The sequence below is a fragment of the Silurus aristotelis genome (genome assembly GCF_946808225.1).
Source record: "Silurus aristotelis genome assembly, chromosome: 17".
NCBI classification, from domain to species: Eukaryota; Metazoa; Chordata; class Actinopteri; order Siluriformes; family Siluridae; genus Silurus; species Silurus aristotelis.
In genome coordinates this window covers 12,147,530-12,218,024 of record NC_139590.1, presented here as the reverse complement: position 1 = coordinate 12,218,024, position 70,495 = coordinate 12,147,530, and the positions used below count along the sequence as shown (strand labels likewise).

The 70,495-nt window shown below is 39.4% G+C and overlaps 4 protein-coding genes and 2 long non-coding RNA genes across 22 annotated transcripts in view; 4 read left to right on the top strand and 2 right to left on the bottom strand.

Annotated features, from left to right (window-relative positions):
* Positions 1-13,369: 13,369 nt before the first annotated feature.
* rfx1a (regulatory factor X, 1a (influences HLA class II expression)) lies at positions 13,370-33,568 on the bottom strand. 11 transcript variants are annotated; one of them, XM_083567104.1, is made up of 19 exons: positions 33,155-33,568; positions 31,484-31,820; positions 31,220-31,329; positions 29,037-29,132; positions 28,482-28,808; positions 28,123-28,208; positions 26,335-26,758; positions 25,282-25,481; positions 25,061-25,180; positions 22,373-22,503; positions 21,623-21,741; positions 21,339-21,448; positions 20,926-21,077; positions 19,215-19,312; positions 18,801-18,950; positions 17,442-17,650; positions 16,446-16,599; positions 16,185-16,230; positions 13,370-15,714 (listed from the first exon to the last, which is right to left on the bottom strand). In XM_083567104.1, exons 2-19 carry the CDS (start codon positions 31,797-31,799, stop codon positions 15,563-15,565), a joined length of 3,000 nt encoding a protein of 999 aa, XP_083423230.1. In that variant the 5' UTR covers positions 31,800-31,820; positions 33,155-33,568; the 3' UTR covers positions 13,370-15,562. The 11 variants fall into 11 exon arrangements, with proteins under 11 accessions (XP_083423230.1, XP_083423234.1, XP_083423235.1 ...); XM_083567108.1 differs by having other exon boundaries at positions 26,386-26,758; positions 33,155-33,518; XM_083567109.1 differs by having other exon boundaries at positions 25,282-25,463; positions 26,386-26,758; positions 33,155-33,518.
* On the top strand, positions 15,631-18,291 carry LOC310740426. The gene is made up of 2 exons (XR_014537654.1): positions 15,631-15,769; positions 17,418-18,291. It is a non-coding gene; the product is annotated as an uncharacterized lncRNA (long non-coding RNA).
* A 2,931-nt stretch (positions 33,569-36,499) lies between the features above and the next one.
* rln3a (relaxin 3a) lies at positions 36,500-38,817 on the top strand. The gene is made up of 2 exons (XM_083566715.1): positions 36,500-37,629; positions 38,267-38,817. Exons 1-2 carry the CDS (start codon positions 37,467-37,469, stop codon positions 38,560-38,562), a joined length of 459 nt encoding a protein of 152 aa, XP_083422841.1. The 5' UTR covers positions 36,500-37,466; the 3' UTR covers positions 38,563-38,817.
* On the bottom strand, positions 38,443-40,608 carry LOC310740203. Its single transcript, XR_014537595.1, has 3 exons — positions 40,475-40,608; positions 40,209-40,249; positions 38,443-38,516 (listed from the first exon to the last, which is right to left on the bottom strand). It is a non-coding gene; the product is annotated as an uncharacterized lncRNA (long non-coding RNA).
* On the top strand, positions 39,273-56,434 carry il12rb2l (interleukin 12 receptor, beta 2a, like). 2 transcript variants are annotated; one of them, XM_083566714.1, is made up of 15 exons: positions 39,273-39,590; positions 40,561-40,845; positions 45,066-45,195; positions 46,083-46,237; positions 46,328-46,470; positions 46,691-46,841; positions 48,660-48,736; positions 48,918-49,248; positions 51,245-51,436; positions 52,293-52,394; positions 52,732-52,902; positions 54,408-54,545; positions 54,834-54,918; positions 55,187-55,277; positions 56,018-56,434. In XM_083566714.1, exons 1-15 carry the CDS (start codon positions 39,515-39,517, stop codon positions 56,342-56,344), a joined length of 2,454 nt encoding a protein of 817 aa, XP_083422840.1. In that variant the 5' UTR covers positions 39,273-39,514; the 3' UTR covers positions 56,345-56,434. The 2 variants fall into 2 exon arrangements, with proteins under 2 accessions (XP_083422840.1, XP_083422839.1); XM_083566713.1 differs by having other exon boundaries at positions 55,184-55,277.
* Positions 56,435-59,775: 3,341 nt separating this feature from the next.
* Positions 59,776-70,495, top strand: part of smarca4a (SWI/SNF related BAF chromatin remodeling complex subunit ATPase 4a) — a 14,326-nt gene continuing 3,606 nt past the window's right edge. For 2 of the 6 annotated variants that reach the window (XM_083567468.1, XM_083567465.1), the window contains exons 1-25: positions 59,786-59,993; positions 61,486-61,753; positions 62,173-62,305; positions 62,798-63,271; positions 63,439-63,534; positions 63,662-63,917; positions 63,996-64,122; positions 64,369-64,542; positions 64,732-64,905; positions 64,994-65,164; positions 65,267-65,314; positions 65,514-65,644; positions 65,792-65,846; positions 66,091-66,203; positions 66,485-66,632; positions 66,724-66,887; positions 68,113-68,179; positions 68,273-68,383; positions 68,557-68,799; positions 68,965-69,078; positions 69,501-69,608; positions 69,696-69,782; positions 69,914-69,960; positions 70,059-70,225; positions 70,337-70,495. The exon at positions 70,337-70,495 is cut by the window's right edge and continues 5 nt beyond it. In XM_083567468.1, coding sequence (XP_083423594.1) covers positions 61,532-61,753; positions 62,173-62,305; positions 62,798-63,271; positions 63,439-63,534; positions 63,662-63,917; positions 63,996-64,122; positions 64,369-64,542; positions 64,732-64,905; positions 64,994-65,164; positions 65,267-65,314; positions 65,514-65,644; positions 65,792-65,846; positions 66,091-66,203; positions 66,485-66,632; positions 66,724-66,887; positions 68,113-68,179; positions 68,273-68,383; positions 68,557-68,799; positions 68,965-69,078; positions 69,501-69,608; positions 69,696-69,782; positions 69,914-69,960; positions 70,059-70,225; positions 70,337-70,495 — 3,589 coding nt within the window. In that variant the 5' untranslated portion in view covers positions 59,786-59,993; positions 61,486-61,531. Of the gene's footprint in view, positions 59,994-61,485; positions 61,754-62,172; positions 62,306-62,797; positions 63,272-63,438; positions 63,535-63,661; positions 63,918-63,995; positions 64,123-64,368; positions 64,543-64,731; positions 64,906-64,993; positions 65,165-65,263; positions 65,315-65,513; positions 65,645-65,791; positions 65,847-66,090; positions 66,204-66,484; positions 66,633-66,723; positions 66,888-68,112; positions 68,180-68,272; positions 68,384-68,556; positions 68,800-68,964; positions 69,079-69,500; positions 69,609-69,695; positions 69,783-69,913; positions 69,961-70,058; positions 70,226-70,336 lie in introns of all 6 variants that reach the window. The other 4 variants (XM_083567463.1, XM_083567466.1, XM_083567467.1 and 1 more) reach the window with 4 other exon arrangements.

Genomic DNA, 70,495 nt, shown 5'->3' with positions numbered 1-70,495 from the left:
GTGTTGCCTTTTGCAGCATAGTTTCAATTTTGCAGGGTTCTTATAGTAGACTAATCAATATTAATTTAAATGTTTATTCAAATCTACCATCTTGAAATAAGTTCCTAAAGTGACCTCTGAACTTCTATTGTTGATCAATTAACTCCAGCTGGAATCATATGGGTATTTTTTTTAAAAGCACAATTAGACTCAGTGAGAAGTAAAAAACTGAAACTGATGCATGTTTAATCTTCTTTTACATGAGAGGAATGATTGCAGATCAGTACTGCAAAATATCCAGTATCTGGTTGGCTAATTAGTATATCAAAGTTCATGTTCATGTGGAAATGATGCTTAGCGGGGGAGATGTTGGAAGTTGCTCTGGACAAGTTCCATCTGCTAAATGCAACAACTTTAAATTTTTTATAGTATCCCACTGCACCTTTTATTGATCTATTTTTAAGACTTCATTGACATTGACATGTCAATGTAACGATCTGTTTATACAATTATACAATTGTATAATTGTATAAACAGATCGTTACATTGACATGTAACGATCTGTTTATACAATTATACAATTAATTTCTTAATCTGAAATCCATCAGCCTCTAACATAATTTATAATGGACATAAGGAAAACACAAGACATAAAATACAAATTTACAAAAGAACTGACTGAAAAATTGGAAAACGAATTCGTTCCTCTGATCCTGTTAGCCTTTATTAAGTCTCTCGCGTAGGGCACAGGTGTCTCCAGAGAGTTCAACAGAAGCTGTTGTCAGTCATCAGCGTTGATTACAGCCGTTAGCGCGGCAGCAGTTTTTGCTGGTGACTCTTAGCAGATTAGCACTAGGGTTAGCGCAGGCCTTGCGGGAACAGGTGGACACCAGGCAGAGGAAGCCACACATTTCAGGATGGCAAAGAGAGAGAGCAGCAGCATATGTTCCCTCTCCACAGTGTTTCACATGCCAAAAGGCAGGACGAGCACATCAAAATGAATAGCTAAAAGGAACCAAGTAGAAATGATAGGAGAAAACAGTGAACAGAATGCAAAAATAAGAGTGTGACAAGAAGATGGCAGGGCTGGCATGTGTGCCGAGGTGTTGATGTTTGAATACACACACTTCCCCACGTGTGGGCTGACATTAGTTTCTAGTTCTTGTGACAGAAACCGAGGGAAAGGAGGGAAAAAGGCCAAACTCTGCACTAGGCAGACCTCAGGGGAGCCTCCAAATATAGCCAGCCGTCTCGGTGTATTGACCAACAGCATCTCAGCTTACGTCCTTAAGCCTGTCTTTTCATCGAACTTACTCCACCTCTTCCTCTTTGTCTTCTACTCTCCCTCTCACTTGCTCTCTCTCTCTCTCGCTCTCTCTCTCCCACATGCACACACACATACACACACCTCCTGCTCTTACTAGTTCTTAAAAAGATGAAAAATCGATGAGCTATTGCTCAAACCAAGTAATGTAGTATACCACTCAATTACTTAACATAGTGATAGGTTTGACTTTTAGCCATGATTAGTCAGGTCAGGTCAGGTACAATATACCCCCTCCCCCCACCCATATCACGTGTATTATGACACATAGTGTCCCAATGACTATATTTAGCTCAGTGGGAACAGACTACTGTTCCTTTTGGCAATTACAGGCAAAGAGGTTATTGCTTGGTACCAGTTTATTGCTGGAGTGTCTAAATGAGCTAACATTTTGTTTTAAAACCAATATTTCTCTGTAGACTTGTCTTTATCACTCAAATACACTCTCATTTATAAGCCTGCTTGGGTTTTAAAGATAACTTACATTTTGCAACTATTTGTATTTTATAAAAGCACTCTGATCTTAACATGATCTGAAAAGAATTGCCACACCACATAACCACTTGATCCAGTGTCAGCAACCTTTTGGAGATATATAAGGTTATTTGTTTTATTCATCATATAGTGTATGTCAGTGCATGTCATACATACACAATCTGTTGATATGACACTGACCCGATACTATTTGGGTGGTCGATCATTCACAGAAAAGCAGTGAATAACACTGACATGTCAGTGTACAACCCCAGGTCTATAAAAGTTGGAACGCTGTGTAAAATGTAAATAAAAACAGAAGGCAATTATTTCAGAACTCATAAACTCAAATTTTATTTACAATAGAATATAGAAAACAAATGCCAGAAATCAAATGTTCAAATTGAGAAAGTGTACCAATAAAAAATGTAAACGGTAATTTTGAATTTGATGGCTACAACACGGCTCTAAAAAGTTGGGACAGAAGGCTGGAAAAGTAAGTGTTACTAAAAAGAAACAGCTGTAGGAACATTTTGTTGGAGGAACAACTGATTATGTTGAATGGCAACAGGTCAGTAACACGATTGAGTATAAAAAGTGTATCCTACTATTTTACTGGTTTCACCTAAATAGTCTAAACCCCCAAAACATCTCAGCATCAGTTCATTGTAAGTCATTGAATGCAAAATGGTTAAACCAGTTGTCATCATCTGTCATCTAAAATTTCTATTAAACTTGTTTTTGTAAATGTGACTTGAATTGATGACTTGTGCAGATGAATCTCGAATGTCACTATTGAATGCGAGTGAACGGCATCAGTCAACCAATATTCAACTAGTTCTCTACAATAGGTCAAAATCTTGTGAACCTTTAATAGGAGAATGTACACAGAGCAAAACATAGAATTATAAATGGATAAACAAATAAGAAACAAACACTTGTATAGTACAGAAAAATTGTAAATCCTGTCTGGTCTCTTGCCATCAATATAAATCAAATGTCCAATCAAATAAATGAATTTGTGCTGCTGAAAATCATAGATGCCTTTTCTGTCACTGTGATCCAAATCATAGTTTATATCAAAAATTGAAACTGTGCACCATCATACTGACAACATGACTAAACATTTTGATCTTGTTTGTGAAGAAGACAAAGGGACTTTTCATTCTGATGGAAATGATTTGTTCATTGACACAAATACTTACTTTGAAAAGTACAGGCTTTTGTAAGAAATCCAATGTGTTGCGCTGTTTGTACAAATTGTTTTGAGAATGCACTCAATGTTTTGCAAATATTAAGGATGTTTCGAGAAATGCTCCAAATCCTTAGTTAATCTGAAAAGTAAGTATTTGTGTTAATGAACAAATCATTCCCATCAGAATGAAAAGTCCCTTTGTCATTGTTCACAAACAAGATCAAAATGTTTAGTCATGTTGTCAGTATGATGGTGCACAGTTTCAGTATTTCTTGATATAAACTATGATTTGGATCACAGTGACTGAAAATGCACAAAATTTAAATCCTATTTGGCATCTATGATTTTCAGCAGCACAAATTCATTTATTTGATTGGACATTTGATTTATATTGATTGCAAGAGACCAGACAGGATTTACACCATTACTGTACTATACAAGTATTCGTTTGTTTCTTAGTTGTTCATCCATTTTCAGAATGTATAATTCTATGTTTTGCTCTGTCTGTATACACTCTCTAATTGAAGGTTGACAAGATTCAGCTTTGACCTGTTTTAAAAAACTAGTTGATTATTGGTTGATCTGATGACATTCAGATTCAGACACTCTCCTTTATTATTGACATTCAAGATTCATCAATTCAAGTCACATTTAACAAAAAAACATTTTGTAAAGAAAGTTTATATGACAGACATTAAATGAATGAACCAAAGCATTCGCAATTTGATCAAAGCAACTAGAAATGTTCTTATGATGAGCTTAAATGACTAAATGACTAAAAGTAGTTTTGAGAATTTCATTTCTGAGATCTGAGAAAGGCTCCAAAGCAACTGAGAAAAAGTGTAATGCAGTGCAGCCTGATGGCCCAAAAATTACTAATTACTATGATCCTATGATGAGCACAAATGACTTGATGATGTGGAGGTTGAAAAAGTAGTTTTGAGAATTTCATTTCTGATCTGAGAAACATTCCAATTCAACTGAGAAAAACTGTATGCATGGGCATCTCTGGGTCAAAACTAATTTAAAATAGACTAAGGCAAAGTGGGAAACAAAATGCAGAGGGACAAAAAGTTCAAAAGCCTGCATCATTAATACTATAGGGGGCACATTAGTGCCTATGGAATGGGCAGTATTACATATCTGGAAAGGTACTATAAATGCTGAAAGGTACATACAGGTTTTAGAGCAAAAAATGCTTTGATCCAAACTAAGATTTTTATCAGGGAAGACTGCATATTTCAACAGGGCAATGTTAACTGCATTTATTACAGCAGCATGGCTTAAAGGTGTTGAACATGTCTGCCTGCAGTCCAGACATTTCACCATTTGAAAAATTTGGAAATCATTAAAATGAAAAATACAACAACGAAGACCAGGGACTGTTAAGCAGCTAGATTCCAGTTCACAGACACAAATGGAACAACAGTTATTTTCCTGAAACTTCAGCAACTGGTCTCCATGGTTCCCATATGTATACGGTGTAGACATAGTAGTAGGGGATGCTAGTGGTAAACATGGCCCTGTCCCAACTTTTTTAAGTGTGTTGTAGCAATGATTTTCAAAATCAGAAACGATGATAAAAGTTTAAGGAGAACCTGTGCAAGAAGCAACAAGTCTAGCATATGTATACAATGTTTTAAAATCTCATCAAAGCTGCAGCTCCTGTTTTCCAGTAGCCTTTATTATTTTCTGATGGTTTTCCAATAGATTTTGGAGAATGGCTGTAATGATGTTCTCAATCAGCCAGAAGAGCATTACTGATTGTGTACTAATAAAGACCAAGCATTACTGGAGGTGCATTCTAGTTCAATCCAAGGGTGACATTCTTTCACTCCAGGTTTTTTTCTTTGGAGCCTTTTTTGAGTACAGATGCACTGCTGGGACAGGGTGCTGAGTAATGCAACAACATACAAAGACAACAAATACAACTGGGGAAGACCAAAGTATATGTCTGATGGTTAGGAGTTCAGATACATTTGGCTGTATTCTATGTATGTATTGCAATCAAACACATTTCAATATCCTCTTTAAGTGTGAAGGACTTTCTAACTTCTAGAATATAATCCTGATACCATAGTTTTCATAAACAAAGAAAGTATCTATAGTTCTGCACACTTGTATTTTTGAATTAGTTTCCAATAATTTACTAAGAAGTTAATGAGAAATAGTATTTTGAATTCGGGCTCTTTTGATTATTTGCAAACTATATATAAAAAGGAAGATGGTATAGATAAGATACAAAATCTGTAAGACTGTTACAGAACAAGGAAACAGGAGCTGAGGTATTAGGTGTTCTGAATGACAGTCTTTTTATCTGTTTATGATGCATGTGGCTTTAGGGTAGAAACCATTTGAAATGATTTGATGGCTGGTGTTTGGACATGCAGCACTTCCTATCAAGACCAAAAAAAAAATAATTACAGTTTGTGTGTGCTGCTTTTGGGAGCAGTTGTGTCAGATTGACAGGAGGTTTCTTTCTTTGTGTCAGCTAGGTGAATGCATGGGGATATCAAAATGACCCATTTTATACTGACTTTATACTGACTCAGAACTAAAAAGCCAGAGATGTCATAGGTACTCAAAACTTCTGTGACTATAAAATATTCACCCCTTGAAATTTCGCATATTTTGTAGTGTGACAGCCTGTAAATAAAGTGGATTTCATTTATTTTACATAATGTAGAGTTATCACAAAATAGCCCATAATATTGTTTGCAATATTTTATATAGTTAAGTATTCACCCCTGTTGATTGTGAACTGCAAAATTTTTTCTTAATTAACGAGTCACATTGGTAAATGAAGTATATTGAAAGCGTTATGTGATATTAATATTAATACACCTGCTTCTGGAGTAACAAAGCAGGGTTCCAAAAAGCCCAAGATAAACACTTATGAGCTAAGTTCTATATCAGATATGTGTGTGCGTGTGCGTGTGTGTGTGTGTGTGTGTGTGTGTGTGTGTGTGTGTGTGTGTGTGTGTGTGTGTGTGTGTGTGTTTATGTGTATTTAGGCCTACAGATATTTATGATATCAGACTTCACAAAGCCTCTAGGTGGCACTTGTTCGTGTAAATAATGTAAAATTTTCTGTGTGGTAATGTGCCTCATTCGGGCCTCACAAAATATAAAACTGACATTTCATCTCATTTTTCAGTGATAATTCTTTTGATAAAAGAGGACAAAATGAAACAGTGGGACTTATGAAGGCAGTCAGAGAGTGACGAATAACTTGTACAGTAGAACAGCTCAGCAGTAAGCCTCAATAGTGCACTATAGATGCATGCTGATTCGATTGACAGCAGACTACCCATGCAGCTTCACAACCAACAGGTTCTTTTTTGTGTCTTTCTCTCCCTGCTTTAGACTTCACCACATGATACACAGGGCTCCATCATCAGACTTTGAATTGTTAGGCTTGGTTTTATCATTAGTGCTATACTGCCCTCTATAGGTGCGATGTGAGCATCAACCTGAATGTATTCTTCAATGAAACGGCTATTTCCTGCTACAACAAATGTAGTTGATAAGCCAACGGATATTCCGGATGTTTTATGCATAATGAAATGAGTTAACATGGTAACATAAAGCCCCACAAACAGCATTGGTGTGTGTGTGTATATGCGATGCCTTTTTGTGCATTTACTTCATGCGTTATGGTTTCCTGGTGAAAGTCAGTAGGAGTAAGACAGAGTACATGTGTGTGAATGAGAGGGAGGGCAGTGGAGTGGTGTGGTTGCAGGGAGAAGAGGTGGAGAAGGTGGAGGAGTTCAGGTACCTGGGATCAACAGAGCAAAGTAATGGAGAGTGTGTTAGAGAAGTAACGAAAAGAGTGCAGGCAGGGTGGAGTGGGTGGAGAAGAGTGGCAGGAGTGATTTGTGAAAGAAGGGTATCTGCAAAAGTAAAAGGTAAAGTTTATAGGACTGTGGTGAGACCTGTGATGTTGTATGGTTTAGAGGCAGTGGCATTGAGTAAAAGACAGGAGGTGGAGCTGGAGGTAGCAAAACTGAAGATGTTGAGATTGGAAGTGACGAGGATGGACAGGATAAGAAATTAGTTTATTAGAGGGACAGTGCATGTAGTAAGTTTTGGGGACGAAGTGAGAGAGGCCCGATTGAGATGGTTTGGACATGTGCAGAGGAGGGACATGGGGTATATCGGTAGGAGAATGCTGAGGATGGAGCCGCCAGGAAGGAGGAAAAGAGGAAGGCCAAAGAGGAGGTTTATGGATGTTGTGAAGAAAGACATGCATGTAGTTGGTTTAAAAGAGGCTGAAGATTTAAGTCTAAAGTAAAATGTATGTTTTTGTAAACATTATAGAGGAAAGAAAACACTAAAAAATAAATGGTTTATGGAAAAGCTTAACAGTTGTCTGAACTGTTTTGACCTTTCCTCATGATGTCCAGCTTTTCTTGAAAAGCCCATTTGTATCTTTCACCGAATCAATTTCTTCTCCTCTGTCAGGCATTTTGGAATATAAAAAAAGCTAATAAATCCATTAGAAAAAAAATTACCTTGTGCAATTTGCAGCAGATGCGGGTTGTGAGCTCTCTCACCATCCAATCAAAAGATGAGAAAATGCAGACTTGATTGGACGCTAGAAGGCCTTGGAGTGGCCAAATCACAGTCTGATTTGTTAAAGCAACAGCTTAAAGCAACATAAAGTTTATGGTAAAAAATTAAGATTTATTTCAAGGAACATTTTACTTGTCACATGTACATTACACCACAGTGAAACTCTTTCTTCGCATATCCCACTGAGGTTGTGAATCTGAAGTCAGAGTGCAGGGCCAGCGATTATACAGCAACCACTGGAGCACAGCAGGTTAAGGGCCTTGTTAAAGGGCCCAACAATTGCAGTTTGGCGATACTGGGGCTTCAAGCCCCTGACCTTCTAAACTAAAACCCAGAGCAATAACCACTGACCTAATACTGTACATACTGTATATCAGAGGTGGTAAAAGAACACACATTCTTCACTTAAGTAAAAGTAAAGATACTCATGTTTTAAAACAAAGTTAAAGTACTGACTATACTTTTTTTCTCAAGTTAAAGTTAAGACGTTTGGGCTCTGAAATGTACTTAAGTAAAAAGTAGCCATTACTACTACCTGTTTTAGTGTCACGCTGGTAACTGGACGTCACATCATATTGATATTAGGGCTGTCAATTGATTAAAATATTTTATTGCAATCAATCGCATGACTGTCGAGTTAACTCACGTTTAATTACAACTTAATCGCACATTTTTATCTGTCTTAAATGTAAATTAATACTTTCCAATTTTTTAATACTCAATTAAACATGGGCATGGACAAATATTGATGCTTTACGCAATGTATGGGTAAAGCATCCGCCCAGCTCCAGGTCCCGCTGGAGAGCTCCGCCCAGCTCCAGGTCCCGCCGGAGAGCTCCGCCCAGCTCCAGGTCCCGCCGGTCCCGCCGGAGAGCTCCGCCCAGCTCCAGGTCCCGCCGGAGAGCTCCGCCCAGCTCCAGGTCCCGCCGGAGAGCTCCGCCCAGCTCCAGGTCCCGCCGGAGAGCTCCGCCCAGGTCCAGGTCCCTCAAGGGCGCTCGGCCCAGGTCCAGGTCCCTCAAGGGCGCTCGGCCCAGGTCCAGGTCCCTCAAGGGCGCTCGGCCCAGGTCCAGGTCCCTCAAGGGCGCTCGGCCTCCGAGCGACCCCTCGAGCTCCGCTCCGCCTCCGAGCGACCCCTCGAGCTCCGCTCCGCCTCCGAGGACCCCTCGAGCTCCGCTCCGCCTCCGAGCGACCCCTCGAGCTCCGCTCCGCCTCCGAGCGATCCCTCGAGCTCCGCTCCACCTCCGAGCGACCCCTCGAGCTCCGCTCCGCCTCCGAGCGACCACTCGAGCTCCGCTCCGCCTCCGAGCGACCCCTCGAGCTCCGCTCCGCCCCGCCTCCGAGCGACCCCTCGAGCTCCTCTCCGTCCCCGAGCGACCCCTCGAGCTCGGTTCCGTCCCAGGGCCTCCCGCCGAGCTCCTCTCCTCTTTGCTCCCGGTCCCTGACGAGAGCTCCTCTTTGCTCCCGATTCCTGACGAGAGCTCCTCTTCGCTCCCGATTCCCTGAGGAGCGCTCCTCTTCGCTCCCGATTCCCGAGGAGAGCACGGTTCCATCCCAGGACTCCCTGGACAGTTTGGCTCCGTTCCAGGGTCTCAAGAAGTGTTCGGTGCCATGCCAACGCTTTCCCGAAAACACCTCTTCATCCAATGGGATCCCGGAGCACACAACTTACCGCCGAGACTGCAAAAGGGAGGTCGTCCCGTTGCCCCTGGGCTCCACCGAAGGCGACGGTTCGCCCCACAGTCTCCCTAAAGGCGAAGCTACGACACAGATCTCCTCTTCGCCCCAAGAGACCCCAGAGCGCTCACCTCTGCTCCGGGACTGCGAAAGGGACATCGAACCGCTGCCCCTGGCTTCCTCCACCGGCGACGGCTCGCCCCACAGTCTCCCAGAAGGTGACGGCTCGCACCAGGAGCAATCAGAGAACCAGGTCCCGCTCCCGAGCTCCTCTCACGGCGACGTCCCGCTCCCGAGCTCCTCTCACGGCGGCGACCCGCTCCCGAGCTCCTCTCACGGCGACGTCCCGCTCCCGAGCTCCTCCCACGGCGACGTCTCGCCCTACAGACTCGCTGGAGGTGACGTCGGTCCTCCCGGTTCCTCTGACGGTGACGCCAGGCCTTCAGATTCCTCCGAGAAGGATATGGCGCTCCAGGGGGCCTCCAAGGCCGTCGCTCGGCCTCTTGACTCCTCCGGGGACGTCCTCCAACCTCCAGTCGGCACCGAAGGCACCGTCCAGTTCCGGTTCCCCGCCGGGGAGGTGGCTCAGCCTCGGCGGTCCGCCAGAGGCTTTTCTCAGCCTCCGGCCTTCGACGAGAACGGGGCTCCGTTTCCGGTAAGCCCCGCAAACTGCTCTACCCCGCTTCCGGCAGTCACCAGGGTTGTCTCTCCCTTACAGGTCTCCGTGGGAGAGAGAGCGCCTAACCAGGGCATCAGGGTGGTCGTCGCTCAGCCTCCGGTCCTCGCCGAGGTCGGCGTCCAGGTCTCCATGGCGGACAGGGCTCCGTTCCCGGCCTCCTCCATCCGGTCTCTGCCGAAGGCATTACTCCGCCTCCAGCCTCCCCTGAGTGCCTCGTGCAGTTCCTGGTCCCCGTAGGAGATGTCTCTCCGTCTTCAGTCGACGCCAGGGGTTTCGCTCCGCTTCGGGCCGCGGTGCTGGAATCTACACCGCTCCTGGTCCCCGTAGGTGACGTCTCTCCGTCTCCGGTCGACGCCAGGGGTTTCGCTCTGTTACTGGCCGCAGCGTTGGGATGTGTTCCGGTCCTGGGTCCTGCTGTGTCCGTGTTCCCCTTCCGGCTCTCCTCTGGGGTGGTCGCTCCGCCTCGGGTCCTTCCCGGCTTTCCCCGGCTCCGAGCGGTTCCAGCCGGGTCCCTTCAGGCCCTGGACGATCGGGAAGGCCCTCCTCCGAGTGCCCCGGCCCTCCGGGCGTTTCAATGGGTTGTGGGCGTCCGGTGCCGCCCCTTCGGGGGGGGGGGGGTGTCAGGAATCCCCCTGCCACGCCCCCTGCGGAGGCTGTCATAACCCGGGATTCCCGGCCGCACCTCGCTCCGGTTCTCGTGCATGCCCCACCCGCACGAGGCTCAGTGCAATCGGGCTCATCCCGAACACCTGGGATCAATCCCAGGCCACCTATAAAACTCCCTCACACACACACACACACTGGTGGTCGGTTATTGCATGTACGTGGTTATGCTTGTGTGTGTGTCTGTGCAGGTTCCCGGTGGTGTTTCTCCGCGTCAGCCTTTACCGCTGCGCGCCTTCTGTTCCCGGATTCCCCGCTTTCCCCACGGTGACGGCTTTCTTCCCCAGCGCACCTCGGATTTACGACGCCTCTCCGTCGCTGCCTCCGCGTCGCGCTTCCTCCACGCCTCACCGCGGACATTACATAAATAACTGCCTTTTGCCGGTTTTAATCCCGCTCTGCGGGTGTTTTGCTTTGGCTCTGCCTTCTTCCTTTAATAAAGATGCCGGCTTCTACTTCTGCCTCCGCCTCCGTGTTCGCCGCGTGACAGTATGTTTATGTTTCGTGAAACCAAACTCAACATAGAGCATGAACACAAAATATTCTTGTAAAGGTTTTAAAGTAATTATGGTGTTTTAAATTACATAAATTATCAGGGTACCAAATGGAACCTTTTCTATGTTTCCACACAGATGGTTAATGGTAATACTGGAGAAGCTAAAACTTTTATAACTTTCATACGGATTATGTAATCAAATAATCTTGTATTCGATGTGAATTTGTTTATTGTAAAGTTTATTAAAAAGAAGACTTTTCAAGCTTTCTTGAAAATATTCAGAGATTGAGGGTGTTTTATTTGTGTGTCTGTGAAGAGAGATGATAGAGAGAGCAGAGTGCCTTTATTTTCCAAAAGCACAGTGTTTCTTTTTGTTGAGTGTGTGTGAATGAAAGTAGACCCTTTACAGATTCTAATGGTGTATTTCTCTTTTAAAAAAAAGACAGAGTAGTTTTAGTTCGTGGAGAGAAAAGAAAATACCACAAAACGCACCGGCGCGTTTGTCAACCCCAGAGGGTAAATTGTCGGATGTGAGTGAACTTAAAAAAGTCTGAAAAATATATCATGAAGTAAAGTACTGATACCAGAAAAATCTACTTAAGTACAGTAACAAAGTATTTGTTATATATGTATATAGTAGCTGTTGAGTCATTTAGCCTGTTTGTCTCTCCACATCCTTCTCTGTACCCTCTGCTCAAATGGTTTTAAAGCTTTACATTTGATCACATAGCTGTAACTCAGCGCAACTTTGTCATAGATTTCTCATTAATATAAACCATGCATCGTGATTTGAACATGAAAGGAAATGACCCATTTCAGTAACCAGCAAAAACACTTTCTCACCTTTTTCCCATGTTAAGAAACACTTGCTGTTTCTTATAACTACTGAACACTAGTGTGAGAGTAAATCAGATAAGGCATCATTTCTGTTGCGCAGTATGCAGTATAATTAGTGTCAATATGCTTAGAACATTTGTAAGCAACATTAGGCTTGTAGCTTCTGTGCAGTAGTACTGACTGATCTGTGAAATTATGCTGAAATTGTGTGAAAAAAGCAATCATTTAATATACATTTCTGTAGTTAATCTGGTCTTTGTAAATTAGAGAGTGTGCGTGCGTGCGTGTGAGAGAGAGAGAGAGAGAGAGAGAGAGAGAGAGAGAGAGAGAGAGAGAGAGAGAGAGAGAGAGAGAAAGAAAGTGTGTTATATGAGATGTCCCATAGTGGTCAGTTACAAAACTGTCAAAAACAGAAGCTATAGTTGGTTTAAAGAAGTGCAGGGGCGTGTCTGTCTGTGTCTGTGTCTAGGTGGTTGGTGTTTTCCAGTTGCAGATAATCATGTTTTTAATCTTTTTTAAATTACTATTCTTACCATGCTTTTCTTTGTATGCATACAATAAAAAGCACAGTAAAGCACCCAAATTAATCACATACCCTAATCAGTCACTTTATTAGTAACATGATCCATAGTAATACTGTGTCATGCAGGTCATGTATGAGTTTAGGGTCCATGTTGACACAAGTGCATCACATGATTGCTGCAGATTTTATTTGAGATGTTTTTTATTCTGCCAATCGTCCTATTCCATCACATTCTATAAGTTCTCTGTTGGTTCAGATCTGAAAAGTGGAAGGGCCAATAATAGACCAAGATATACTTTATTGATCCCTTGAGGGTAATGATTGTGTTAAAGCAGCATGTTACACAATGGGGAATGGGGGAATAAAATAAATAATTGTATCTTATATATATATAAATACAATACTGGAAGATGATATATAGAAACAGAGTTTTTGCAGATGATTTTATTGATCTTGCCTGCATCTCTGGCACTGATGCTGCTCCCCCAGCAGACCACAGCATTATAGAGGCAACTTGGGCCAACAAATTGATAAAAACATTTCCAGAATCCAGCTGCATACATTGAAGGATCTGAGCTTCTTTAGGAAATAAAGTCTGCTCAACCCCTTTTTAAACACGGGTCCTTCAATCCAATCCTCCAGAGGTTGCCTGTTTTCTGGTCTGTGATTTTCAAGTGAAAACTGATGCAGTCTGACTTCCTTAAAAAAATGTCAAAGGAAACCACACGGCAGCAAATGCACAAGCCCTGTTCTTGAAACCATGTAGACAGGAAATAAAGTACCATTATGGATGCATCTACTCTTCTTCTTCTTCTTTTTTTTTTTTAAACAGGAAGTAGTCAAGCACCACAGCTGGCAACAAGAAAGACAAGTGTCTGCCACCATTTCAGCCTTCAAACACTGGTTTCCAAAAGTAGATAAAAAACAGAACAAAAGGCTGGACACATTCACGGTTTTAGAAATTCTTAATTTATTCATATCTTAAATTAAAAACATTTGAATTCCATTTGATTACTCCAAAGGCACAATCCTCCTCATAGTTTAGAAGATTAATAAAACACTGTCACTCTTTTTTTTTTTCCTTTTTTTTTTTTTGTTCATTTTTTTAAATAAGAAACTGAAATGACCTTCAAAGGGAAATTCTTGCAGTTTATGAAAATGGCTATCGTACTGAAATGCTCTTCAGAACATCTTGTGATATGTCTTTTTTTCTTTGTATCAGAAGATTGTGAGGGAAAGAAAAGTACATGCTGGTTTGTGTTTATCAGGATAAGTAAACACCTAAAGAGTGCAGCCAATGTTGCTTCGGTATCACGCAAAATATACAGTCTAAGAAAACCGAGATCCAAGGTGATGGATTGTAAGATTCCCACGAAGAACGGGGAACCGATCTGAATTATTGTGAAGCAGTTTTCATTACACCACAAGCACAAATCTTTTTTTATTTTCTTAAAAGTGCTAAACGAGTTGAGGAGAGTTAGAAAGAAAATCTCAGATAGTAAAACCTAGGCTTTAGGGAAGAAGAGCAATGCTTTTCTACAGCACAAGTGCACTTCTCCATTCATCACTGCCTGCCCACTTTGCATTGTATAGATGTTAACACACCCTTTCTCTGAGTAAAACAGTGTGTAGGCAGTTTGGTTATAAAATAATAATAATAATAATAATTAATAAATAAATAAATAAATAAATAAAAAGGAAGAGGGGCGAGCGGACAGGTATAAAGAAACCAGAGTGGTTTGAATACACATACCAATATACCATCAAATGTGCACAAAACAGTGCAAATCACCAGTCTAACACAGAGAAGGGATCCACTTTGTGACTCTAGTTAGACGACACAAATACTATCAATCCTATACCAAGTCTGAAATGGTACACCAAAACCAAAGACAAAAAAGTGCAATTAAAAGAAAAAAAAGATAAAAGAGCAAATTATAAGGCAGGATTCAGAAAACGGTACTGCAGAGAATTAATATGAATTGGAACTCTCTTTAGGTTTTAAAATGAATCTTAACTCGGTATGTAACACTTGGTAGTGTACAACAAAAGGCAACCAAAAAGACAAAAGAGAATGGATGCATGAAAATATCCACCAACGAAAACAACCAATATCATATCTTAAGAACAACATACACACACCTTTATACACACACTCACTCACACCCAAAAGTACGACATTCACTCAAATCAGCACGGCAGGAAGGCCCCCTGGTCCACCCACAAACACACAGACGACACAAAGCGGGGCTGCCGCAGAAAATACACAGCACGCACACAGACGGACATACATGTTTACAGTCATTCTACTGGCACCTACTTGCGCCCATTTGTCACCCTCACAGGCTGCGGGTGTTTGTCAGACAGATGCACACGTAGCTCGGTGGCTCCGGTGCAACTGCAAAAATACTCACTTGGAGTGTCACATTTTTTTGATGCTTTCTTCTATACAGCTCTGTAAGGGGCAGACGCAGTGCCAGGGTGGAGGCGCGAGGAGAAGGAAAAAAAAACGTCTCGGCTATGTGTGCAGATCTTTAGACTGACTGAGACGCATCTTTTTCTAATTAGTATGTGTCTGTGTGGCGTCAGTCCAGATTTTAATACACGCCTCTGTAACATTAAAAATCGTGCCAGCGATTGTATTCTCCAGGAAGAACACCCCGGAGTGTTTCAGTCAGATATCTACACACCTGTAGTGTATGTGTGATTACACAGAGTATTGTTTTGGCGCCGTTTGTCATACTGAAACAGAAAGAACATAACTTAAAAGCCACTTATTTGGGAGGTCTGAGGGTAGTTTGTAAGGGCAGTTGATAAAATGCTGATATACTACATCATTAATCGTTTCCACCCTGAGACTTCTGTTATAGGCGAGTTTCGAGTAAACAGGTTCTCTTCTCCGCTTTCAGTAGAAAGATATCTGCCAAAGACTGTTGTAATCACACATAAGCTACAGATTAATTCATAGAGGAGTGTGTGTGTTTATGTGTCTGTGTGCGTGTGTGTTTTCGGTGTATAGGTTTGAGTAAGTACATGTGAATAGGTTTATGTGAACTGCAGCATGTTTTCACTATGTGTACAAAACAAACGTGTATTTGTTGTGTGTTTGTTTGTGTTTGTGTGGGGGGAGGGGGGGTGCTTTCTTAGTTCTCTGTGTGGCTGAAGAGCACTCGATCGGTCCGAGCGAGCTTAGCAGGCGGCTCCAGAGATTCCTCGCCGAGGGCGGCTCCGTCAGCAGGCAAAGCTAATTCCTGACATTCATCATCACTCTCCTCGTCCTCCTCATCTTCCTCTTCTAATAAATACACAAAGGAATGGTTACAATCACAGATGTGACACAGAAGGAGTTGGTAAGTATGAGGCTAGGATTTCATCTTTACTCCAACATAATTAGATCAATAACTGTAGATTCTTAACCTCCGTGGAAATTTAAAAGGGCGATAGGAACAAATTCTGAGCAGCAGCACTGATCCTAAAAGCTACTTCATACAGTGCATCAATGAGAGGACATGAGTGAATCGGCCTCCCCACACACCTTTAAAGAAACCTGGTTCATTTGTTTGTCATTTTTCATATTTGGATTATACTGTAGGGATTTGATGTTTATACTGTCAATGAAAAGCTTAACTTCACTGCACTTGAGCATCACAAAGTACTCTAACACTAATAACTTTCCTATTTAAAGGATTAGACTGTATTCTGTGTAAAAACAACTCTGAGTGTATGTGTGAATGTGTGTGTTTGTTTGGATGTGTGGTAGATTACCTTTATCAGGATCCAGTGTGTTAAGACTGCGACCAAGGCTGGCAAACTAACAGTGAAAAGAAGAACCAAAAAAGGAGATTACTCTCAAAACCAAACTGTGATAACCTTTTGTTGCTCTTGAAATTTTTTTCCTTTACAGTAAACGTGATCACGCTTTCTCATATAGCCCATGATGACACGTGTGTGTGTGTGTGTGTGTGTGTATGTGTGTGTGTGTGTGTGTGTGTGTGTGTGTGTGTGTGTGTGTGTGTGTGTGTTTACCTCGCCCATAACTGCGATAGGGGTCTCCCCTTTAGCCTGAGCCACTCTGTGCTCTATTAGGTAATACATGTACTCATCATACAGCAAGCGGATGAGATGAAAGGAGCCAAAACTGGCTGCGCTGCGCAGTGTCAGATCTCTGATTACCATAGAGCTAGAGAGAGATGAAGAAAAAAAGAAAGAGAAAAGAAAGAAATATGTTTTATCAGGGTCTTCTGTAATGGTATTATGTTGTTATAATATATATAAATATAAAATATGTGTCGTTAAGCCACCATTATTATAGAAACTCATATACGACTACACTGAGAGGGGTGGATAAATGATATCAAGAACAATTTGGAAGCAGGTTTGAGTCCACTTGACCCCTTAGACCCAAGGTTTTTAAAATAGGGTGGTCCAGAAGGCATGTATACAGGGTCCCTAACTGTATTGGAGAGTTCTATGAAATAATGCCAGGGCCATTATGGCTATTATTAGTTTTTATGATTGTAAAACTAATTGATTCGTTTACTGAAATGTACTGAAATCTAACAATCAATAAATACAAGTATATATATTTTTCACTTTAGCTGGATTTTAAATAGAACCAGTAAGTCTGCAGAGATCATGAAGATAAAAATATGGTCATCGAAGCACAAATTAAGAGAATATCTTTCAGACGAATGCTGGTCCATCCCTCCACACGAGCTCAAGATAAAGAACACTGTAGGTGTTCTGACAGATAATGTCACCAGGCAGCCTAATAAAACTCTATATGTGAGAGCCTAATCAAAGATGAAACCATTCCCAAATGCCAGAATAGCAAATACAGAATCATTTTGAAACGACTCAAAAAGCGTACAATGATTTATTTTGAACATATAGGTCACCTCAAATTTAATCATGATAAAATGTAAAATGAAATGTAAAATGAAAAGTTTCAAACTGGGACATGCCTTCCAGAAACACACTTATTTCCTTTCTTTGCAGTTTGACAGATGATGGTTGGCTCACCTGTAGAAACTCCATCTGAGCAGAAAGAGTTTAGCAGCTTTGGGGAAGGCAGGGCTGGCCTGGTAGGGCTTTAGGACCTGGGAGACAACACCGTCCAGCCAGGCAGCCCACTGCTCCAGTGAGTTCTGCTGCTGCAGGGTGAGCTTAAAGTCCTGCTCTAACCTTTGAACAACACGATCCTCACACCTACACACCCAAGAGGCCTGCTCCTGCAAGAAGAAAGCGACAGAAAAGTGTGCATGAGTGCAGTGTTTTGTGTAACATTCAGAAATGACAGCTACTTGAAAAAGAGCATGTCAGGAAACACTCACGAGACCACACACAACAGCTTTGCTCCAAAAACCCCTATAGGTTTGTCACTCACATAAAAGCAAACTAGTCAGTTGTCACGCGATTTTCACACGTTCCCACACAAGACAACAAGACATCAAACTATAGCTGCATGGACAGAGAAATTCATGTCTAAGCACTTTATACATACATAAATCATAAGGTGTTATATATAGATTAGATAATGTTTGGTTCGCAACACTCTCACCATGCCAGACTATGTTTTCAGTTCTTGAGGCACAAAAATAAAGATCCAAACCTCCTTGGATGCGGTTGCTAATCTGAATTTACATTCGCTACTCAACCTATTACTACACACCATTTCTATTTTCTTTAGTGTCGTTCATGAATAATACATTTAGTGAAAAAGCCATAAACAGAGGCAAGCTGTGCAAGCGCTTGCACTGTTCTACTATTAAAAGTAACATCTCATTCCTTACTACATAAATGTACTGCCTGTTTAATTTTGATTGGTTAAATGTTGCTGATTGATATTTTTAATTAAAAAGCACAGTTTAAAGCTTGTGAGTCATTTTGGAGATAAAGCCTTTCAGAGGGAGTCTCTGGTGTCAACGCTCTGTAACAGTCATGTAAGGATTTCAGACATTCTGATATAAGAGGTATCAAACACTGAAACACTGGGCTGTGCTATTATTGGAAAATAATTTCCACAACCTTAAGGAAACAAAAGTAACAGCATCTCATTACCTATTTAATTATCTTTCTCAGTATGGATCAAGTGTTTTATTCTTCTTAATCCACATCATCTCCCCCGACATCTTTTATCAACAAAATATGCATGTTTTCTTAATCATTTCCACCATTTCCATATTGTTACGATTAGTCAGAGTTTTTAGTAATATCTAGTATATGCATATGTAATAAATGGAAAATATGTTGCACTTCACACACTGTCCCACACCAAGTTTCAAACTGCCCACGTAACCCACTGTAGCATGTGCATCCACAGCTCGCTGTGCACTCTATAGTCTCCCATCCACAGAGGCAAGTGAGACCTTACGCACAAACCTGCACGTTTGCAAAGTCAACTCGGTTGAGGTCGCTGAGCATCTGGTTGATCTGCGCAGTGTTCTGTAGAACAGCACGGGCAGCCTGGGCCAGGTGGTTCAGAGAGGTGTACCTGCGCAGGGTCTGTGCAAAGGCATTCGCACATGTCACCTACAAAACAAGAAAAAAAAAATCATCAGCACAGTAAAAAAAAAAACAAAAAAAAAAAAACACCAAACATTTTTCCTGGAACTCAAAGAAGAGGAAAAGTAGCTGATGTCAAAACCACTTTTCCTACAAGGTTTGTGTTTTCATCAGTTTGGCCTCATTTTAGATGCACACTGATTATACAACATGTCACATAAAGTTCCTTTTAAAAGCCAGCTATCGATTGGTGCAGGATTCATTTTGTTTGTAAGTGTACAGTCTTCTCACTTTGATGCGGACCATCTCTTCTGGAATGTTCATCATGGCGTTAGTCAGCCAGCTCTCCAGGCTCTTGGCAAAGTTTCGGATGGCTTGAGTTAAGGCACCTGGACAGAGAAGATGTGTTATATTGAAACCATTATTCATCACAAGTCATTCAGTCAACAGAATTGTTCAGTTTGCTCTCACAGAGCCTGAGGAAAGTGTGTTTTTGGGTAGTCCAATGTAGGTCATGATTTTTTTCTTCACTAAAACAAAGGCCTTTCTGTTTTCTGTAATCGATTACATATGTAGAGTATGTATGAAACCCACAGCTATGACACAATGTTCATGCCAAGGGGCAGTCGTTGGGAAAACCATTGCACATGTGCTAGTAGGTTGTTGAGGAAATGTATGCAAAGTGAATATTTTGTAAAACCCTGATGAATTCTTCAGTCCAACCTGTTTGTGATTTAAACTCTAAATCTAAACGTCATCCATTCAAAAATGGGACCGTTTCTTCAAAAAGAAGAATTTATTGCTAGAACCCCAACGTGATTTCACCTGATTGTACATGGATACTACAGAATCTCATTACGCTTTTTAATTTCTTATTGAAGTGCTTTATCATGTAAAAGCTGGATGAATCTAAAATATGACTTTCTCCTCTTGCCCTTTATGCTTCATGGTAATGATACAGGTGCAGTAAATCAGCATCGTTCATTTTCTTTGTTGCTGTATTTGAGAAAATGTAATAAATGAGATGTTATCAGAGTGTTTACATTTCGGAAGGTTTTTTTGTATTACAGTACATTTCAGATAAAGCATGCATTCTTCACTACTTTGAAGTGAATACATAAACTGCGTATAACCCCACTGTTTGCATACAATGTTTGCATATAGGGTACTCTAAACATTGAAATATAAAAAATAATCAAAATATACCTCTCATAGTTTAGAACTTTTAATATTTGAGGAAAAGCAGGGTATTTGAACATTTACTGCAGAGAAAGCACAGGAATTTCATCCATAACTGCAGTGAAACAGAGATGAAATACTACTGGAGTATTCTTTCAAAACCTTTTAGCATTGTTTAAAATCTTTGTTGAAATTTAGATAGGTACCTTTAAAACCTAATTAGTATTTAAAATATAATACTGATATTATTCTTGACAATTGTTTAATTATGTCTATAAGACTTGATGATACAACAGTGTAACGTGACTTCTGTTTTTCTTTAGACTTCTGTTTTTTTTTGTTTTTCTATTATATATACATATTGATTCTGATACTGATACCAAAATGAGTAAACTACTTCGTCAGTAACTACTTCATCAGCAACCAGGAGGATCGTTCAATGTTTTGCACAGCTCTTTATATGTTGGCTGTTGTCATATGCTGATAGTAATGAACTCCTCGTGCTCGAGTTTAATGTTTAAGATGTTACAGCATGCAGTGCAGCATGTAAGTGTGGTCATTCAGGATGCTCTGGATTACACCTTGAATGATGAGACTTATGAAGAGGATGTACACTTCCTTATGATGGGAAAGGAAGTGTACATTTCTCAATGCCTGAAATGAATTGTTCTCATACCTGAAAGTTTCCCTTCTTTAATCATACTTAATAACTAGATCGTTGAAGTTTCATGTCATGTGATATTAGATGTTTGGTGTCAAAGTGTTTTTATGAACACATGTACAATAAAAGAAGGATGTGCTGAATGTTTAATGGCTGACTGACTGGGTATGGGTCGCAGTACGTCTGGGATGAGGATCTCCACCAGGCCCTGGTAGAGGGTGTTGTCGCAGTCACGGCTCCAACGCAGCGCCGGGTCATATTTGCACAGCACCACGAGGCATGACTTGGGCAGCCGCTTCTCTGACTCATCATGACTAAAAAAAAAAGGATGAATAAAAACTAAGAACAAGCTGCTTCTACCAGTTTCTTCCCAAAGCCATATTTGTTATTTCTCTCCCACAGGCAGCGTCTGGATTGCTTGGCTTTGCTAACTGACAAACCACAATGTGTTGGTAGTCTAATAACTGTTTTTGTGTACATTTCAGACATATTAGTCACCAGGCTGCTTAAATTTGCCTATGTGTTTCAATTTGACTTAAAACCATAAACTTATTGCAACAGTGTGTCACACTCACACAGACAGTGTGGCCGGATCTCCTGCCTGGCTCTCGCTAAACCTCCAGAACGTTTTCCACAGTGTCTCCACCAGTGTGAACTGCAGGTTTACCATAACGTCCAGAATGGCCTAAGAAAGAAGCCTGGTTACTCACAACAACCATGGTCTGAGCTGCTTATATTTCCGATACAATCAAGAAACAAAGATTGAATGTGTTATATAAAGACTGGGCTATGAATGGTTTCGTATGAAGTCACATTCAGATACATACACAGACTGGACACAAACAGATTGCTGGGTTACCTCACAGTGCTCTCTGTAGAGTAGCTGAAAGCTCTTAATGTGTTCCAGCTCAATGCCCTCTGGCAAAGGTTTGCCCTGCAAGTCAATTTCAGGGAACTCTGGGAGAGCACGGGACGCATCTGCACATAGAGAACACAAGAAATCAATTGGATTATTTCCTTGTTTTGATTTATTTTCTTTATTCCTGTATAAGATTTAAAATTCCTTTTTCACATTTGCATGGCTTTGCAGTGCACGTCTTTAACATCATTTCTAAACTGTAATTGAGTCTGTAGATGCATACTAATGACCCAGACACGATTTGATTATTACCAGATTAGTATTATATGCTACTGTGCACTTTAAGCCAATAATAAAGCCAATAATCAGGTTATACAAAATGTGCAAAATATCTCTTTACCATTTCCTCAAATATATTTGGTTTTCCTCCATGCTTGTTCATACACATAACAACATAGAGAAGAACTGCTCCAGAAACAGTTAAGATTATTTAATGCTACACCTAAAGATTTTCTAACCAAAACAGTTACAATTTACATCACACCCTTTTTTAGCAAGGTTTGCATGTAATAATGTATACTATTGGGACATGTGTTTTATAAGAAATCTGATTATTGACTAAATTAAGGTATATACATACAAGTGTGTGAAAACTCTTTTGACCAAACGTTTACATTTTTGGTCTCAATCATAAAAAAACGCTGCACATTAATGATGGCCAGACTGACCTAATACATAGTATGTTCTTACCCAGAAACTGTTGGTACTGCTGCACCTGGGCACTGATGTCAGACAACCCTGAATTCTGTTGTTGCTGCTGTTGTCCCGCCCCTGACGACATCCCGTTGGTCATTCCTTCCATCTTCTGTACTGGCTTCAGCCTAAAGGTGTTAGGGGGTAATTGAATGAAGATGAACATAAAACAACCATAAGACAACCGGATGTGACTGACAACCTATTCACACCAACTTTTTAGTCTTGGGTACAGTCACTAGTGTATTGTGATAATTGCAAATTGCCATTTGAAATGTATGTTTGTATTTCTTGCATTGTTTTTAATTTCAAATTAGTTTGATGCTAAATCTGGTGGCTGCGTGGAAAAACCCGCGAGGTGGCGTTTTTAATTTCCTCAAAGGCATAAAAATTTTAGTTGATACCATCCATGAGCCCTTGGTGTATCATTGGGAGGGGTTATGGTTAACAAATGCAGCTTTGAACATTAGTCATAAGCAGAGGTGGGAAGTAATACTTCATTACTGTACTTTAGTAGATTTTTCTGGTATCAGTACTTTACTTCATTATTTATTTTTTGGACAACTTTTTACTTTCACTCATTACATTTTTACACAAATATCTGCACTTTCTACTTCTTACATTTTCAAAACAGGCTCTTTACTTTAGTTTTAATCTATTTGGTGAAATGTCAATATCTGTTCTTCTCATTACGTGCCATTTTTCAGCCCATCAAGCGATTTCCTGTCATTGCGCAGCTTTTTCAATTCACTGGTGTATCATTTCCTGGTTATCGCACACCACAGATGTAGACTAGTTTATGAAGCTAACAACAAGCTTGGCAGAAGACCACAAGAAATATGGGGGTAACGTGAATGAGACAGAGGAAGTCAGCGATGTAAACATGACTGAGAACAAAAACATTTTTGATCACCTGATCATCAGCATCATCTCTGCTTGTGTTCTATATGGTGGAAATGTTTTAAATGTTTCGTATTAATATATTAATTAAGGCTGTCAACATGCAAATTTATTTTAAAGGCACTGGATTTATTAACGCGCCTGTATTGCAGCGCACATTTAACATGGAGTCCATATTAAAGTTATAAGAGGTTTAGTTTCTCCGATATCACCTTATTAACCATCCGTGTGGAAACATAGCAAAGGTTCAGTTTCGTGTCCTGATAATTAAGGTAATTTAAAACACCATGATTACTTTAAAACCTTTACAATAATATTTTGTGTTCATGCTCTATGTTGAGTTTGGTTTCTCGAAAAATAACATACATTGTGTAAAGCATCAATATTTGTCCATTGAAAAGTATTAATTTTAGGTATATTTAAAACAAATAAAAATGTGCGATTAAGCCGCGATTAAGCGTGAGTTAACCCACGAAAATCATGCGATTAATAATGATTAAATATTTTAACCAAGTGAGAGCCCTAATATCAATATGACTTGAAGTCCATTTACCAGTGTGACACTAAAACAGGTAGTAGTAATGTTTATTTTTTTTACTTAAGTACATGTCAGAGTCCAAACTTCTTTACTTTAACTTGAGTAAAAAAGTATAGTCAGTACTTCAACAGTATTTTAAAACATGAGTATCTGTACTTCTACTTAAGTGAAGTATGTGTGTACTTTTACCACTTCTTGTCATTTGTTGTATTTGCATATATTTATTCATCATTCATTCATTCATTCATTTTCTCCCGCTTATCCGTAATTCGGGTCGCGGGGGCAGCAGTCTAAGCAGGCCCCCGCCTTCGACTGCTGCCCAATCCTCACAGCACCATCCCTTACGGTCCCCCCTGCAGGTGGTGAGCCCACGGGAAGGCGGCCCCACGTCACTCCGACGTCACGGACCTTGATATTTCCCTCGTAAGGGACCCCCGGAGCATAGAGGGTAAAGGGCCTTGCTCAAGGGCCCAAGAGTGGCAGCCTGGCGATACCGGGGCTCGAACCCCCGACCTTCCGATCGGCAACCCAGCGCCTTAACCGCTGGAGCCACCACTCCCCCTAAATCCACTCATTATATAGGTCTCCTGTAGTACTCTAAGTTCTCAGTGTTTAAAATGCAGCTTGGGTACTGCCTTGAGTTCAAAATGTATTCCATTCAATTGACAATCAGCAACATTATAAAATAAGTTTTATTTATTTCATTTGACATTTGTTTTTGTTGTAGTAATTGCAGTTTTTCATTAAAAAGCATTTTGTTCTGTTTTTTGTTTTTTTTTGTCCTGGTACTTGTTAAGTATAAGAGCAGGCTGATTTGGAATGCCATAAGTCAATAACTCTTCATTCAATTATTATCATTATCATGTCACACTAGACATAGTACCCAAAGTCACAATTTCTTACAAAAACTCTTCCATTTAATACTCCTAGTTCACTTCCAGACCCTATTTATGCAAACAATATTAATACATTGGCAAGTCCTGCCAACAATTACAGCTAAAATGTTTATGCTGTGTTTGAACCTTTGCAACAGTTTGAATGTCCTGTTTGCCTCCTGTTTGCTAACAGTTTTAAATCTGAATTCTGAAGGGTTTGGATATGAAGAGCCTCTCTATATCGATCCTTTGCACATGAAACTCAATCTCTCACTCGGATTACGATATGTTACACCATGAATCAGAGATGGCAGACTTTTCCTCATGGACAGTGTAAAGAAAAAAATGGAGAGAATTGAGAAAAAGGTTTACCTCTGTTTTTGGGAGAAGGGCTGCTGCCTCATTGCCAGGTGTTGTTGGTCCTCCATCAGCCGGAGCAGAGAGGAGCTTGCTTTAATTCTCAGCCCATAGTAATGATATTTTGAGTTCCCTCTAAAAACAAAGCAGATACGTGTCTGCCTGTGCATACATGTCTACAGATGGTAGGGGGGGTGTTAGTATTGGCTGTTTATGCACCATCTATGCTTTTTTACCGAGTACCCAGGCGCCTCGTCCTCAGGCCCATAAAGACAGAGCGGATGAGTTTTCCAAAGGAGGCAGCATTCACGGGCTCCAGCTTCTGCTCCTGGCAGTGCAGCAAGTAGTGGCAGTAGAGAGTGGAGCGTGGCAGACTCACACCCTCTGCCGTCTCATAATTATCCAACAACCACTGCACCTGAGGGCCAGAGGACAGCTGCAAGGATGAGACACACACACAGCCACACACACTCAGACAGAGAGCCCAGGGTTGACCTGACGCACACAGGAGACAAGGACAGGACACGCACGGGTACACGTTCGCATGCTCTTTTCCCCACTCATGCATACACATGCTGACAGAGATATGTCAGAATGACATGACATGTACATGACCCAAATGATCATATATGAATTTATATGCAGATTACAAACATAATTCATACAGTAGCACCATCACTGTGCTGTCTATAAGACATCATATACAAATACACACATACAAACACCCATGCTTATCAGTCGTATCTTTCAGCGTGCCGTCGCATACAATATGGGTATGCAACAACATGGGATGCCTGTGGCTTTGTGCGGTTCTCCTTACAGCCGTGTTCAAAGGCCTTTTGAGTGAATATGAATACCAAAGGTGATTCTTTTCTCTCATGCAAATTATGATATGAAGCATGATGAAGTTATGATTAAATTCTAGATTTGAATTCAATGAATATGACAGCACAGTGAAAGAAGGAAATCTGTGCTCTAGTGCTAGAAAACATCTCAATCAATGACTATTTGATCTCCTCAAATATACAAACTGTTTCTCTGTGGTAAACGTAACAGGTTTGATAACTGCAGTAAATTTTATATTCCGTTGCACCTAATGGCAGAGGATCGGTGGCCGACTTACTGACTCCCTCTGCTCTTTGACTGTGCTCTCTGATGCGTGAAAGGGAACGATGGACGCATCATCGTTCTGTTACTGGAAAGGGTGAAGGTGGCGGAGTGAGTGACAGGTGTATTCAAGCGGTTGATCTCCACTCTTTTCCTCTGTGGAGTTTTTTCCGTGGTCATACCTTTTTGTCTGCAGACGGCACGCTATTCTCCTCTCCCTCGCTAATACTCACGGTGGCCGGGGAGACGCGAGCATTTTGCGTGTAACTCTGGCCGTTTCCACTGCTGCTGCTGCTGGTGCCTCCGCCACTGCTGAGCATGTAGCCTCCCTGAATCACGTAGCTGCCACTGCTACCATTAGCTCCGCCTCCTCCATCCCCGGAGCCGTTAGAGGCCGTACCTGACACTGCAATTACTGCTGTGGCTCCACCCCCTGTGCCAGGTGTGGCACTAGTCACAATTTGCCCCGTCTCTGTCACAAAGCCCGTATTCACAGGAGACGCAGCCTGGGAGCAAGAAACACTGACACTGGTGCTTTCATAATACTGAGCACCACTGGTCTGAGTGTACAAGGGACTGTCAGTGTACACAAAACTGCCAGAACGTCTAAAAAGAGGAAAAAAAACTGTTATTATTATTATTCAAAAAAGTGTTCTTCAAAATTTGGAATTTGTACAATAAACTGCCGTTTATACCTCAAAACTGCATTTAATAACTCAATCAAGCTACCTTTACCTTAAACCTCATAAAAGATTTGCAAAAAAATATTACAGCCTCCTACTGGCTGGAGACTATCGTGCAAACGTTAAGCCCCGACCCTTCCATGGAACTGACCCCAACCCTTCTGCTGAAAATATGAATGCCTCCTGAGCGGCATTTTAAGGTCTGATTTTACCACTTACATGGATTTGTAACATACCGTGTTTTCCGGACTATAAGCCGCTACTTTTTCCCCACGCTTTGACCCCCCCCGGCATAAACAACGAAGCGGCTAATTTATGGATTTTTCCTGGGGTTTTCCAGGTTTCACAAGCTTCATGCCAAAAAACTGAGCCCCATAACATTAGACCAATGAAATTGCCGAACGGGTTCAGGTAACCCAATGAAACTCTTTTATTAAGTCGAGCACGATCCCACTGAATCGGGCCGCACCACATCATAAATATAAATGAGGTTCCTCTGATGTTTGACCTGCCGCTCACTCGGACTGTCTACAGGAAATGAGAATCATTCGTCATGCTGAAAACAACCGGGCATGAAAAAACACACTTGACCTGTGTTCTGAGCTGTACAGCATCGGGAGAAAAGCTTCACCGATGGTGATTTTTAAATGCATGATGATGCCAAAAGAGAAACTCTTTTGAGAGAGAAAGTGTTGTGAAAGGAAGGAGGACGACAGTGAACAATGACTTTCTTGGTAGGCTACTGTTAAGATACAAGCCGTGTAACAGACACTGTTTTTCATTAAAGCCTGTGTAAAGTTCATTAGTTTCAATGTAGGAACCTGGGGCTTATAGACAGGTGCGGCTTATTTATGTTCAAAATAAAAATCTTTGTCAAATTCAGTGGGTGCGGCTTATATTTGGGTGCGCTTTATAGTTAGAAATAACGGTAATCATATGACCAAAACCTTTTATTACTTTTTACTTTTAACTTTTTATTACCAAGACAATACATGCAAACACATGAATGTATAAATCAGCCTTAAACAAAAAGTCTGAGTTGAGCACCTCTTTTCCATTTGGGGGAGGGCAAATTTCTTGGAGTAAAGAGTACAAATATAAACAAAAGCCTATAATAAAGAAACTAGACAAGTTTTTCAAAATGGCATATCAGCCAATCCAGTTTAAATTTGTGAAATTAGTCTTAAAAACTTTAATTAGACTATTAATTTAACAAGACGGTTTCATTATTTTTGTAATGAGACAATTTAAAAGAAAAGGGAGTGTACAGTCAGCCCTGATACTTACATGGTGCTGGTAGTGTAGCTTGTGTCTCCCTCCACATACTGCACCTGGTTAGTGTACACATGCTGCACAGGTACCTGCTGCAGCTGCTGCACATCCAAACGTGTCCGTGAGACACGTGCACACATGCACACGCGTAGAAACACATACATAGAAACACAAACCTGACATTAGAACATCCTGACGAAAGTACGAGAATTCTTACTTCCTCTCCCTGCTGCTTTTCTTCCTTTTTCTAAGCATTTCCAAACCCTTTTTGAACAATCATACTTCCAGACTCAAACATCTTAACAATGACTAATAAATATACCAGTTTCAGAAGAACAACAAGCTATGCATCTCTTCCTGTTAAAGCCACCTACTCTATGGTCAGAGACCAACTCAAACGCGTGTGCAGCAGGGACTGTTGGTAGATCAGCGTAGGGCGGCTGCTTTGGCTCTGAAACCAGAGAAAGAACTGGAACTAAAACGCCTTGTGAGGGCAAAACCACAAGCAGGTTCATGGTTGAGATGGGGAACAATGTGGTGTATTCCACCATGCTGTCTGCTCTGATGCAGACTGAGTCAGAGGGAACATCCATAAATATCGCTATGTAGCTTTCCTCTATGTTTGCTACTTCTGCCCTGTTCTCGTTCTGCCATTCCTCTCTCTGTATCTCTGTCTCCCTTGTTCGCTTTCTACAAGAATTCTGGAAGTAAACATGACAGGATTATACATTTCTCTGCCTACGCTCAGGAAAAACATTACACACTTACTGTAAGGGGTCAAATGTTACCAATACAAAAATGTTGAACGGTTTGTACGCATGTGGCACAATATGTGAGGTTGGGTATTGAAGTATATGAATATTTTCTTAATCGTGTGCTCATGAGTGAGAGCCAAAAGGTAAATGAGGCTTGTGTGTGAGAGAGATCACCTCCTGAGTCAAGTGTACAGGCTGTAGGCTGGTGACGCTCATTTGTGTGCCCTGTTCAGTCTTGGTTTGCTGAGATGTGGCTTGGACCACAGACCTCTGTGGGCGAAATAACAAAGAAACTGAACTCTCTTGTGAAACAAAAACAAGCCTTCACAGGGTTGTGCAGTGTGACAGTGTTGTCAAAAAGCATCACAGCCAAGCCAATTGTTATTTCAAACTGTTGCGCCATATTTAACAAGCTATACACTACCACACGTACTCCTAAACCGTTCGTGGGAGCTTTTACACCAGTAATGTGGTCTTTCTGAAAATCTGTTCTTGTGTAAATGTATGAGACTCGAATGTAATGCTTTATATCAGATCATTGCCATGAGTTCATGCACTTTTATATATGGCTTATCAAATAGCTTCTTTATTACACCTACAAAAAAAGGACAAAATTTAGATTGGAAAAAAGCTATCCTGAACAAAACCATAAATGAAGACAAATAAAACTAAGTAAGATCAGCCACTTCATAGTACTTCGTTTCAAACACAAGTGTTTACGAGAGCCGACTGGCTAAGCTGCATTACTGGAACATTTCGCAATGCAATTCTAATTGCCATTGCTATCAATTTGTCATTACAGCTCTTTGTGTGTTTTTTGCCTTTTATAGACTAAATGTAAATCAGTAATGCCACAAACACACTTGATTAGGCATTGAGCACCACATGCAGAAGTACAAAGGAAAACAGCTTTTGCAAACCTGCCAGGAATTTTAATTCAGTTTGGCCCACAAAAAAACAACACTAAAATATTCATAAATGTTGCCCATTGTGTATGTGTGTGTGTGTGTGTGTGTGTGTGTGTGTGTGTGTGTGTGTGTGTGTGTGTGTGTGTGTGTGTGTGTGTGCTTGTGCATGGTGTATATATAAATTTCCATTCAAATATTAGTTTGTTCATTATTGTGTCTAAATCACATTAATTACAAGATAACGATTTGGAAATTCTATCATCACTGTTCATCATCTCGGACTCTGTAAATCGGGTGTTTCTATGACAACGCACATAGCAGATACACTGACCATTATAGTCCAGCCGGCTCTATAATCAACCCTTAATAATATAAAAAAAAGTTGGAGTATAAAAAAAAATCACATCTAATGAGTATTTATTAAAATACAACATACAGAGGAGTTGTATAATCGTATTAAACGACTTTTTAAACGACTTTATATTGCCTAATAGTTCTTAAAATCTAATAGAAACAGTTCAACTTAAGTTTACAGTTATGCAGATAATTATGCGATAATTGGGTTGTGTCCCATTACATCCTGAGTGATTGGAACACTGAAAAAAAAACATGTCTGACATGTGTAGGTCAATAAATAATAGAATTTATTGTTATTATTTAACCCCACCCCCACCCCCACCCCCCAACAGGAGAAAGTCAAAGGAAAAAAGACCCCACCCAGTTTTGTTTAGAAGAACTAGGAGGGAAATTGCAGAGTAAAACATCAATGTTTTAAGTAGAGTAAAGTCTTTAGTTTTCAAATTGGCTGGCCAACATTTTAACTAGTGGGATCCTGTGACTCGACTGTGCTGCATTGCTGATAAAGTCAGTAAATCCTACAGTAGCATAAAACTTTCTTTTAGCTTCTCCAATTAGGGGTCGCCACAGCGGATCATCCGTATTCATGATCCGCATGTTCAATTTGGCACGTTTTTACGCTGGATGCCCTTCCTAACGCAACCCTCCCCATTTATCCAGGCTTGGGACCGGCACTAGGAGTGCACTGGCTTGTGCAACCCTAATGGCTGGGGTTGGTTCCCTGACCGGGAATCGAACCCGGGCCGCAGCGGTGAGAGCGCCGCATCCTAACAGAAGCACTAATGACAATAATCCTATTAAAAAAAATCTTATTAAAAATATGTTTTAAACCAGGCAATATGATTATCTGGCATTTGCTCTGTTTAAATTGTGAGGACCGATGTAATGTAAAAATGAGGCTACATTATATGAGGAAGTGATGAGTATTTGGTTTCTTTTTAAAAAAACGATGCAGACCAGATGCTTTGGTTTTTGCATTGTGATGAACACATAAATAGTTATTATATTGTATTGATTGTATTGACTGGGAGTGTGTGTGTGCGTGTGTGTGTGTGTGTGTGTGTGTGTGTGTGTGTGTGAAAGAGTGTTTACCTGCTGAGCTGACTGCACCTGCTGTACCACCTGAGTGGGAACTCCAGTCTGTACTACTGCAGGTGGAGGGCTGGAATCGGAAACTGAGTCGCTGGAATGGATGGAGCCCTCTGGAGGAAGAGAAAGACAATGATGTGAAAGATGACGGAGAACATATCGCTTGCTAATCAGAAATGAGTGATCGTTGACAGTCTACTACTGTCAATATGATGTTAAATAAATCAAAGTTGCAAATTCCCTTCCTAAGGCGACATTACACCTCACCTGTAACCGTAACCACGATGTACTGTGGGGTGTTTTGGGCATTGCTGGACTGCATCGGTGAATTCTGCATCTCAGTTGGGACGTACTGAGTCTGTGTGGGCGGGGCTTGTGTGGGCGGGGTTTGCGCAGGAGGTGGAGTGACCTGGCCAGAGGTCGACGATGCTGAGACAGAGGTGACGGTGTTTTGCAGCTCTGACAGGTACTGCTGAGGAGCCGCGGTGGTGACAACGACAGGCTGGCCCGCTGTAACCGTTACAGCGCCTGCTGCAGGCTGGGAGGTTTGCTGCAGCTCCCCGACGTAGGCTGGAGTCGCCATCGATATCACCTGGCTGAAACGCTGCAAATCACAGAAGAAACCAAAATGTGAGCTCAGAATAGATTCGAAAGTGAGCACGCAACCTTTTTACAATTACATTTCTACTAGTAATGATGTCGTATAAAGTGGGTTGATTTTGAACAATACAAAAACTGACATTGCAAGACGATAAAAACGGGCACAACCGCAGCCTCACAGCTCCTGGTTCTCGGGTCCGACGTCTTCGCAGTGTTCACATGGGTTTTCTCTGGGTTCTCAGGTTTCCTCCTGAATACCCTCTCTATGCTAACCTGCTGTAAAGCCAAGTGTAAAAGTGTGTGCACATGTGCAAGTTGACTTTTGGTGTATCTTGACTTCAAGTACTATATCACAAGATCCCTACACACTGGTCTTCCCCTAAAAGACATGCTATAGAAGCCCTGCCCAAGGAGAAAGGGCTATCAGGTGGAGGATTTGGTCTCCTGTTAACTAGTAATATGATCTCTTTGTGCTCAGCTTGTAGTGATGCCAAACTGAGCGACTGAGAGCGTTTCTGAAGCGTATTAGCGCACGGAAACATGCCTGTTCCGTATTCCGGCTATTTATAGTTTCACTGTCTCCATAGACACACTTTCTTTTATATTACACAGGAAAACCCTTGGCAACAAACCCTTCCCTTTTATTAACTGGAGTCAATGTGTCTGATCTTCATATAAGACCTGGTTATAATCGAGAGGCGAAAGTGAAATGAAACCGGTTCAGTATGGAGCCGTTTATAACAAGGAAAGTGAAGCCTGGTAGTAATAAACGCACAGGAAATTGTAATGACATGTGCGTTACGGCGTTATAGTTTTCATATTGTCCACCCCGGACATTTTATATATTTGTTGTAAGATTTTCCTCATTTGCCGGAAACAGTGGGTCCGGTGCAGCTATGCCAACGGCGTGGTTATGCGGCGGGTGGCTACCTAGCAACGCTCGCCAGCTACCGAGAGGGAGACGAGGTCGCTACATCTCGCTGTAGCTCGGCCAGTGTGCAGCGCCGCGTATCCTCGGGAACAAGCCGCCATTTTGTACAATCAGGGTAGCGTTCGGCATCGCCATAACAACGAGCAGCTTGTAGCAGGCCGACAGCAGTTGTGTGTGCAGTGTTGATTCGCATCGCCTGCGCTTCTGCCCCGCGCTTCTGTCCTTCCCTGGGCACCTCCCGAGCCAATCAATTAGCAGGGCAGGTGCAAATAACGGCTACTGACATTACATGACATTACATCTAGTTTGAGTTTTTTTGTTAAAAATCAACCACCACAACAATCGTTTCCGTTTCGTTCGCAACGTGATTTTGGTGTATGTATGAATAATAAGAAAAGATTATTCACCTTTTAATCCGGGTGTCTTTTCCACCGCTATGTTTGATTTTTTTTATTTTTTTTTTAGCGTTTCAATGAATCGGGCTGTTGTTGTTGATTCTTGTTGCTGGGCTCTTGTCGCCAGGACTACCGTGGCTATGGCGCTTCGTCCTCACCCGGGCAACTGTTGCTACCCACCCGCTCACATCCCACCCCCTTTGTGCTCACTGATAGGTCCGGATGCCAACACGAAAACGAAGATGTGTCACGCCTATTGGTCCTGAGCAACTGTCAGTCTCGGCTGCAGCTTCTCATTGGTCCGAATTTGCCGTCGGTCATATTTGTTAGCAGCCTTAAAGGCGCACGAGCGTGGAGCCGGTCTGCGTTGTGCTGATTTAAAATGGCAGAAAGGTGCGATCCATGAGCATAGGCAAGAAATATTACCATTTTTGACCCGTTCCATTAATGTTTAAACACAAGCCCAGTGAAGACCACTGACATAAATCAGTGGTATAATCAGTGAAATTATTCTCAACTTCATACAGTGAGCAAAAACCCAACTCTGCCTATCAACTGAGCAAAATATATGTATTTCCCAAAACAATACAACTAACTACAATAATTAATAATAATAATTCCATACTTGTGCTAAGAAATGACCAGTTTTTCGCCCTTGCCCTCTCGTCTGTCCTCTGCAAACAGTGTGAGGATGTGCATATTTTGGTGAATGTCCCTGAAAATGTCATGGTGTTTGTACTATTATCAACATGCTAATGACAAATTCAATTATTCTCCTGTCATTTGGGAAATTGCAGACCTTTAGCCATGTGTTTATTAGAAAAAGATTCGTTATCGTCTTTTGAAAATGTCAAGCTCTCTGCATCTTGTGCGGCTCTCGACCCTTTCCCCTCCCCGGCCTGTGACAGTGAGCTCTGTTCACCTCTCATACACTGCTGTGGTTGAGTGAATGTGTAAAACAGAACACACACACACACACACACACACACACACACACACACACACACACACACACACACACACACACACACACACACAGACATCAAAACAAAACTTCAGTGAAATAACAAAGCAGATAAAACATTTTGGTTAAAAAAACGATTTTTTTTTTTCTTTTAAGGATTAGATCAGCAGGGTTTCAGCTGCACAAATGATATTCAAATACAAAGAGTCTGATTTCTCAAAAAATGTTTGTCATTATCTATTTGTTTTATGTTTTTAAGTCTTTGAAATACAGCCCTGGTTTCAAAAAAAAGTTGGGACACTGTGTAAAAATGTATTAAAAGAAAAAATAAATAAATAAATAAATAAATAAATAAATATATATATATATATATATATATATATATATATATATATATATATATATATATATATATATATATATATATATATATACATTCCTTGATCTGCCAATTTAATAAACCCACAACATAGAACAAAACATGTCAAATGTTTACATGCTAAAAACATTTTAAGCAAAAAATAAGGTCATTTTGAATTTTATGGCTGCAACACATCTCAAAAAAGTTGGGACAGGTGTAACAAAAGGCTGGAAAAGTATGTTATGAAAAAGAAACAGCTTGATTAATATTTTTTAATTAATTTGGTTAATTGGCAACAGATCAGTAAAAAGATGGGCAGACATTCACCAATCTCTAAATAAGTATAATCTACATCTACACATTGTGGAAGAATTTCAAAATAATGTTTCTCAATATAAAATTGTGAGGACTACAGTCATTTACAGTCAGTTGTGGACAGTAACAAGGTGAATGTAATTTGTTACTGTACGTAAGTAGCTTTTTTATATTTCTGTATTTCACTGACGTATTTCCATTTAGGGAGACTTTTATTTTAACTTCACTACATTTCAAAGTCAAATATCCCACTGTTGACTCAATTACATTTAGCAAAATCAGTTGTTTCTTTTTGTTTATGTGTGGATAAAAACCTAACGGGTCAAGCACTCAGCAGGCCACCAATCAGAGTAGAGCACACGCTCTGTTTTAAACTTGTTTGATTGGTGCTTGGTGGCATCTACGTATAACCACATACAGTTCAGCATCAGTTCAACAGCTAGCAGAACATTTTAAGAGTAATAAATAATCGAAGAAACTACTGACTTTAATTTACCACAACACACGCAACCTTATTTGCACGATTTTTTGTTGAAGAAAAATAGTTGAAAAAGGTTTTGGGCTCATGATCTTTTTAATAGATATCAATCAATGTATCTACTTTTACTCAAGTACATGGTTTGTGTATTTACTCCATCACTGTCTGCAGTTCATAATATCGTCAAGCCCTCAGGTGTCACTGTATTAAAAACAGGCATAATTCTTTAATGGGCTCAAAAGCAACTCCAGAAAACTATTACAGTACCAGGGCTTCGTAGTAGATGAGAGTGGGTGTTGAACTTGCCTACCTGTAGTTCAAACATTTCACAGATCAAAAACATATGGTGCATCAGGAAACAAAAAATGCAAAAAAGAAGACCCAAGACTGTTGAAGCAACTAGAGCCCTGTATTAGACACAAATGGAACAACAATCCTCTCCCTAAACTCCAGCAACTGTTCTCCTCATTCCCCAGATGTATACAAACTGTTGTTAAAAGGAGAGGCAATGCTACACCTGTCCCAAGTGTTTTAAGAGGTGTTGCGGCCGTTATAATGACCTATTTCCTCTGTTTACACATTTGATATATTTTCCATATTCTGTTCTGAATAAAATATGATTCATGGGGTTTGCAATTCATCGCATTTTGTATTATTTACATTTTCACAATTTTTTTTGTAATTGGGTTTGTATTTATTATTTAGTCGACTCTCAAATACAGTGGAAACACTGACAAACTAAAAACACAACATAAAAATATACAAAAAATACACAACAAATGAAAACCACTACTACAAAACTACAAAAATCTGAGACATATCAACAAAGACCCAAATGGTTCCTTATTAAACAATAGAGGACACATCATGCTGAGTGGGATCCAAAGGATATAAGACAATTAAAGGAAATATGAGTCAATTGTTTTCCTGTGGTCCCCTGGTGGTCTAGTGGTTAAGATGCAGCGCTCCCACCTGCGACCCGGGTTCGATTCCCGGTCAGGGAACCATCCCCAGCCACTCTTAGTGCCGGTCCCAAGCCCGGATAAATTGGGGAGGGTTGCGTTAGGAAGGGCATCCAGCGTAAAACATGTGCCAAATCAAACGTGCGGAGGATCCGCTGTGGCGACCCCTAACGGGAGAAGCCGAAAAGAAAGTTAGTATGAGTCAATTGTTTTCCTGGTGCTTATGTTTATCAAGGACATTCATATGATGACTATTTTAAATGGCATAAACATTTCACAACATTAATATAAATTTGTAAATGAAGAAACACACCCAGCTAAAAGGAAGACATTTTTTTCAGAGGAAATCTAAGCAACTCTGCAACAATTTGCTGTTGGGTTTATGCTGTTGGGATTTGCACATAAATAATTTGACCATAATATATCAATTCATCAGAATCAGGATCAGGTTTATTGGTTAAGTGTGTTGACACACACAAGGAATTTAATTCCAGCTGTTAGTGACTCTCAAAAATACAGACATAAATAAAACTATACATTCTATACATTATCTTTACAATCTTGCAAAATACCAGCTTATTCATATTTTAAAACTTTTTCAGCCTGATCACAGTAACTGGAAATTGCATTTTATTGATTTTTTATTTAATTTTTTTGCAGATTAGTCATTACTAATTACTTAACTTAAATGAATAAAATACTGTGTTTGGTGTTTGTCAGATAAAACACGTTTGCCTTTCAAATGTGAAATGTTTTAAACTTTATTTTAAACCATTTTAAACCATGCATAGTTCATCATATTGTAACTCATGAACCAACTATTAATTTATGACACTGACATTAAATAGTAAATTTGCGTGAGTGAAGTAAAAGGCCACAGTGTTAAACAAATAGAAAAACAAATGTCAAGTCCATTTTTGTCCTAGTGCAACACGTTCTGTTATTTTATAGGTGCTATTAAATCATGCATTTTCAGGTCAGTCCTTTGTCTATGGAAATGTCTGGTTTTGTATCACTAGGTTATCTGTGACTTTTCAGCCAGGTGGGTCTGTGTGACGAACATTGTGTGGGTGTGTGTATGCTTGTGTATCTGCCACACTCCTTTATAAAGGAGATTTGGGATTCGGGACAATCAATTATCTCTTTGACCAAAGCAAAGCTACAACAGGCAACATCAGAAGACGAGAGACTCATTGCAAAACTTCTTCAGTTCTCACATCAATTAGTTTGTCTTCAATTATTCCATGATGTGGAAATCTGCGGTGCTGGCTGTATGTCTGCTGCTGGCTGAAGTGAGGGCATATGATGGACCATCATATGGGGTGAAACTGTGTGGTCGTGAATTTATCCGCGCTGTCATCTTCACCTGTGGAGGCTCTCGATGGAGACGCTCAATCACAGGCTCAGGTAAGATAATAGCCCAAAATGTTACGATACACCTATATGTACAATACTACTGGGCAGTAAGTAAATACATTTCTCATCTGTAAGTAAATTGACTGGCTAGAATTATTCACAAATGAATGTCTTCTCTTTCCCAGTTCCATTTTTATGTGACATTGTGCTCACATCCTCTTTTATTTTAAATGACTGGGTATAAGTGCTTTAAATTTAGAATCTGCATGCATTTAACATCCCTATTAATCACGTTATTTAAACAGGCCACAGTCCAGTCAAGTTTTTTCAATGTCATTACTCAAACAGCCTTAACTGGTGAAATGTGCTTGACAGGATGTGAGTGTATCCTTACCCTTGTTCAACACTTGAAAAGCGTACGTTGTGAAAAGCACTATAGAAATAAACTTGACGTGACTTGTTGAATGTCAATTAGATTAATATGAAGAACAATTTACTCACACACACACACACACACACACACACACACACACACACACACACACACACACACACACACACACACACACACACACATAAGTATAAGAATATAAACGAGTCAAGCCAGTTAAAGGGATAAAGTTCTACATATGAACAGATGATTCACAAGTAAAATCTTTGCTAAACCTAACCCATGCTTTTTCTACAGATGACCTGAATGTAGACCCTTTTGGCTCAGACATTCGAGATTCTGCAGATGGTTTGGTGCTGCCCTCTCTGCCAAGGTTCTCACTCCAGCATGACTCTGAGCCTGTCTCTTTTGAAATAATGCGAGGAGTGCAGAGAGCCTCTGAGTTCAGTCGGCCTGCCCGCTCCATCATCTCAGATGAAGTTCTGGAAGCCTTGCGTACGTCTAGCAGGAAAGGCCGGGATGTGGTAGTAGGACTGTCCAACGCCTGCTGCAAATGGGGATGCAGCAAGAGCGAGATCAGCTCCCTGTGTTAAGACCAGTTACATACAGCTAACTCCTCTGTGTGTGTGTGGGTGTGTGTGTGTGTGTGGGTGTGTGTGTGTGTGTGTGTGTGCATGCTTTCATGAGCGTTCCCTGTCTTGGAATTTGATTGCCAGTTATCCCATAGATGAACATTTTATGTTAATAAAATGTTAATCTGCATTAGTCAACAGTAAATGTATGCTTTATCCACCCACGTTACAATTCATGTTCACTTGTAATTGATTCTTTTTATGAAATAAAAAGGACAAAAACCCATGTTGAATTTTTGCTTTGCAAGCATTTTCTTATCCTCGTTTTAGGGCTAAACAGACACAAACATTCAAAAGTATCAGTTGCCATTTGCTTTATCCTGTCCAGGATGAACGATTACTGCGAGAGATTGACACGCGCGAACGTCAATTCCGGTAGAAGCAGACCGCGCGCACTGACAGAAAAGCAAGCGGGTCTTCGTGGAAGAGCACTTGGTTTGGTCCAAATAGGGGGGTTTTCCCTAAAACTAAACTAAAGTACTTTACTTGTCGCGTTTAACTTAATTCCTTTATGAACGTTATGAGGTAAAACCGAGCTGTACACGATAATCTGAAAATGACCAATTAAATAAGTAGTCGATATTGCGATATTGCGTATAAATAAAATAATGAGAGCTGAAATACCCCGGATATGTGTTCACATGGTACAGGCGAATAGGAATAAGCGAGAGGAGGAGTAAGTGTGAGCTGTAGTTGGTAAACTCATGGTATTTCAGTTAATCTATCAGAAACCAGGAAACTTTGTTTCTCTACTCTTTTATGGTCCAATAGGTAGCGTGTAGTGTAATCTTCTAACAGTTGAGCATGTTGGTTGTGTAAGTTACTTTGCTGGAGCAGTGAAGGTTTGAGCTCTCAGGAGTATCTCAGGCTCTGTCAGTAATATGCTCCTGCTCAGTGTATCATTCTCTGAGGAATGATGGCTGTAAGGCAAAACCGAGCCCTTATGTTGCCTTTCGTTACACTACACCTCGCCTGGCTCTTTCCTCATGGTAAGTGAAAGACCCCCTGTTTTTATAAACTTATTATTATTTTTTTAAATGCTAAAATGGTTCAAGCCGCTTTGAGTAGCTGCAGTTGTCACTAGAGAAAGCTGGGTGTTTCCAAGATTGCGTTATGCTCGAAAGTTTTACAGCGTTAGCCAAAATGTATCTAATGTTTCAATCTTTCTCAATTTTTGTATTTTTTTTTATTTATTACTAAACTCTATAGACATGTCTGTCTATGTGGTGAATTATAGTCATTTAACACCACGACTATATGGTTATTAATTAGTTGTTAGTTTTCTATTACACCTTAAACATTCAGGTGCTTTGAGTTGATCATATCTGTGTTTCACCCAATAAGCCTGATTTATTTATTTTATAGATTATTTTTCCTATTTTTGAAAAAAAAAAAAAAAAAAACCCACCAAAATGCAGTAATTACTTCTATAAGTAATTGTTAGTGTTAATTTTGTATTTTTATTATTATGATAGTGTGGGAATAAAGCGAAATTGCTCACACATTAAGCACGTGTGGGGACGTCTTTGCTTGTTTGGTAGTTCCTTTTTTGTAAATGCCTAAATATGTATAAAAAAATAATAAAAACAAACGTAAATATATATGACCTTGTCAGGAGTGCAAGACTGCCGTGTTGATGCTTGTATGCCTTTTTAAAAACAGAAAACCATTTTTTTTTCTAAATTAAAAACAAAGTCATTTCTTTGTCGTTGTTTAGATAGTTAGGATTGGGTTCAGAAAGTATTTATTATAGACAGAGTGTGTATATGTGTGTATAATTTAACATCTTGACTCCAAACTAACAAAAACAAGCAGGCAATTTGTGTGTGTGTGTGTGTGTGTGAGAGCACGAGTGTGCGTGGTTTTTACTTACATACAAGTTCTTGAAGCAGCAGTCATTTCTGTTCTCTCCCACTTGCTTTTCATGCTTTATACCTTGTGCCTCTCGCTGTTTTCCAGCCTCGTTCGGATCGCCCGTGATGTGCTGGTGGCATACGGTTTCATCTGCCAGCCACAATGTGTCTATTGAGTGCCAAGCCGATCCTCAGGGTTCCATGCTGAAGTGCGACTTGTGTCACATGCACGTGCGTCCCCTCAAACCAGCAGCGCACGTCTCACAGACAGGGTGCAGCCACACGAATGTGAGCTTCAGAGCACTTCTGGATGAGCATGAAATGCAGACCACTAACTGCACACTTCTCTGTCCAGGACACACACCTTTGCCCTTTAATCTAAAGAAAGGCTGTGAGTATTGACAGTGTTTTAAAAAGATGTAATAGATCTTAGTAAACAGTGTATTAAAAGTCTCTGTATATTGGGGAAATTAACGTGTGAATGCGCTCTTTAAATCGTTTTACTGCATTGTTTCCTGGTATACCATAGCCTTCTTTTGTCAAAAAAAGGCTATCTGTAATAAAAAACTAAGAATGAAACCTTTAAAAAGACAGATTTCACAATACAGTGGAAAGAAGCAGTCAGCTATATGTAATGTGTAAAGTATAAACTCTTTATGATGTGCTGTACTCTAGTTTAGGATGAGGTATTGTGGGAAAAAATTCAACAATGGGATTTTATTTCCACCTTGGAATGGTTGTGTAGCAAGTGGCTAGTAGAACAGTTAAAATCATTTGTCCTTACAGAAGCTTTGTGAATCCACTGTGGTGTTGTTTGTTTATTTTGCTAGCTTGAGGGTTTGAATTTAGCAGTAATGTATTATGTTACTAACTGGAGCAGCCCCTTTAAGAAGGTAGGAATGGAGGTAAGACATGTGACTGAGGCATCATGACATGCATCAAGAGTGAGTCATTGACAGATTTGGTGGAGAGAATCCGGTCATTTTCCAAAATAAAACATTGTTTGGAATCAGATAATAAATAAAACGATAATAAAGTAAGTGTAACAGACTTTATCATAAGTTATGTATTCTTTCTGTGCAGCCCGGTACCAATTGACCCGGGGGTTGGGGACCACTGTTATAGATAATAAAGTGCCATGGATATACATTTACTGCATTAAACATTATTTTTATTTCATAATTAAATACATGAAATCAGTCCTGGAGCAATCCAGAAAAGTATTGGGTTGAAAGCCACATGTCTCATGAGTTTATGTTTAAAATTTTATGAAGATTTTTATAATAAATGAGATTCCTACAAACATTTATCTGTGAGGGTTTTGTTATACATGTTTGACTATTGATATTGACTTGGCATTCATATTGATGACCAGGTAGCCAGACAAGCTATTGTTTTACAGCCATGACCATTCATTTTGATGTGCGGCAATTCCAATCTCAACAATACACACACACACACATACTTTTCAAGCATTTCTCATATAAAAAAACAGACGGGCAATAAAACCAATTAAATCGTATAAAACTATAAAGGGAGATATATTGTAACTTAAAGATTTAAAATAGCATCTCCAAGTCTCTGTTGTTACTGCGCCCCCAAAAATATTTTCCACATCGCTACTTTTTTGTAAATCTCCAATAAAACAACTTTTTTGATTGTCAATTTTTTTCCTTGCTATCTTTTTTTTTTTTTTTTGGTAAACAAAGTCCAGTTAGCACGAGCTATAAACAGCTGTTTGAGCAGAACTGAGCGCTGTATCACTTGCTGGTTCGTCACACCACGTGCTGCTTCGACCATTAAGAGTTTGTAAAGAGTAATAAAACTAAGACTCTCACACGTGGGGAATAAAATCCTCCCATATATCATTAAAATCCTGCACTTATTGGCTACATTGTCCATCAATCATTTTGTTACCATAATGCTACTGACTGGAAATAAAAGGTTTGAAATGATAGGTGTCATGGCACCTGCATAGAGTAGAGACTCAAACCAAGATTCTGCCTCTTTTACTTATTATTTTATTATTTTTTATTTTGTGGTCTCAAGCTTAAGTTTTGTAACACTATATTCTACCAGCCATATTTGTTAACCAGCAAGATGTCGTTTTTTATGCGAAAGTTATTCCGATACATATAAACACAAACACCAGCCGAAGTTCTGTGACGTAAACAAAAGAATAAACATCTAAATTACAACACTATTGTTTGGTTGGAGGAGAAATGCTTTACAGCATGTTGTTCCCTGGACCCTTATCTTTCCTAATAAACCGGGATTAGCAGCAGTGGATGTGTTTATGACTCGTTATTACAATAATAATGTAAATATTGCATTTTTTCATGCATGTTGTTGTGTACTGCTTACACACATTCAGCAAATACATTCGTTATACGTTTTCCTTTGAAATACAGTGGAATCGCTGCATGAGGCTTTAGAATTATGTGTAGTTAGTCATGGTTACTCTTCTCCTTTTTATTTTTTTTATCTATTGCCAAGCATTAACACCTGAGAACAATGAGCTATCGGACGAGCTGGCGCGGTGCTGAAGGCTAAGAGGTTAAAACTTGGCCAGATGGTAGAGCTCAATTTGGGGAGAGGTTAACAAAATATCAACCCAGCTGGCCAAAGGGGGCGCTACAGTCCAAAAAACGTAATTTTACACATTTCTGGCCATAGCTCGTACAAGGTTTATTGTAGACTCAAAACTTTCAGATGCCTGGAATCCTTTGGTCAAGAGAATGCCAATTTGATGTATTTGCTCTACAAAGTTTGTTAAATTGAGTTAAAACATACTTTTGCAAACTTGTCTTAGGTTTTTCGCGGAACGAAATTAGTGTAGCATTGTTCAGTAGACAGGGATTCTTATTAATTACCAAAAAAACGTTGAACTTTCAACTCGCCGTTGCATAGGCTCAACTAAATGTTTAAAGTAGGCCATTGACCTAAAACTTGGCATGTCGTGTCTCTGTCCAATGTGGCAAAAGTGTTTATAAGGACATTTTTGTACCTCAAAAAACATGCTCGCTATCTGCCAATGTCATTTAAGCACCTGTTAGACAAAGTTAATGGAGGCTAATGAAAACATATCTCGGTGGGCATGTTCGACCCATGGCCCTAAAAGTCTGAATTTTGAGTTAAATCCCCCTTCAGGGGGCGTTATTGTGTTTTTCATGTCTATAAATAGTTGTATATTACACATATACACTTAGTTTTTATATGCTAAAGAAATTATGCTAAGCAACTGTGCTACAAGGACCACTACTCTCAATCAACAATTATCAACAAAAACATTGCACTTTCTATTTACTGTTCAAAGGGTCGCCAAAATGTTTAAAGTAGGCGAGTCACTTTGACAAAAATGGCAATAACTTATGAATGTTATAACTAGCTATAACTACATAACCGTTCACCCGATCGACTTGATACTAGGTACGCAGTGTCCAATGTGCTCTAAGGTTTTTTTTGAGGATATTTGCATATCTTAAAAAACAAGGCCGCTATCTGCCAATTACATGTGAGCGCCTGTTAGACAACATTACTAGAGGCGTATTACAATGAAACTCTTATCTCTTTTTTCCTATGACCTTAAGTTTTTACTTTAGACCTTCAGTTGCTTAAACCCCGCTATTCGCTGCTTGCAGATATATTATATTATTATCTTTGTTAAGTTTAGTGGTTAACTAAAATCATGTGAGCGTCTGGCACACAGAACCCTAAGCTTGAATCATTATTATACAAACTTGAATGTATTAGAATGGGTTTAGTAAATTCTAAACCTTCTGACCAATCAAAATTAAGAATTAAGAATTTAATGGTGCTTTGGTAAAAGTAGTTGCTACTTACTATGAACTTGTTAGTTTGGGGTTTTATTTTAGCACCTGTAGCAGCAGTATTGTTTATTTATTTTTTTTGGTAATTTATCAGATGTACTTGCACAATTACAAATGTTCTTCAGCAGCCGATACAGCATTCCTGCTTTTGGGGTTTAGTGTTGTTTCTATCCAAAATGTGCCTATAATATATATATATATATATATATATATATATATTTTTTTACTTTAACTTATCTTTTTGCATATTTGCTTATCGGTGTTAGCCAAAGTATAGTTGTGAGATAAAAATGATTGTTAAAAAAGAAGGAAAGGTTTAGGCTTGGGACATAGAGGATGTAGCGGTTAGAACAAATGGCCTCTGAAGAGAGAGAAAGAGAGAAAGAAAATAGAATTATGAAACGTGTCAGCAGAATACATATTCTGAAAATATTGACACTGTAGATGTACTTAAGAAATAACCTTAGAAATGGTTCAGAATTGTAATAGATTTGTTCATATGTTCTGAGAACATGCATTAGTGATGGGTTTATAGATTTAAAGCACTTTTGTACGTCGCTCTGGATAAGGGCGTCTGATGAATGCTGTAAATGTAAATGTAAATGTATTTACCACTTTTAACATCACTTCCTGTCTGATTGCATTGTTCAAGGTTCACTTTGATGTGGTTAGGACTTTGCTACTTTCTTGCTGTCATTTTTTCCTAAACTATTTTTGAAAGCCATCTTTTGTTCTTGCAGTATTCTAAACATTTTTTTGTCCATTAAATTTTTTTTTATAGATCCACCTCCCTACTGCTTAATTCCATTTTATGATGAAGGAAATAATATGCATTGCCACTGGAGAGGCTTATTTAACCCCTTGATCCCAACAAATTTTACCCTACACTGGAAAATGGAGGTTAAAGATGGGTAACTATCAGATTATCTAGTTATTTTGTTCCGTTGTGTTAATTTGTAATGCTCAAATAACAGAATATAAATATTTATTATATACCTTCAACAGGTGAAAATTCTGATATTAATAAAACAGTGACGATTCAATGTAAAAAAAAAACAAAGAACTGAACTATTATACAAACAAACAACTAAACAAATAATTATTTTTGGCAAATGATCTAAAAATATTGATTGTAATTCAAAGATGAAACTTATTTATCTTCACATTTTCACCTTCACATCTAAACAATATATAACTTCTATACCTAATAATTCTGATTTATTAAACTTTTTACTTTTTACTTTAATCTCTTAAAACTCCCAAAACTCTTTTAAAACTTTAACTCTTTATCTCAAAACCTTTATTATTTAATGTTGAACTATATTGAACATTTTCTGTTCTAACAAAATAACTAATGTATCTTGAGTTTAAGACTTTTTCTAAAATGTAATCATTTATAATGTTCAAAATTTCTAAATTATGTGGATTTGTAAGTTGGCACATTATTAGGAGCTCTCATCATAAGGAAGATTTGGAGATAATAAGTTAAATATTTGATCTAATAAGTCCAACCTTAGAATTCAGAGCGTTAATAAGATGACAATTTGAAAAAATCAGCAGGTGTTTTGAGACTAAAACCATGTATGAATTGTGAGATAAGTCTAAAAAGTCAGATATTACATTAAAATGAACAGATAATGTTTAAAATTTGAGATAAGTAAAATTTTTGAGATCATAAGAAGAATTAAATTGCATGGTGTGTGTGTGTGTGTGTGTGTGTGTGTGTGTGTGTGTGTGTGTGTGTGTGTGTGTGTGTGTGTGTGTGTGTGTGTCATAACAATGTATATTTTTACTGCAGGCAAATTCACTCTAAAGACTTTGGGGAGAATGAAAGGGGCATTATTGAGCGGGATTTATATGAAACTCATGAAATCATTAAAGTGTGGGTTACTGCAGCAAACAGATTTGGCACCGTGAATTCAGAAATGCTCATTACCAACACAAAGAGTTTCAGTGAGTTCACTCTACTTTCACTTCTGAGACATTTAGCAGAAATTTGCTTGGATTAAATGTCTTTGACCTTTCACTTTCTGTCTTTTTCAGTCCAGCCAGCCACTCCCTCCATCAGCAAGCACAGTTCTGAACCTTTAGAGATTACATGGGATGTGTCTGACGACACAGAACAATTTGACCAATGCCAGTGTAAAGTCCAATACAAGAAACTGTGTGACAAGGACTGGACAGAGGTGAGACATTGGGTGTAGAGGAAGGTGGCCAGAAAGTTAGAGGAAGAACCTGTTTTTAATTGATGTGGCACATGAAACATCCACATAAAAAAATACCTTTAAAGTTTAATCAGAACATTTTGACTTTAATAGGTCTTTTCTAAATGTATTGTATATGTGTGTGTGTGTGTGTGTGTGTGTGTGTGTGTGTGTGTGTGTGTGTGTGTGTGTGTGTGTGTAGGCTGAAGACACTTATGAGGTGAGCTTCATTTTAGAAGATGCTGTGCCATTCACAACATACAAGTTTCGCGTTCGCTGTCAGCGCGTTTCTGATGAGAAATCAGTGATGAGCGACTGGAGCTCAGAGTACACTGTGGAAACTCCTGCTGCAGGTCAGTTAATTAAAAACGAACTAAAACTAAGGTGGAAAAAGGGCTCTTCAGTACTATTTTTTGCTATTTTTATTTTTATTTTTTAGATTGAAGAGGATGAAGTATGATGGACTTCAGTCAACAGTTACTTTTTATTAGGATTTTATTACTTTTATTAAGAGTGTATCTTAAGTTTATTGGTAGAATAATGCCGGCTTTACGCTGTACATTTTCAGCTCGATTTTGACACTATTGTACATCATAACGTTTATTTACTAGTATTAGTGCAAAACAGTAGCTATTGTCATTGTTTAATCTGACTAAAGAATACATTTATTTCATATAATGTTATATTTTGCACATTTCTTCTCTTGTACAGTGTGACAAGTAATAATAATAAAAGACCACAGAATAATTTATTAATCTCATATAGCTAAATAGAATGGGACCAGTGCACAGATAATAAGCTACATCAGATCAACCCAGCTATAAACAAAATACAATTCCTCAAATTCCATTATTAATCCATGATGCCATATTGTACATGCCAGATTCACACTCGATTTCCTGCTAAATGGAGTTCCTGTTTGTCATAAAAATTGTTACTCGTGTTAATGTGCATGAACTGCTTTTCAGATATTTAAGATTAGCATGATAGCTCAATAGCAAGTGATCCATTGTTTGTATGATTTATATGGAATTATAACTAGCACAAGACAACTGCTTTTGAAATTTGATGCAAGTAGTGTCAAATTCAAAGCAAGCATAAAAGTCTGAAATGTTTTTTCTTTAATCGTTTCTTTGAGTTGGAACAAGAAGATAAAAAAAATTAAGTGACGGCATTTCCGTCGATGCTGATCACAAATGATAAAGGCACAAATCACGATTCGGAAACACAAAAGTTCTTGTTACAAAAGCAGCAGACAATAAATCTTGTTAGCTAATGTTAATGATGAGCTAAATCATGGTTATTATAGTATATCTTGATATATGATAATCAATTAAAATACTTCATCACGATTAATCACGCGATTGTTGTGTGTTAACTCACAATTAATCGCAACTTAATCACACATTTTTATCTGTTCTAATAAAATAATAAATTAATACTTTTTTGAAGTTTTTATTACCCTAATCAACATGGTATTGTATGGTAATATGGATGCTTAATGCAAATGTATGTTTACTATAAGTGAAACCATCATCAACATAGAGCATAAAGACAAACTATTCTATTACAGGTTTTTAAGTAATTATAGTGCTTTCAAGTAGGTAAATCATCAAGGACACCAAATAGAACCGTTTCCACACGGACGGTTTTAATTGCCAGATGTGTTCATCATGGCGTATTTTGCTTGATTTTGCATCGGTTAAACAAATGTTTAGTGATGTTTAGTAAAAATAATTTGTCTTTATTTTGTTATTGTTTATAGCTGATAAAGAAAGTAAGTCATTAATAAATATCTGTTGCTTTAAAGGTTATAATTTTGCCTCTTATATTTATTTACATTTTTAATAAAGAATTGTCAAACAGAAATGTGCGCTGCATTAATTGTGCGTTAATAACATCAGTGCTGTTCAAAATAAATTTGCGTTATGAATTCGTTTATTTTGACAATACAATATTTTGAAAATACAAATAGACTGCAACTTGATACTTCATGTTTTTTGGTAATCTCTTGCAAATAGGCAGAGGCTTTGGGGGTGGGGTGACAGGGGGACATTTTTAATATGCACAGAAGATTTGCTTAAGAGTATGTTGCCATTCAGATAACAATATTTTTTAAAGTGATATATTTAAACATGCCTGTGAGTTTTCTTTTGTAACCACTTCTCTAGCTCCCATTGGAACGCTCGATGTATGGAGTGACTGTGATTCTACTTCAGATGAAACTGGCTGCACTGTTCGCTGGAAGGTATACTTGAATATTGAGCATGAACTTATTAATATTCAAACACATCAATACACTAAAATAACATGGCTTTAGAAATTTCACTGCTTTGGTAACTCATCATAATATCCTTTTTTTTTTTCTTTTTTTTTTATATATATATATATTATTTATCCTTTTGTCTTTTATACGTCTTTTTGTCTAGGAGATGCCCATGCAGCAGGCAAGAGGCAAAATCAACAACTATGTGGTGACTATGAAACTGGCTAACGGCTCAGTGTTGAATTTAAACGGATCATTTTACAGGTCTGCAGAGACATGTGTGCACTGTGGACTGGACAATGTTGAAAAGGAGCAGTCATACAGGGTTTCACATGCTCAGCAGAACTATCTGAGATGTCCTCAGGAGCAAGAGCGAAGCTGTTTTCATTACTTCCACCTCAGCATTCCAGTTAAAGAAGTGAATGTTATTGAAGTGACCGCTAACACAACAGGGGGAAAATCAAATCCAGCACTTGTTGCATTACCAAGAACTGGTAAGTCACTGAGAACAAGGGAATGGTGAGAATAATCGTTCAGTGTGCTTAGGCAACCCAAAGAAAAATCTCTCTCTCTCTCTCTCTCTCTCTCTCTCTCTCTCTCTCTCTCTCTCTCTCTCTCTCTTTCTCATTCTCTCTCTCTCTCTCTCTCTCTCTCTCTTTCTCTCTCTTTCTCAAGGGACAATAATATAGAAATTCTTGCATATATTTTAGAGTAATCAATGTGCAGCTTGTATAGCAGTACAGATTTACTGTCCTCTGTAGCACCTGGCAACAAAAGTGAGTACACCCTAAGTGATCACAGCTGTACGTCATGTAATCATGCAAGGCCACATGTCCTATTCATCATGTTCATGTTTCTGTCTGCTTGACATTTGTGTATCTTGTAATAGAGCAGTTAAGATTTGGTGATTTGAGTACAATTCTCTCATACTTACCACTGGATATTCAACATGGCACCTCATGGGAAAGAAAACTCTGAGGATTTGAGAATTAGAATTGTTGCAGTCCACAAAGAGGGCCTGGGCTGTAAGAATATCGGTACTGAAACTGAGTTACAGTACAGTGGCCGGGGTCATACAGAGGTTTTCCAAGACAGGTTTCACTCAGAACAGGCCTCGCAAGGGTCCATCAAAGAAGCCGAGTCCTCGTGTTGTGCGTCAGGTGCAAAAGCTGACTTCAAAAAACAGATGCATAAGTACTGCCAGCATTGCTTTAGAGGTTGCAGAAGCGTAAGGTCGGCTTTTCACAGTGCTCAGACCATACGCTGCATGCTGCAACAAGTCGGTTTGCATGGCCGTCGACCCAGAAGGAAGCCTCTTCTGATGCTGGCTCACAAGTTTGCAGTTTACTGAAGAAGAAAAAAAACCTGTGCATGAATTACTGGAACAATGTGTTGTGGTCTGATGAGACTAAGATAAACTTGTTTGGCTCAGATGGTGTCCAGCACGAGTGGTGACGCCCTGGTAATGAATACCATGAAAACTGTGGCTTACAGTCAAGCATGGTGGTGGTAGCATCATGATCTGGTGCTGCATGAGTGTTGCTGGTTTTAGGGAGCTGCAGTTCATTGAGGGTAACATGGTTCCAACATGAACTGTGACATTCTGAAGCAGAACATGATGCCCTCCCTCCAGAAACTGGGCCAAATGGCAGTTTTCCAATATGAAAACAATTATTTTGACAATAATGGCTGTATGTTGAGTTCTTTTTAGAGGACTGTAAATCTGTACTGCTATAAAAGCTACACATTAACTACTCTAAAATATATCCAAGTTTCATTTATATAGTAGTTTCTAGGGCTGCAACTAAAGATCATTTCAATAATCGATTAATCTTAATATTTTTTCTTTTAGATGATTCAGATGATTTTAATAAAGATGTTTGGTTTATTATATAATTCAGGGTATTTATGTATAAAGGTGTACTTTATGAAAAAAAATCATAAAAAGTAGTTTTGAGTTTAACTATTTTTAATTTAAATATTTTAAATTAAACGTTTAGTGGCTGCTTATTGAGGATGCAATGTGGGATTTCTCCTCAAACAAATTCTCTCATGCAGGGTTTTTTCTCTGGGATGCTCTGAACTGCTGGTGAACTGATGCTTTTGGTCATGGGAACCTGAGAACACGTGTCTAACACAAATACTGAATACTACTAACAGATTACTAATAATGTGTCAAAACCACAGCAGTACAGGGTTTTGTATAATCCGACCTCTGTTCTATTTTTTCTATTGGTTTTCTCCTGTGTATGCTGACATCATACACACTTCATTTGTTCTTGTCCAATTTGTAGCATAAGTCATGAGTAGTCATCAGCAGTCAGAGCAGGCTTGTTTACACGTTTTCTTCTACACAGAGAAAAGCATTTGCACAAATAACATCATACAGATTTAAATGTGTTTGTGTGCATGAAAAACAATAATTGCTCTTTGTAATCTGGAGCGAAAAATGCACCAGAAATATTGATATCATGTCTGTTGTTCTGGTAGGTCTGCTGCAACCAGTGGCATTGGAGGTCAGAGGAAGGAGTGAGGAGCTAAATATATCGTGGACAGTGCTTCCTCAGTTCTCTGTTAGTGTACAGGAATATGTGGTGCAGCATAACACAATAGGACTACCCAACACCCCATGTGTGGACTGGATGAAGGTTAAAAAAAACCAGACATTTGTTACACTTCGAGGTAGGTATTTGCATGTGTAGGCATTGTGTCATAATACATCATTGTTGCACCACCACACCCTCTACTTTTTCCAATGACAGGAAAATACAGCTTTTAAAATGTAATTTCTTGACATGTCTAAAACTTCAGCAGTGTCCAGGAAAATGCTTATTAAATTTAATCGCATTTCAATTTTATGAGGAGTGGTAGCTCAGTGGTTAAGCTGCTGGGTTGCTGATCGGAAGATCAGGGGTCCAAGCCCTGGTATCGCCAAGCTGCCACTCTTGGGCCCCTGAGCAAGGCCCTTAATTCTCTGTGCTCCAGGGGTGCCATATCATGGCTGACTTACAAGCAAGCTGGGATATGCGAAGAAATAATTCCACTGTGCTGTAATGTATATGTGACAAATAAAAGCTAATCCATTCCATTCTATTCCATTCTTCACATCTTCAAACAGCCAGAACCCATTACATAATGTACACTTGCATGATAGTTCTATAGTTACTAAATAATGCATATTAGAATAATCTGCTTTCCCATGAGTAGTGCAGTGGAGTCTGTTGCGTTCTCGCCTGGGGTGTCTCTTTCGCTTCTGAACTTGTCTTACTGTCTGCATGTTCTCTCTGTGCACCTGCTGGGTTTCTCCCACCTCTCGAAAACATGGCAGTTAGTACACTGCCTCTGTGTGTGCTGCTCTGAGACACTGTAGACTGAGGAATCTAGTGCATTTCTGTTACTGTCTGAAACTGGTTAGGAAGAATCTCTGAAAGGCTTTGAAAGGCATCACATAGATCTTGTGTTTTCATATGTCAGTATGATGACTGCAGCAAACTAACCTGCAAAAAGCCTCACATGTTACTTTTGTCTCCATCTTCAGGTCAATTGACAAACTACACTGCTTACAACGTATCTCTGTTTGCTGTGGTCAACAACCGCAGTTGTTTACTCAATTCTGCCATTGCCTACTCTGTTGAAGGAGGTATCATTTGATTTATTGCACCACCTTCCTTACATTTTGCAAGAGAAAAGCATGCTAATTTTGCTGATTTGTAGAGAACAGAGTACTACAGTGTTGCCAAATTATAAAACCATGTGCTGAGACTGAATGCAGTTTAACTCTGAGCAAAACTGACTTAAAAGCTCAAATCCGTAATTAAAGTCTACTAATATACAACCATATTAATATACTATGAGTGAGAGAATGAGTTAAACTCCATTCAGTCTCAGCACATGATATTATAATTAGGCAACACTGCAGTACTCTGTACTCTAAAAGTAGTCTGAACATGAACTTATATTCTTTTTTTTTTCTACAGTGCCTTCAGAAGTCACAGATTTCCAAGCAATACCTACCTCTCCATATAGTGTAAACCTGACATGGACACCTATTCCGCTTAATAAAAGCCATGGACATATCATACAGTACTTTGTGGGATTACATGATAATGAAGTACAAGGATGTGCAACAGCTAGCGGACCACAACAAGGTGGGTTTCCTATTAGACAAGCAGGTTTAGTAGACTGTTGATGTACATATTTTTTTTCTTCACTCATATATCAATCAGGCCAACTTCCTGCTGACTTTCACAGCTGCAATTGATTAATTCACTCACCAAGCACTTTTAGTTTCACCGGTACACCTACTTATTCATGCAATACTTTAATCAACCAATCATGTGGCAGCAGTGCAATGCATAAAACCTTCAGCACTGGAAGGGAAGTGGTAGTTCATTGTTTAATTTGTTGGACTTCTGATCGGAAGGTCATAAGTTCAATTCGCACCTCCATCAAGCCACTGCTGGGCCCTTGGACAAGGCTCTTATCTCAATTGTATAACTGAGATAAATCTTTCTGGATAATCTAATAAATGGCATAAATGTAGAACATAAATGGGCAAGCAGCTTTGGCTAATATTTATATTAAATATTAGAATGGAAAAATATGATGATTCTGGCAGACATGCTGCTTAGAGTGTTTTTTTTAGTACTTTATCAGAATCATGCAGTAAGGGAAAAAAAACATCCAAAATGAGCCTTGTGGGCTATAACAGGCAAAGACCATGTCAGCTTTTGTCAACCGAGAACAGGAATCTAAGGCCATAGAAGGCACAGGCTCACCAAAACAGGACAGCTGAAGACTTGGAAAAACTGAATTGAGCATGAATCCATGGACCACCCTGCCTTGTATCCACAGTCCAGGCTGGCAGAGATGGTATAAGGTGTGTTGTTTTATTGACACACTTTGGGCCTGTTAATACTAATAAACAATCGCTTGAAGCCCAAAGCTTATTTAAGTATTGTTGCTGACCATGTGCATCCCTATATGGTTTTAATTCACAGACACAGGTCAAAATCTAATAGAACAGCTTTGGGGTGCAGTATGGGAGTGAGAATTTTACAGAAGCACCTGGAGTAAATCTCTGATAATGTCAGACTTGATAATGATAAAAGAGTATCTGCGAAAGTAATAGGGAAGGTTTATAGGACTGTGGTGAGACCTGCGATGTTGTATGGTTTAGAGACAGTGGCATTGAGTAAAAGACAGGAGATGGAGCTGGAGGTAGCAGAGCTGAAGATGTTGAGATTTTGACGAGGATAGACAGGATTAAAAAAGAAATTTATTAGAGGGACATCACATGTAGGAAGTTTTGTGGACAAAGTGAAAGAGGCCTGATTGAGATGGTTTGGACATGTGCAGAGAAGGGACATTGGGGGGGGGGGGGGGGTATGGTGACAATGTCTATTTGTAAAGGTACTATACAAATAAAAATAAAGCATTTTTGTTATGAACATCTCATCTTATTAGAGATTTCTCATAAAGACACTGCTTATCTTGCTGTAAAGATGTCTATGAAATATCCATGAAGCCAATAATCAAGTTCACATTGTGACACATTGCTAATCTGCTTCTTACAACTCGTTAATGTTTTCAAGTCTGGTAGGGTTGTACAAGTTATAGTTGACTCAGTTAAAAGTTTTTGTCTTTTACACAGTGCACAACGTGAGCAGCAATAACCGCAGCTTCCAGATCTCTAATTTAAATCCTGGTCAGCAGTATGCAGTGTGGATCAGCACTAAGACTAGTGCTGGAGAGGGAAAGAGGACAACTGCCTGTTTCACCACACCTTCTGGTATCTTTTCTCTCTCGACAGTCACACTTGTAATTGATGCTAACCAGAACGTAGTATGTAACTAAGTAAGTTTTGATACAAACTGAAATTTTCTTCTGCCCATTCATTTCTATGGACTCCGGCTTAACCGTCAGCTTGTCACGTGATATGAAGAACTTCATTTGCTAAAGTCATTGGTAGAATTGCAGTTGTGTGTAAATTTCTAACTAAGCATCAGTCCATCTTATCTTTCACTTTGCTAATCTTGTTTAAGGAATAACGTGCAATTATCATCTGTTTTCTCTTCAGTTAACTTCACCAACCTAATGTTCCTCATAATTATTGTGCTTGTTGTCATGACTGCGGTCATAAGCACTTTAATTTGTATAGTCTGGTTAGTATGAAATATTTTTCTTATATTGTTTTCATATTAGTATTATTTTCATTGTTGTTATTATATTGTTAATTATACATTTATAATGTTAGTTATATTGTATTATATTGTAAATGTACATTTCTTGTCCTTATTTGTGTGTGTGTGTGTGTGTGTGTGTGTGTGTGTGTGTGTGTGTGTGTGGGTGTGTGTGTGTGTGTGTGGAATATATATGCAGATATAAATATTCAGATAAATATACAGATACCCATTTCTCATTTTTAAGGAGGTGTTTAAGGACCAAGGTAACCGAATGGTTCTACAAAATCCCGGACCCCATCAACAGCAGTTCATTTAAACAGATGAGCAATCAAGTCAAAGTGAGTATAAATTTATTCTAGTAGTACTGTGTGTTCTGTATTGAAATGGGAAATACCCCTTGTATGACTACTCTAACTCATCTGGATCAACTCCTAAAGAGCTTAGGGAATTAGCTGGTGCATGAAATATGCAATATGGCCAAAAGTGTGTGGACACCTGTACATTGTACATGTTTCCCTTCATCGGATCTTAAGAGGTCCACACATGTTCCTGCATGAGTTTCTCAAAGTTTCTTTGCTGTCATAAATGTACACATTGTATTTTAATTTTTTTTGTTTGTTTTTTTAATACATAACATATAGCCCTGACACATGATCTGGATTCCTAGGTTATTAGTAAAAAAAAAAAATCACCCTGAAGAACAATAACAATACGTTATTGCAGGTCTAATCTAAAATATCCCTCTTAATTGTTACTTTGCACTAAATCTGTACATTCTTTTAGTTTAATACTAAACGTATTCAATAAATGTATTTTATTCAATGTTTTTCCACATAACTACAGTAATTACATTTAGTGTGTCCTATCATTAAATGAATCTGTATAGTATAGTTCCCTCGATGCGTTTAAGAGTTTACACTTTTATAATTTACCTCGAGGGAATCATTTAATGATTTAAATAATTTAATTGGAGTCTTTTTTCTTCTCTGCCTATAGATAAAGATTATTTTGGTAACTTTGTGTTCCAGTTGTTTCCAGTATGTCCCAACTAATGTGTGGGTGTGTGTGTGTTTTACAGTTCTGGCACTCATTGCCTGTACGTTCAGCCTCCATGGAGTGTGGGTTAGCCATCTCTCAAGTTGAGATAGTTCTTAAACCAAAAGTTGATCCTGAACCTGAGGAGGAGCAGGAACCTGAGGAGGAGCACAGAGAACAAGGACAGGGCAGAGAAAAGGAATTGCAAAGATATGATGGGGTGGAGCAGAACAATCTTATGCCAAGTCATCAGAAAGAATACAGTCAAATGATTGACAGCAGTGATGAGGAAGACGGAGAAGACTGGTACGAGCAGCCGTTTCCTTCCGACTACGAGAAACATTTTTTACCCTGCATTGTAGAAGCATGAGATTCTTCTTTTGCGTCTGGAACAGAGAGAATTCTGGCCTGTCATAGCTTTACTGTTGTATGTTTAAAAATGTGGATTTTCTTGAACAATACTACAGTCATTGTTCACTGTCTTCCTCCTTCCTTTCACAACACTTTCTCTCGAGAGTTTTTCTTTTGGCATCATCATGCGTTTAAAAATCACCATCGGTGAAGCTTTTCTCCCGATGCCGTGCAGCTCAGCACACAGGTGAAGTGTGTTTTTTCATGCCCGGCTGTTTTCAGCGTGACGAATGATTCGCATTTCCTGTTGCCAATCCAAGTGATCGGCAGGTCAAACGTCAGAGGAACCTCATTTATATTTATGATGTGGTGCGGCCCGATTCAGTGGGAGCGCATCTGATTTAATATAAAGAGTTTCATTGGTTCAACTGAACCCGTTCAGCAATTTGCATTGGTCTAATGTTTTGGGGCTCAGTTTTTTGGCAGGAAGCTTGTGAAACATGGAAAAACCCAGGAAAAATCCATAAATTAGCCGCTTCGTTGTTTAAGCCGCAGGGTTTAAAGCGTGGGAAAAAAGTAGCGGCTTATAGTCCGGAAAATACGGTAAACTCATGTTTTACATTACTTTTTGATACCTGTGAAATATGTAAAAAAAAAAAAAAAAAAAAAAAAAGGAAAGAAAAAAGGGGAATTGCAAAACAATGAAAAAGGGGGATTTTTCTGGACTTATTTCTCACATGCCAGCAAAAGAATGTACAAGTTACTTTCTTGCTTAGAATCTTCACAGCAGCTAACAGATTTTCAGAAACTGAATCTTACAGGACTTTTAAAAGCATGACTTGATATTTCTTTATGTGCAATTTGTATTTTAATATTAAGCAAAACTTTTACAGTAACTGAACTCAATTACTGTATGACAGTGTCATAATTTGTATTTTAAACCGTGTTTAACAGATAAATGCATTTTTATAATACAGAAATCTTTTTTCTTTTTCTACAAATTCTGCACAATTTTTTAATGAATTGCATGCATTTACTGTGGCAGGGTTTTAAAGAGGTTACGCATTATCACAAAATTTGTTTCTGGCAGATTTTCAGTAATTCCTCAGTAATTTCAGTACTGATGATGGAAGAGTCGGACTGCTGCATAAAGTCTTTTCCAGCACTTCCCAAAAATTGTCAGTAGGGGTTAAATCTGAACTCTGTAGTGGCCAATCCATGCGTGGAAATGATGTATCATGCTCCCTGAATTATTCTTTCACAATTTGAGTTTGATGAATATTAGCATTGTCATTTTGGAATATGCCTGTGCCAACAGGGAAGGAAAAAAAATACATTTATGGAAAAATCAGAGCGTCATCTTACCTCATTTTTTGGGCACATAACTTTGCTGAACCTAGACCTGAGCAACTGAAGCATCCCCAAATAAAGTCCCCACACAGGCTTGTTTTGTTTGATGGGCGCATCACTTCATCTGCCTCAATTTATAATCTGATGAACCCGTCACTCTGGAACAGGCTAAATCTTGACTCATCAGATGACATAAAGATTGAAACAATGAACAAAGTTCATGTCCAATCTTTACGTTCCTTATCAATTTGAAGCCTTTTTTCTGATTAGCCTCACATATAAATGCTTTTCTAAAGGCTACTTAACTGTTTAGTTTCAATCCTATTAGTCCCAATGTGCATGTGAAAATGCTCTTACTTTCTCTACTGAAAAAAGCTGTAAGCTCTACGGTTGTTTTTTTACAATTTTATTTTACCATTTAACATTGAAATGATCTCTAAACACAATCATTGAAGTTTTTTCCAACCACATTGCTTCCGCAAAAATGATAATTTACCACTATCCTTAACAGGTTTTAATAATGCATTGGACAGTAATTCAGCTGATTTTAGTAATCTCCTCTATTGTTTTCTTTGGTTGATGCAGACTAAAAAATTTCACCCTTCTAAAATTTTGTAACCTCTTTTATTTTTTTTTATTTTTTTTAACAACCACAGGATTTGTCTTCTGACAAGGTTGTTTAAACAACAACGGCATCAGTTACGGTTAAATGACTTGTTGTTGGCTAAAACAACAAATCACACTGTGACAAATCACAATGGGTTATTTTAATCTGTAAATCTGTCACAAAATGTCATACACATCCATTCCTTTACGTGCAATTCATGTATATATAGATATAAATATAAAAAAAAAATGTCTAGTATGTGTATATATATATGTATAATATTCCTAAAATTATTTTCATACTTTTTAGCTATACGTATGTTTTTTATATTCATTATACTTTATTTTATTTCTTTTTTTATTCTTTTTATCCTTATATTCTACTTCTATTTTTTATGTTTACATTTTAGACAGTTATAAAAAAAAAGGATTTCACTACTTGTTATACTCTGTATGAATGTGTATGTGACAAATAAAATTTGAATTTGAAACATATAAATGACGAGTAATTATCCAATGGAAGCCTATTTGCAAAGTTAAATCCAGGTGGTCATTTTTACCCAGTTTATTTTATAATTCTGTACAATCTTTGATCTGGTACAAATTTATTTATATAATTTAAGTGAGAACATTTTAATGCTTATGAATATCTTACACAGGAAGTGAGGGAAAGGGGGGTTAAGATGTTGGACTTTAGTAGGTTGTATGGTCAAATCCCTCTACCACTAAGCTGCCACTGTTGGGCCCTTGAGCAAGGCCTTTTAACCTGCAACTACTCAGTTTTATGAATGAGATAATTGTAAGTCGCTCTCTGGATAGGAACATCTGCCAAATGCCAAAAAATGCCCAAATAAAGCCGTAAGATTGCAAAATCAAACCACTAAACAAACCAGACCATGTCACAACACAAGGGAAAAAGCAGGTTAATTTACCTTTGAGCAAACCACTCTTTCTTTAACAGAATACCTAGGGCAATCTACATTATCTTTGCTAATCTGCCTAATCTTGCTAACAGTGGGAGAAAACTTATAAACCCAGGGACAGTAATTTGAGCTCAGGGTTGAACCCAGTACTTTGGAGCAGTGAAGCAGAAACCTAGGCCTGCTACCCCATTCTGTCACCCAGATCGAAAATGATTTTGACATTTTTGAATGAACAATTTGGATGATTTACAAAGACACTTGCAGATAAAACTTACCTTTCTGCAGAATTTATTTGGGCATGACTTTGAACGTAGAATAGTTTTCCCTAAATTCAGTCTCAGCTATTAGTATAGCGTCATAATGCATACCATTATGCATGTTCTGCATAATCATGACTTTTAGGGACCAAAAAAAAAGTCAGTTGTGTTATTTGGGTGCACACATTTTCTTTAGTAGGCTCTTGTACAGTGTATGGAGCACCCCTCCCCCTCCCCAACTCCCCCCTCGCCCCCCTCCTAAAGCCTGCATTCCTGTCTACGAGTCAACTCAGATTGCGCACGCGCAGTGTCTGTTTGCCCGGCAGTGGGGGGAAGGGGGCGCTAGTGAAGCGCAATATGGCGTCTTCAGGCTCTGCCTAAGCGCACAATCAGACAAGAGCGGTGTGGGGGGGGAGAGCGAGCGAGCGAGAGGGGAAAAAACGGAACAGGCTGAGCTGCTCTTTGTTTCTAGCTAAGATAGCTAGCTGGAGAAAACTGGCGGAGTTACCGGCGAAACCTCACTTCACACAATGTAAGTTGTTTATAAGTTCAGCACGTACAGATCCACCGGAGTGCGTTTAGAAACGGTAGTTCGATCAAATAAAAAATAAACCAAACGCGGAAATGTGAAAAAGTTTGTAGTGAAAATGCTCTCGTTGTGCTTTTCCGAGCGACTGCGAGTCCGACATGATGTCCCCGAGCCGATAGATTGGCGGAGAGTGAAAGGAATGAATGAATGAATGTAGTTTTGACTGCAGTGTTGAGTTCAGAGCGCAGGAGGAGTTCAGGAGTAACCGCTTCTAGAGTTCTATATCTCCTCACAGCGCGTCCTCTGTCCCCGTGTAGAAGACTGAACACGGCGGATGGGGGACGGCGGCATGGCCGGCTGTGTACTACAACACCGGTTACATTCAACTCGCAATCTTTCCTTCCTACACGCTTCTTCAAAGTGTATTATTCATCCTCAAACGTGTTAAATAACTCATTTTCAGTACGAAGGAATAAAAGTCTGGCACACTTAACAATAAAACCATTATTTTTGTGTCTTGTTTTTCCGAGGAATGGTCCCTTTCCCCCCCTCACACGGCTAAATAGCTACATGAGTTTGCTATCCGGCTTCCTAGCTGAAAGAGACGATTTGTATTAAGCTATAATTAAGTTTCTTTCTCATTAATCTATTTAAAGCCACTTAATTTTTATTATGAACGTATTATTTCGTTGTTATTAATAGAGAAATGTCGGGGTTGGTGTTGTTTACAGAATCCCGAGGGGGAAATAAAACATTGCCGGGTTGTTGGCTAACAGCGCTGAAGCTGGTTGCTAAAAAATGTAATTGTTTTATTCAGCTTATAATAGTTAAAACCAATTTTAAGAGATTGTGCTAAAGCGAAACTTACAGTTAGTACCTCTTTGTTTATTTGGAAAGATAAACAATACAACTTTTTTTGTAATTGTTTCTATAAAGCTACCGCTTGCTAGCAAGTGTGCTAGCTAATGCACGAAATGCACCATTGACTTGCTCAGGAAATGTTGAATAATATTTGTTATCAGTCGAAATAAGACGTTATCTTCGCTTTTTTTTTCTAATTACTAGTTATATTTGTTTTCACGTGTTCATTATATGGTTTTTTGACATGGCTAGCTCATTCTGTGGCGATTACTGCTGCCTTTCTTTGTACTCATCAGCCGTCTGTGGGCATCAGGACACTTTGACAGAAGTTAGAAGTGTATCAATATCCACGATTATACCCAGGATTTCCAATATATACATGTTGCAGCAGCTGACAGCACAAATTACACATCTTATAAATGTTTTTTCCACCAATTAAATTAAGATGTACCACAATAGTACTGATCTGTTTTTATATTTCTTAATTACGTAAACTTTCTTTCCTCTGCAGCAGACTTATTAGAATGATTCTCTGGTGTCAGCATTTTATGTTATTGTTTTTCTGCAAAGAACCCTGTATCAGCTGTAGTCTTTGCACATACGGGTGTATGACATTCTACTAATGTCTCTGCAGAGCAGTGCTTTCTCTCCCCTCTCTGTTCTCCCGGCTGTGCTGAGAGATGTCCACTCCGGATCCCCCGATGGGAGGGACCCCTCGACCTGGCCCTTCTCCAGGTCCAGGTCCATCTCCGGGAGCTATGCTGGGTCCAAGCCCAGGTCCTTCACCTGGCTCCGCCCATGGTATGATGGGCCCCAGCCCGGGACCACCACCTTCAGGACACACCCTACCTCCTCAAGGACCCTCAGGATACACTCAAGAAAATATGCATCAGATGCACAAGGTGAGTTTGTTCGTACATTTTGTGTGTGTAAAGATTATTATTTATTTTCTTTCATCTGAAGTGCTGTTATTGATAACAAACATTTTCTTATGTTATGTCCTTTATTTAATTACTTGGATACTATGGCAGCAGTTGTTCAGCTTACCAGGCTGCTTCTTCTTGTTGTTTTTTGCCAAGCTATCTTTCTTTAAGTTATTGCACAATGACAATTTTTATTACATTTTTTTAGATTATTGTATTAAATACACTTTAGATTGCGTTTATTGCACAAATAAACCAGATTATTACTATAAAATACAAGTATTGTAATATACAATATTTGTGGTTGTTTTTTTTTTTTTTTTTTTTTTTTTTTGAATAAAACATTTAAAAAAATTATGTGAAATAAATTAACTTGTTTTCCTTTGTCTTATCTACAGCCTATGGAGGGCATGCATGAGAAGGGCATGCAAGATGACCCTCGCTATGGCCAGATGAAGGGCATGGGCATGAGACCAGGTGCTCACAGTGGTATGGGACCACCACCTAGTCCCATGGACCAACATTCACAAGGTACATACTTAGCATTGTTCAGGTTTTAATATTATTTGAAGCGTTTACTTACTGTCAACTGGTGATGGTGAAAATCTATGTTCAAAAAGAAGTAACTGTATACATGCATGCAGTGGTTATAAAATATTAGTTTTAATGTTTGGTTTTGGCAGAATTTCTCAAATCCAAATTGCCCTTGCTATTGTGATTTATAAATTACTTTATTATTCAAATTTGATAGATAAGCCCCAACATTTCACTGTGCAATGGTTGCAAATTTGTGTTGTGGCTACAAGAATTTACTCGAAAGTGATTTTCCAGTGTATTTAAAGCTAAAATACCCAACTCCAGTCCTGCTGAATGACATTTCTGCACAGTTTAAGGCAGAACAATTTCAATATGTCCCTGCCTTAAACCTTCCGGTACTCATTATGTATTGTAAATGTAAATTTGTGTATTAACTCCAATTGTTTTTTTTTTGGGGTGTTTTTTTTGTTGCATTAATGCTGTTAGGTTATCCCTCTCCCCTGGGAGGCTCTGAACATGCCCCTAGTCCTGTGCCTGCTAATGGTCCTCCCTCTGGCCCAATGATTCCTTCTGGCTCTGGTGTTGTGCCCATGGAGGGTGGTGACCCACAGGCTATGGGCCAGCAAAATCGAGGACCGGGTGCTGCACCGGGTCCGGGCTCAGGGCCTAACGGTGGACCAGCAGTTCCTGCCGGACCAGGCACCACTGGGGGGCCCGCACCATTTAACCAGAACCAACTTCACCAGCTCCGTGCACAGATCATGGCGTACAAAATGCTGGCTCGTGGACAGCCTCTGCCTGATCACCTGCAGATGGCGGTGCAGGGAAAACGGCCAATGCAATCAATGCCACCAGGGATGCCCAATATGCCCCCTGCTTCAGGACCTGGAGCTGGACCTCCTGGACCTGGAGGGCCTGGAGGACCTGGTCCAGCTGGCCCCAATTACAACAGACCACATGGTAATTCTGCTGTTTGCCTTTGGCTCTTGCCCCCTTTACTACACAGATATATGAAGGCAATGTTTATAATTTTTGCAGTAATAATTACAATTACATTTTACAAGGAAATTTTCTTCCTGTGTAAAATATAGAATGTAACAGATTACACCCATTTTGTTCTTTTGCAGCAATGGGACCTAATATGCCTCCTCCAGGACCATCTGGAGTCCCCCCAGGTATGCAGGGACAACCCCTGAATGGACCACCCAAATCATGGCCTGAAGGTGAGAGCTGAAAAACAGTACATTTTGATGATTTCATGATACAGATAAATTATCTATCAAGGATTCTGAGCTGGAGTGTGTGGTGCGATTTGTACTCTTATGCTAAACTTCTAATCATATGCTGTAGGCCCGATGGTAAATGCTGCTGCTCCAGCCAGTGCTCCTCAGAAGTTAATCCCACCACAGCCTACCGGTCGGCCCTCCCCTGCCCCACCCTCTGTACCCCCAGCCGCTTCACCTGTCATGCCCCCTCAGACCCAGTCCCCTGGCCAGCCAGCCCAGCCACCTCCCATGATGCTTCACCCAAAACAGAATCGCATCACACCTATCCAGAAACCACGTGGCCTTGACCCTGTGGAGATTCTACAGGAGAGAGAGTATAGGTGAGCGAGCGAGTCATCTACGAAATGGCTGTTAGTTTATTGAAACTATGTATTTAACCCATTTTACTTTTCTTCCAGACTTCAGGCTCGTATAACCCATCGTATCCAAGAGCTGGAGAATCTTCCTGGCTCTCTAGCAGGAGATCTAAGGACCAAAGCCACCATTGAGCTGAAGGCCCTGAGACTTCTTACATTTCAGAGACAGGTAGGTTGTATTTTATTTATTTATTTTTTTGTCACAGTGAATGCAGTTGGTTATTTTGTTGACTTTTTCCAATCTCATCATATCGAAAACTTAATGTTCTTGAAACTCAAAGTGTCTGAATTGTCAGATGAAAGGCAGGGCTAATAAAACATAGCTTAATGCAAAAAAAAAAAGTGAAATGCAGGTTTTGCCTACAGTGTTGTGAATGTGCTTCTTTGTAAACACTTGTGATTGTCTCCCTCGTAGCTGCGACAGGAGGTGGTAGTGTGTATGCGACGTGACACAGCTCTGGAGACAGCACTCAATGGCAAAGCTTACAAACGCAGCAAGAGGCAGTCCTTGCGTGAGGCTCGTATCACAGAGAAACTGGAGAAGCAGCAGAAGATTGAGCAAGAACGCAAACGTCGCCAAAAGCACCAGGTACTTGGATACACTGTCTTAGGCTTATGCTACAGGTGACGTGCATACCCTAGACTATAGTCACTTAGTTTCCTATTGAGTGCAGTTTCTATACATTTTTAAGGTTTTGTTCATAACATGCAACAGATTTGCAAAAAGTTCTCTAGGAAGCAAGTATGATTGTTCCCTCCTCTTTTTTTATTCCCATAGGAATATCTCAACAGTATTCTTCAGCATGCTAAAGATTTTAAGGAATATCATCGCTCCATCACAGGAAAGCTCCAGAAGCTTAACAAAGCTGTGGCTACCTACCATGCCAACACAGAGCGTGAGCAGAAGAAAGAAAATGAGCGAATTGAGAAGGAGAGAATGCGGAGGCTGATGGTGAGGAATCGTATGCACAGCCCAAATTGAAACATGCCATATATTAATAAACTAATTCATGCATATTTCCTGTCTGTCTATCCCCCAGGCAGAAGATGAGGAGGGTTACAGGAAGCTGATTGATCAGAAAAAAGACAAGCGTCTGGCCTACCTGCTACAGCAGACAGATGAGTATGTGGCTAACCTGACTGAGCTTGTGCGTGCCCACAAGGCTGTTCAGGCCCTCAAGGAAAAGAAGAAGAAGAAGAAAAAGAAGAAGGTAGGACATTTTAAGGCTATAGCATTGTTCTGCTTCTGGTAATATCTTGCTCCTGGTAATATCTTACTTGTTGCTGAAAAATGACTGTATTTGTTACAGAAGACAGACAGTGGTGAGGGTGGAGCCCCAGCACTGGGACCAGATGGAGAGGTAAACAACTTCCCATTGATCATTAATATTGTTTATTTACAAGTCCAACTGAATGTGAATGAAATTTGTCTAGTAGCAAATTAACGAGAAGAAAAGAGAGGAACGTGACACATTTGATGCTAGTTTTAGATCTAGTGTGGTGTTTTCACTGCTCACTATTGTAAACATTTAACATTTTAAACATTCCCTTGTGTTGTAGCCTTTGGATGAGACCAGTCAGATGAGTGACCTCCCAGTGAAAGTCATACATGTGGACAGTGGCAAGATTCTAACTGGTGTAGATGCTCCCAAAGCAAACCAGCTGGAAGCCTGGCTGGAGGTGAACCCCGGGTAAGCAATGCGTGTTTTACTTTCTCCACGATCAAATGTTTTCGATGCTTCGTTGATTCTGTACTGCTTCATTCTCAATTTTCGTTTTAAAATGAAATGTGTAAAAAAAAATTTGGACCAAAAAAAAATGTATGCCTTTACATGCAGGTATGAAGTGGCACCTCGGTCTGATAGTGAAGACAGTGGCTCAGATGATTATGAGGTATTGTATTCTCCGTGTGTGTGTGTGTGTGTGTGTGTGTGTGTGTGTGTGTGTGTGTGTGTGTGTCCCTGTCCCAAACAATGATAAATGACATTTGTAGTCTTAGTTGTGTGTTAGACTGTGTGTCTGATGGTATTTGTTCTTCAGGTTCTACAGTTTAGCCTTGAGCTCGAGTTTTTAGTAATGGATTGTTCTGTGTTTACTGTGTGTGCTTTATTATACACATCCTTGTACTCCCCTGCAGGAAGAGGAAGATGAACAGCCACACCCATCACAGCCCACAACAGAAGAAAAGAAGAAAATTCCTGATCCTGACAGTGAGGAAGTTTCTGAGGTTGATGTCCAGCACATTATTGAGTGAGTATACACACATTTTCATACTTGGTCATCTCCATAGTCTATAGTATGAGATGTAGTGTTTATAGAGTTTGGCTTCATAATTAAATTTGCTTTTGAGCTAGGTCATTATTTATCACATTAGCGTGGCAGGTCCAGTGCTGCGATACTTATCATTTTGTATGCTATAAATGTCTTGCCATTAACAGTGTTTAGTTCTTAGTATAACGTCTTTGTACTAGTGTCACCTAATTATTTATCTAAAATAATTAAAAAAAAATCTCTCTTTCGTTGTCTTGCAGTCATGCTAAGCAGGATGTGGATGATGAGTATGGCATTGATAAGTTTACTTTAGGCCTTCAGTCCTATTATGCTGTGGCCCATGCAGTCAGTGAGAAAGTGGACAGACAGTCTTCTCTTCTGATTAATGGGACACTCAAACAGTACCAGGTACAGGCACACAGTAAATCAATGCTGAAACATCATGTTAGTCATGTTAGTACCATTAACCAGGATGTTTTCTGTTCTCTGTGCTTTACAGATTAAAGGTCTGGAGTGGCTTGTCTCTCTGTATAATAATAATCTAAATGGCATTCTTGCTGATGAGATGGGCTTGGGAAAGACCATTCAGACCATCGCACTCATTACCTACCTCATGGAGTACAAACGGCTCAATGGACCCTTCCTTATAATCGTACCCCTCTCGTAAGTTTTTGGAATGAGAATAATCATTTTCAAACATGCATTTGTTTTTGTTTCCTAGTTTGTATTAGCCTGGGTGTTATGAAATGTCATTTGACAAAAGATCCTGTAGCAGATTTTCAACAGAAGAATTCTTTGAAACAAAATACAAAGTTATTGTTTATAACTATAACAGTTGAACTTTTTTTTTTTATTATAGTAATGTATGTCTCATGTAAGTGACTGAAAACCAGTTGAATTTTTCTTGCACAGAATTCCTTATAGTCTGGTGTGAAGTGTTTTATCAGAAAGTAATCAATGTCAGAGTGGTGTGATACAGCCATCCACGGCCATCACAAAAAAAAAGAGTTGCAGAGAAAACCTTATTTACACTTGATGCAGTGCTGATTTCGTTGCAACTGCTTTTTATCTGTGTTTCGACAGTGTATTTTATGAATATCTGGATGATGAACTGCAGCTTTCACAATATGGCATGTCGGGGCGAAACCCTTCCTGTTGGCCGTTTTCAAATCGTACAATATAAAGTATCAATTTTTTACAACATTTGCATAGATTGACAAGCTTTCTCTTTGTTTAAAAGTATTTCGAAATGTAGACAATCCAGAAGATTGGCACAAGCTTTGATTGGGCAGAGCTGGTAGCCTAGTGGTTAAGGCTTTAGATCTGGGGGTTGTGGGTTTGAGTCCCAGCCATACCAGGCTGAGACTCTTGGCTACCTGAGCAGGGCCCTTTATCCGCATTTCCACAAACTGTGCACCCATGGGAGTAAAGTACTGCGGAAAGTAGGAGGGTGGGTGTTGGGCTAGCAACCAGACGCCGTAACAAAATTCATATGTGAAGGCCAAGTAAGTCACCAGGCCCTTGCCACCCAATGCGCCTTAGGTGTGGGAGGGATAAAACCAAAATTATAATAGATTACTTCAAAAGTATATTAGTGCATTTAGTTTTCTATTTGATTCAACACTGGTTTGTTTGTTGCAGAATGTTGAGGTAGAGTAGAAAGACTAAAACAGCATTTGCAGTCTGAATTAAGTATAGTTTGAATGCATATAAATTAACCTAAGAGGACATTAAGTTTCTCTGGTGACCCAATTTAAGTAGTGACCCCTAGTTTGGGGAAAACCTCTTTATTAACCCAAAGTAGAAGAAAGGGCTCCTAAGTAAAGTAAACGCTTTTAACAGTTTAGCTTTTCAGTGTGTTTGTAACATCTCTATTGTGTTTTCACAGGACTCTATCTAACTGGGTGTATGAGTTTGATAAATGGGCTCCATCTGTGGTCAAAGTGTCCTATAAGGTGATCATGACTCTTCCAAAATAGACAACTTTGTCTCCTATTTGCCTTCTCACTGTATATCAGTGATTTCACTGTTTCTTCTTGTATTCTCAGGGGTCTCCTGCTGCTCGCAGGGCCTTTATTCCCATTCTACGCAGTGGAAAGTTCAATGTGCTTCTTACCACTTATGAGTACATCATCAAAGATAAACAAGTGCTGGCCAAGGTAGATCAGTTATACCCAGTACACATGTGTATCATCGTTTACCTTTCTGTTGAAATTAATATGTTCTGCATATAGCATTTTTAGATGCAAATGGGTATTTGGACATTTCAATTCATGCTGCGTTTTCTTTATTCAAGCAAAACCTTTTAAGAATTAAAATCTTTCTTTTTCAGCTACGCTGGAAGTACATGATTGTAGATGAGGGTCACCGTATGAAGAATCACCACTGTAAACTGACTCAGGTTCTAAACACACACTACCTGGCTCCCAGGCGTGTTCTACTCACAGGTACTCCTCTGCAAAACAAGCTGCCTGAGCTCTGGGCCTTGCTCAATTTCCTGCTGCCCACAATCTTTAAAAGCTGCAGCACCTTCGAGCAGTGGTTCAATGCACCATTTGCCATGACTGGTGAAAAGGTAATGTACTGAAAAATGGTTACGACTTAAGTGTTAATGAATCGCTTACACAGGTTTACATTTTTTTTTTATACATGGTCCTTTTATTATATATGGCCCTCAGAATGTTTCTTGTGGTTAGAATGAATTACTAATTAATAACTATCTGCGCTTACATTTTTGTAGGTCGACCTCAATGAGGAAGAGACCATTCTGATCATTCGGCGTCTGCACAAAGTGCTCCGCCCGTTCCTGCTCAGGAGGCTCAAGAAAGAAGTAGAGGCCCAGCTGCCTGAGAAGGTATGTGCCTTCTTATTTTTTGTGGACATTTTCCTGCTGCATATTTATAAAAACTGGCCCAAATATGAACCAATGGACTTTTTTTTTTTGTTGTTTCTTGTTCGAATATTTGCATCACCGATTGTGTTTTGCAGCAACAACAAAACGGTCTCTATCGCCACAGTTTGTTTAAACAAAAAACAAAATAATCAGTATGTTTTATATACACACAAACACATTAGTTCTTATTCTCTTATTTTAAAAAACATAGTACAATGCTGGTTTCCAGATCAGTCATATCTAATCAGGCCTGCTTTCCAAATTAAACACCTGTGCTTTGTAGACATCACATATGCATTTAACCTGGCCAAATGATCTGTTCTCTATTGTTGTTGGTGTTTGCAGTCAGATAAGAACTGTGCTGATTGATTTCCTCTGTGTAGGTTGAGTATGTCATCAAGTGTGACATGTCAGCACTGCAGAGAGTACTGTACAGACACATGCAAGCTAAAGGAGTCCTGCTTACTGATGGCTCAGAGAAAGACAAGAAGGTAATAATGAAAAGCGCTACCCATTTTTTTCCCCTCTTCAGTCAGTATATGAAGGCGAGTTAGTAATATCTGTGTTAAATATTACAGGGTAAAGGTGGAACAAAGACCCTGATGAACACAATCATGCAGCTGCGGAAGATCTGTAACCACCCATACATGTTTCAGCATATTGAGGTATAGTCAAAAACAATCCTTGTTTTATTTATTATAATCTTTTTAAGCATTTGGGACAGCTTTTTGTGCTGCATCAAATTGTGTTGAGTTTTGTTTATAAAACAAAGTTACATACGTGGTTTGGTTTTCAGGAGTCCTTCTCTGAGCATCTTGGCTTTACTGGAGGCATTGTACAAGGGTAAGTGCTGTTATGAGCAGACATGCACAAAGGTACATTTCTCATGGACTTCCTCCTACCATTGTATTTGAATATCGATTGCATTATCTTCTCTTCAGGCTAGACTTGTATCGAGCCTCTGGAAAGTTCGAGCTTTTGGACCGCATTCTTCCAAAGCTGCGTGCAACCAACCACAAAGTACTGCTTTTCTGTCAGATGACTTCGCTCATGACCATCATGGAGGACTATTTTGCGTACCGTAATTTTAAATATTTGCGTCTGGATGGTGAGTTTCTTTTTACTGCATTATTAGATTGGACTGTGTGTTTGGATAAGTTGCTGTTTATGGTGTGGTGATTGGGAAATAAATAAAAAAAAAATGTATCTCTTTTTGCAGGAACCACTAAGGCTGAGGATCGTGGCACTCTGCTTAAGAACTTTAATGATCCTTCCTTTCAATACTTTGTGTTCCTGCTGAGTACCAGAGCTGGTGGTCTGGGACTTAACCTGCAATCTGCTGACACTGTCATCATTTTCGATAGTGACTGGAATCCTC

What these genes read in the sequence shown, in the direction of transcription:
- rfx1a (XM_083567104.1), bottom strand. Translation starts at nt 31,799, where the DNA reads ATGGCGACTCCAGCCTACGTCGGGGAGCTGCAGCAAACCTCCCAGCCT. An exon ending in AGTTGGTCTCTGACCATAGA is followed by an intron (nt 28,209 to 28,481) that starts GTAGGTGGCTTT and finishes TTGGATGTGCAG; the next exon opens with CAGCTGCAGCAGGTACCTGT. An exon ending in CCCTTCTCCCAAAAACAGAG is followed by an intron (nt 22,504 to 25,060) that starts GTAAACCTTTTT and finishes TAACACCTTTAG; the next exon opens with GCTGAAGCCAGTACAGAAGA.
- rln3a (XM_083566715.1), top strand. Translation starts at nt 37,467, where the DNA reads ATGATGTGGAAATCTGCGGTGCTGGCTGTATGTCTGCTGCTGGCTGAA. An exon ending in ACGCTCAATCACAGGCTCAG is followed by an intron (nt 37,630 to 38,266) that starts GTAAGATAATAG and finishes CTTTTTCTACAG; the next exon opens with ATGACCTGAATGTAGACCCT.
- il12rb2l (XM_083566713.1), top strand. Translation starts at nt 39,515, where the DNA reads ATGATGGCTGTAAGGCAAAACCGAGCCCTTATGTTGCCTTTCGTTACA. An exon ending in CTTTAATCTAAAGAAAGGCT is followed by an intron (nt 40,846 to 45,065) that starts GTGAGTATTGAC and finishes TTTTTTTTATAG; the next exon opens with ATCCACCTCCCTACTGCTTA. An exon ending in AGATGAGCAATCAAGTCAAA is followed by an intron (nt 55,278 to 56,017) that starts GTGAGTATAAAT and finishes TGTGTTTTACAG; the next exon opens with TTCTGGCACTCATTGCCTGT.